Consider the following 72,089-nt stretch of genomic DNA (forward strand, 5'->3'; position numbering starts at 1 on the left):
GCTAAGATGTGCACCCAGGGTCCCTACGCGCAGCCTCGAGGCGGACGAGGATGCCCATGCCCGCATCGTCGTCGACCTCGACACCATACTAGCCACCATAACCAAGAACTTGATCATTGTGTTGCCGCTCGACTTCTCTGGTGGCGGTTGTAGCATCACTCTATGCCTCAGAGGAGTCGAGTCCGTGATGGGTGGCAGGGGGTGGGGTGGGGAGGAGACCTCTCGGAGGACACTACGGATACACTGGAATTCGAGGAGTTAAATGTTGGGGAACACGGTAATTTCAAAATTTTCCTACGATCACGCAAGATCTATCTAGGTGATGCATAACAACGATAGGGGAGAGTGATGTCTACGTACCCTCATAGACCGAAAGCGGAAGCGTTATGACAATGCGTTTGATGTAGTCGTACGACTTCAAGATCCGACTGATCCTAGCACCGAAGGTACTACACCTCCGCGATCTGCACACGTTCAGCTCGGTGACGTCCCACAAACTCTAGATCCAGCTGAGGTCAAGAGAGAGTTTCGTCAGCATGACGGCGTGGTGACGGTGATGATGAAGTTACCGGCGCAGGGCTTCGCCTAAGCACTACGACGATATGACCGAGGTGGAAATCTGTGGAGGGGGGCACCGCACACGGCTAAAAGATCAACTTGATCAACTTGTGTGTCTAAGGGGTGCCCCCTCCCCGGTATATAAAGGAGTGGAGGAGGGTGCCGGCTGGCCTCCTATGGCGCGCCCCAAGGGAGGATTCCTACTCCTACTAGGAGTAGGTTTCCCCTCTTTCCTAGTCCAACTAGGAGGGGGAAGGAAGGGGAAGGGGAGAAGAAGGAAAGGGGGGTCGGCCCCCCGCCCAATTCGGATTGGGCTTGGGGGGGCGCACCCCTCCTCTTGGCCGCCTCCTCTCTCTTCCATTAAAGCCCATGTAGGCCCATTAAGCCCCCGGGGGGTTCCGGTAACCTCCCGGTACTCCGATAAATGCCTGAACACATCCGAAACCATTCCGGTGTCCAAACATAACATTCCAATATATCAATCTTCATGTCTCGACCATTTCGAGACTCCTTGTCATGTCCTTGATCACATCCGGGCCTCCGAACAACCTTCGGTACATCAAATCACATAAACTCATAATACTAATCGTCACCGAACGTTAAGCGTGCGAACCCTACGGGTTCGAGAACTATGTAGACATGACCGAGACACGTCTCCGGTCAATGACCAATAGCAGAACCTGGATGCTCATATTGGTTCCTACATATTCGACGAAGATCTTTATCGGTCAAACCGCATAAGGACATACGTTGTTCCCTTTGTCATCGGTATGTTACTTGCCCGAGATTCGATCGTCGGTATCATCATACCTAGTTCAATCTCATTATCGACAAGTCTCCTTACTCGTTCCGTAATACTTCATCCTGCAACTAACTCATTAGTTACAATGCTTGCAAGGCTTATAGTGATGAGTATTACCGAGAGGGCCTAGAGATACTTCTCTGAAACACGGAGTGACAAATCCTAATCTCGATCTATGCCAACCCAACAAACTCCTTCGGAGACACCTGTAGAGCACCTTTATAATCACCCATTTATGTGTGATGTTTGGTAGCACACAAAGTGTTCCTCGGGTATTCGGGAGTTGCATAATCTCATAGTCTGAGGAACTTGTATAAGTCATGAAGAAAGCAGTAGCAATGAAACTGACACGATCATAATGCTAAGCTAACGGATGGGTCATGTCCATCACATCATTCTCCTAATGATGTGATCTTGTTCATCAAATGACAACACGTGTCTATGGTTAGGAAACGCAACCATCTTTTATTAACGAGCTAGTCATGTAGAGGCATACTAGGGACTATATGTTTTGTCTATGTATTCACACATGTACTAAGTTTCCGGTTAATACAATTCTAGCATGAATAATAAACATTTATCATGAATTAAGGAAATAAATAATAACTTTATTATTGCCTCTAGGGCATATTTCCTTCAGTCTCCCACTTGCCCTAGAGTCAATAATCTAGATTACATAGTAATGATTCTAACACCCATGGAGCTTTGGCGCTGATCATGTTTTGCTCGTGGAAGAGGCTTAGTCAACGGGTCTGCAACATTCAGATCCATGTGTATCTTGCAAATCTCCATGTCCCCCTCCGACACTTGATGACAGATGGAATTGAAGCGTCTCTTGATGTGCTTGGTTCTCTTGTGAAATCTAGATTCCTTTGCCAAGGCAATTGCACCAGTATTGTCACAAAAGATTTTCATTGGACCCGATGCACTAGGTATGACACCTAGATCAGATATGAACTCCTTCATCCAAACTCCTTCATTCGCTGCTTCCGAAGCAGCAATGTACTCCGCTTCACACGTAGATCCCGCCACGACACTTTGCTTGGAACTGCACCAACTGACAGCTCCTCCATTCAATAAAAATACGTATCCGGTTTGCAAATTAGAGTCATCCAGATCAGTGTCAAAGCTTGTATCGATGTAACTGTTTATGACGAGCTCTTTTTCACCTGCATAAACGAGAAACATATCCTTAGTCCTTTTTAGGTATTTCGGGATGTTCTTGACCGCTGTCCAATGCTCCACTCCGGGATTACTTTGGTACCTCCCTACTAGGCTTATAGCAAGGCACACATCAGGTCTGGTACGCAGCATTGCATACATGATAGAACCTATGGCTGAAGCATAGGGAATGACTCTCATTTTCTCTCTATCTTCTGCAGTGGTCGGGCATTGAGTCTGACTCAACTTCACACCTTGTAACACAGGCAAGAACCCTTTCTTTGACTGATCCATTTTGAACTTCTTCAAAACTTTATCAAGGTATGTGCTTTGTGAAAGTCCAATTAAGCGTATTGATCTATCTCTATAGATCTTGATGCCCAATATGTAAGAAGATTCTCCGAGGTCTTTCATTGAAAAATTCTTATTCAAGTATCCTTTTATGCTATCCAGAAATTCTATATTATTTCCAATCAACAATATATCATCCACATATAATATTAGAAGTGCTACAAAGCTCCCACTCAATTTCTTGTAAATACAGGCTTCTCCAAAAGTCTGTATAAAACAATATGCTTTGAATACACTATCAAAACGTTTATTCCAACTCCAAGAGGCTTGCACCAGTCCATAAATGGATAGCTAGAGCTTGCACAATTTGTTAGCACCTTTTGGATCGACAAAACCTTCTAGTTGCATCATATACAACTCTTCTTCCAGAAATCCATTCAGGAATACAATTTTGACATCTATCTGCCAAATTTCATAATCATAAAAATTGGCAATCGCTAACATGATTCGGACAGACTTAAGCATCACTACGGGTGAGAAAGTCTCATCGTAGTCAACTCCTTGAACTTGTCAAAAACCTTTTGCAACAAGTCAAGCTTTGTAGACAGTAACATTACCGTCTGTGTCAGTCTTCTTCTTAAAGATCCATTTATTTTCTATGGCTTGCCGATCATCGAGTAAGTCCACCAAAGTCCACACTTTGTTCTCATACATGGATCCCATCTCAGATTTCATGGCCTCAAGCCATTTTGCGGAATCTGGGCTCATCATCGCTTCCTCATAGTTTGTAGGTTCATCATGATCTAGTAACATGACTTCTAGAACAGGATTACCGTACCACTCTGGCGCAAATCTTACTCTGGAAGACCTATGAGGTTCGGTAGTAACTTGATCTGACGTTTCATGATCATCATCATTAACTTCCTCACTAATTGGTGTAGGAATCACTGGAACTGATTTCTGTGATGAACTACTTTCCAATAAGGGAGAAGGTACAATTACCTCATCAAGTTCTACTTTCCTCCCACTCACTTCTTTTGAGAGAAACTCCTTCTCTAGAAAGGATCCATTCTTAGCAACAAATATTTTGCCTTCGGATCTGTGATAGAAGGTGTACCCAACAGTTTCCTTTGGGTATCATATGAAGACGCACTTCTCTGATTTGGGTTCGAGCTTATCAGGTTGAAGCTTTTTCACACAAGCATCGTAGCCCCAAACTTTAAGAAATGACAACTTTGGTTTCTTGCCAAACCACAGTTCATAAGGCGTCGTCTCAACGGATTTTGATGGTGCCCTATTGAAAGTGAATACAACCGTCTCTAAAGCATAACCCCAAAACGATAGCGGTAAATCAGTAAGAGACACCATAGATCGCACCATATCCAATAAAGTACGGTTACGACATTCGGACACACCATTTCGTTGTGGTGTTCCAGGTGGCGTTAATTGTGAAATTATCGCATGTTGTTTCAAATGAAGACCAAACTCGTAACTCAAATATTCTCCTCCACGATCAGATCGTAGAAACTTTATTTTCTTGTTACAATGATTTTCCACTTCACTCTGAAATTCTTTGAACTTTTCAAATGTTTCAGACTTATGCTTCATTAAGTCGATATAACCATATCTGCTCAAATCATCTCTGAAGGTAAGAAAATAATGATACCCATCACGAGCCTCAATACTCATTGGACCGCATATATCGGTATATATTATTTCTAACAAGTCAGTAGCTCATTCCATTGTTCCGGAGAACGGAGTTTTAGTCATCTTGCCCATATGGCACGGTTCACAAGCACCAAGTGATTCATAATCAAGTGATTCCAAAAGTCCATCAGCATGGAGTTTCTTCATGCGCTTTACATTGATATGACCCAAACGGCAGTGCCACAAATAAGTTGCACTATCATTATTGAACTTATATATTTTGGTTTCAATACTATGAATATGTGTATCACTACTATCGAGATTCAATAAGAATAGACCACTCATCAAGGGTGCATGACCATAAAAGATATTACTCATATAAATAGAACAACCATTATTCTCTGATTTAAATGAATAACCGTCTCGCATCAAACAAGATCCAGATATAATGTTCATGCTCAACGCTGGCACCAAATAACAATTATTCAGGTCTAAAACTAACCCCGAAGGTAGATGTAGAGGTAGCGTGCTGACCGCGATCACATCGACTTTGGAACCATTTCCCACGTGCATCGTCACCTCGTCCTTAGCCAATCTTTGCTTAATCTGTAGCCCCTGTTTCGAGTTGCAAATATGAGCAATAGAACCAGTATCAAATACCCAGGCGCTACTGCGAGCATTAGTTAAGTACACAGCAATAACATGTATATTAAATATACCTTTCACTTTGCCATCCTTCTTATCCGCCAAATACTTGAGGCAGTTCCGCTTCCAGTGACCAGTCCCTTTGCAGTAGAAGCACTCAGTTTCAGGCATAGGTCCAGACTTGGGTTTCTTCTCTTGAGCAACAACCCTTCTGCCGTTCTTCTTGAAGTTCACCTTCTTCCCTTTGCCCTTTTTCTTGAAACCAGTGGTCTTGTTGACCATCAACACTTGATGCTCCTTTTTGATTTCTACCTCCGCAGCTTTTAGCATCGCGAAGAGCTCGAGAATAGTCTTGTTCATCCCTTGCATATTATAGTTCATCACGAAGCTTTTGTAGCTTGGTGGAAGTGATTGAAGAACTCTGTCAATGACACTATCATCAGGAAGATTAACTCCCAGTTGAGTCAAGTGGTTGTGGTACCCAGACATTCTGAGTATGTGTTCACTGACAGAACTATTCTCCTCCATTTTACAGCTGTAGAACTTATTGGAGACTTCATATCTCTCAATCCGGGCATTTGCTTGAAATATTAACTTCAACTCCTGGAACATCTCATATGCTCCATGACGTTCAAAACATTGTTGAAGTCCCGGTTCTAAGCCATAAAGCATGGCACATTGAACTATCGAGTAGTCATCAGCTTTGCTCAGCCAGACGTTCTTAACGTCATCAGTAGCATCTGCAGCAGGCCTGGCACTCAACGGTGCTTTCAGGACGTAATCCTTCTGTGCAGCAATGAGCATAAACCTCAAGTTACGGAACCAGTCCGTGTAGTTGCTGCCATCATCTTTCAACTTAGCTTTCTCTAGGAACACATTAAAATTCAAAAGAACGGTAGCACGGGCTATTGATCTACAACAACATAGACATGAAAAATACTATCAGGTACTAAGTTCATGATAAATTAAAGTTCAATTAATCATATTACTTAAGAACTCCCACTTAGATAGACATCCCTCTAATCATCTAAGTGATCACGTGATCCAAATCAACTAAACCATGTCCGATCATCACGTGAGATGGAGTACTTCTCAATGGTGAACATCACTATGTTGATCATATCTACTATATGATTCACGCTCGACCTTTCGGTCTCAGTGTTCCGCGGTCATATCTGCATATGCTAGGCTTGCCAAGTTTAACCCGAGTATTATGCGTGTGCAAAACTGGCTTGTACCCGTTGTATGTGAACGTAGAGCTTATCACACCCGATCATCACGTCGTGTCTCGGCATGATGAACTGTAGTAACAGTGCATACTCAGGGAGAACACTTATACCTTGAAATTTAGTAAGGGATCATCTTATAATGCTACCGCCGTACTAAGCATAATAAGATGCATAAAAGATAAACATCACATGCAATCAAAATCAGTGATATGATATGGCCATCATCATCTTGTGCCTTTGATCTCCATCTCCAAAGCACCGTCATGATCACCATCATCACCAGCTTGACACCTTGATCTCCATCGAAGTATTGTTGTTGTCTCTCCAACTATTGCTTCTACGACTATCGCTGCCGCTTAGTGACAAAGTAAAGCAATTACATGGTGGTTGCATTTCATGCAATAAAGTGACAACCATATGGCTCCTGCCAGTTGCCAATAACTTTTACAAAACATGATCATCTCATACAACAGTTTATATATCATCACGTCTTGACCATATCACATCACAACATGCCCTGCAAAAACAAGTTAGACGTCCTCTACTTTGTTGTTGCAAATTTTACGTGGCTGCTATGGGCTTAGCAAGAAACGTTCTTACCTACGCATCAAAACCACAATGATTTTTCGCCAAGTGTGCTGTTTTAACCTTCAACAAGGACCAGGCATAGCCACACTCGATTCAACTAAAGTTGGAGAAACAGACACTCACTAGCCACCTATTTGCGAAGTACATCGGTAGAACCAGTCTCGCATAAGCGTATGCGTAATGTCGGTCTGAGCCGCTTCCTCCAACAATACCGTTGAATCAAAGTATGACATGCTGGTAAGCAGTATGACTATTATCGCCCACAACTCTTTGTGTTCTACTCGTGCATATAACATCTATGCATAGACCTGGCTCTGATACCACTATTGGAGTGGGAAACATGGTTGTCGGTGTCAAAACCGGCGGATCTCGGGTAGGGGGTCTCGAACTGTGCGTCTAAGGCTAATGGTAATAGGAGGCGGGGGACACAATGTTTACCCAGGTTCGGGCCCTCTCTATGGAGGTAATACCCTACTTCCTGCTGGATTGATCTTGATGATATGAGTATTACAAGAGTTGATCTACCACAAGATCGTAGAGGCTAAACCCTAGAAGCTAGCCTATGATTATGATTGTTGTTGTCCTACGAACTAAACCCTCCGATTTATATAGACACCGGAGGGGGCTAGGGTTACACAGAGTCGGTTACAGAGAAGGAAATCTACATATCCGAATTGCCAAGCTTGCCTTCCACGTAAAGGAGAGTCCCACCCGGACACGGGACGAAGTCTTCAATCTTGTATCTTCATAGTCCAACAGTCCGGCACAAGTACATAGTCCGGCTATCCGAGTACCCCCTAATCCAGGACTCCCTGAATAGCCCCTGAACCAGGCTTCAATGACGATGAGTCCGGCGCGCAGATTGTCTTCGGCATTGCAAGGCGGGTTCCTTCTCCGAATACTCCAAGGTAGATTTTGAACACATGAATCATGTCCGGCTCTGTAAAACAAATTGCACACACCACCGTAGAGAGCACAATTTTCCACAAATCTAATCTGCTGACAACTTTCCATAGCGTGACATCATGTCATGGCCCGGTCATTATACGAACCGTTTTTCTCAACCTGCTACTGCACATATTGCGAGGCAGTTTTATTGGCACGTCTTGTCGAAGCAGAGATCATGTCCCCTTATGTCGGGATCCTCATCAATACGGGTGTGGGTAACCTAACTGCACCACCAACGCGGCGCTTCGGGAATAAGCGAGTTTACCAGGCAAGTGGGGAGGCGTAGGATCCCTGCTGCCTTTATAAGGAGATAAGGACCCCCCCCTTTTTCACCCATGCCTTCTTCTTCCTCTGCCTATCCATTCTCTCCCGCTCGAGCTCCAGCGCCCATGCATTCGTCTTCTCCGCCCACAAAGGCCCTCCGAAAATGTCCGGATCTGGAGCAGGAGGCAAGTGGATGGCCTCTACCGTCCGGGAGAAGGATATTAAAAAGCTTCGGGAGGCCGGGTATCTGGCCAAGAAAATCAGCCAACGTCTCCCAATGGCGGGACAGATCGTCCCTACTCCGGAACCCCACGAGAGGGTTGTATTCCTCCCTCACTTTATCCGTGGGCTAGGGTTTCCCCCCCACTCATTCGTTCGCGGCATCATGTATTACTATGGGATCGATTTTGATGATCTATCCCCAAATTCCTTCCTCAACATGTCGACATTCATCGTCGTGTGCGAGGCCTTTCTCCGCATCTCGCCACACTTTGGCTTATGGCTGAAGATTTTTAATGTGAAGCCCAAGGTACTGAACGGAGAGCACGCTGAGTGCGGTGGTGCCATGGTGAGCAAAATGCCCAACATCACATGGCCATCAGGTACTTTCAATGATTCCGTCAAAGGGTGATACGTCTCCAACGTATCTATAATTTTTGATTGTTCCATGCTATTATATTACCCCTTTTGGATGTTTATGGGCTTTATTTACACATTAATATCATTTTTGGGACTAACCTACTAACCGGAGGCCCAACCCGTATTGCTGTTTTTTTGCCTATTTCAGTATTTTGAAGAAAAGGAATATCAAACGGAGTCCAAAAGGAATGAAACCTTCGGGAGTGTGATTTTTGGAACGAACATGATCCAGAGGACTTGGAGTGCAAGCCAAGCAGCAGCCGAGGCGGCCATGAGAGGGGAGGGCGCGCCCTCCCTACAGGGCACGCCCCTGTCTCGTGGGCCCCTCGGGCGGCCACCGACGTACTTCTTCCTCCTATATAAGCCTACGTACCCCGAAAACATCCAGGGAGCCAACGAAACACAATTTCCACCGCCGTAACCTTTTGTATCCGCAAGATCCCATCTTGGAGCCTTCACCGATGCTCCGCCGGAGGGGGAATCGACCATGGAGGGCTTCTACATCAACACCATAGCCCCTCCGATGAGTTGTGAGTAGTTTACCACAGACCTTCTGGTCCATAGTTATTAGCTAGATGGCTTCTTCTCTCCTTTTGGATCTCAATACAATGTTCTCCCTGAGGGAGTCCTGGACTAGGGGGTGTCTGGATAGCCGGACTATCATCATTGGCCGGACTCCAAGACTATGAAGATACAAGATTGAAGACTTCGTCCCGTGTCCAGATGGGACTTTCCTTGGCGTGGAAGGCAAGCTTGGCGATACGGATATGTAGATCTCCTACCATTGTAATCGACTCTATGTAACACTGGCCCTCTCCGGTGTCTATATAAACCGGAGGGTTTTAGTCCGCAGGACGAACAACCATTACAACAATCATACCATAGGCTAGCTTCTAGGGTTTAGCCTCCTTGATCTCGTGGTAGATCCACTCTTGTACTACCCATATCATCAATACCAATCAGGCAGGAGTAGGGTTTTACCTCCATCAAGAGGGCCCGAACCTGGGTAAAAACATCGTGTCCCTTGTCTCCTGTTACCATCCGCCTAGACGCACAGTTCGGGACCCCCTACCCGAGATCCGTCGGTTTTGACACCGACATTGGTGCTTTCATTGAGAGTTCCTCTGTGCCGTCGTGATCAGGAAGGATGCCTCTTACCGTCTTTAAAGACGGAACCATCACCGAAGAAGCTTTGGCCGCCGGCCAAACTATCCGGCTAGGTGGTTTTCTCATGACCGCCTGTTCGGTCGCCGCGTCGGCGATGACCTCTCGGGTCATCGAAAGAAATCTTCATGTCAGCTCGGAATTCGCCGACCAACTGGATCCAATGGAGCTCTCTTCCGTAAACGAGCTCTTGGATCGCATTGCCGCCCTGGGAGTCGCCACAGACTACAATCAGATTGGGCTTAAAACCGATCTGAGAGAGATTAACTCTCCTTAGGTTACCCACCATGTTGCGGTGGTAGAGGAACAAAGCGGCAACTCTTCTCTTGTGCTAAAAACTAGTTATGTCCGGACTCCCGAACCCTCCATGCCGGATTCCCGCGGAGGGACGGACGTCGATCAAGCACTGAACCTAAAATCAGGCGTCGGACCAGACTCGTTGGACAACGTCCAGCAATCCAAGCTTCCAAATTCGGAAACTTTCCGGCCCTTGAGCCTCGAGATGGTTAGGGTTCCGGACTCAATTCCACCCACCCACCCAAACATATGCGATCTATCTCAAATCCGGCAAGAGCCCGCTGAAACAGTACATCATTACTGGGCCAGATTCCTCCTGGTTATGTACAGGATAAAAGACTGCCGTGAGGAAAACGCAATTTCAATTTTCTGCAATAATTGCACGGACGAGGGAATCTTGAATGCCGTAAGTCGTCGTGAAATTACACGCTTCGCCAACCTGGCGTCCATAGTACGAAAGTATTGTGCGATGGAGAGTTTCCGGAAAACCGAAACTAAGTTTTGGGATAATCCGGCTCCGAATACAACCCTAGTCCGAAACAAAAGGGTGCATCATACTCAGGCACCAGGTACAAAAACCAAAAAGCAAAACCCCCGCAAAGGGCACGGAACCGTACTGGAGGGATGGCTCAGCGGACCCTGTAAAATTCACAGTACAGAGGGCGCCACTCCTACACATAGCCTTCGAGCATGTTGGATACTGCGGCAGGTGGCCAAAAGTGGCGAAGAGCTTCTAGCCCCGGAGAACCACTCCAACAGTACCAGTATGGTGTCAATAGTCTTCGAGACTTTCGCATCAAATAATATGCGGAAACGAACAATTCGCAGCCTCGCTGAAGTCTACCAAGTAGCAACAACAAATCCATGGAGCGACACGGCCATCACCTTCAACGCCAGCGACGAACCTAAATTCCGAACAGCCCGAGCACCAGCCGCATTGGTCCTCAGTCCAATAGTGGACGACTTTTGTCTTACCAAGGTACTCATGGATGGCGGCAGCGGATTAAACCTCATCTACGAGGAAACTCTTCAAAAAATGGAAATAGACTGGAGCCGCATTGAGCGAAGCAGCACAACCTTTAGAGGAATAATCCCTAGCCGGGAAGCACGCTGCACACGAAAAATCACACTTGATGTGGTGTTCGGCTCGCCGGACAATTACAGGTCCGAGGAGGTCATGTTCCAAGTGGCCCCGTTCAGCAGCGGATATCATGCTATATTAGAACGAGAGGCATTCACAATTTTTCAAGCCATACCCCATTACGGGTACATGAAGCTTAAGATGCCCGGGCCCAGCGGAATAATCACTCTTGTCAGTGATCCGGACACAACACTCTGCGCCGAAAACAAGACAGCCGCACTAGCCCTAGAGGCACTATCCGAAGCCTTAGCGGCAGAGGAGCTCACGGCGCTGCGCTCCACAGTGAACAGGGATGATGTGATACTCGATAAGAGGTCCAAGTCCACCTCTTTTAAACCAGCGGACGAAATAGTCAAATTCCAAGTCCATCCAACGGACCCAACAAAGACGGCCTCCATTGGGGCACAGTTAAACCCTGATGTAGACGTCGCACTACGAGAATTCCTTCGGGAGAATTGGGACATCTTCGCCTGGCACCCTTCGGATATGCCATGAATCCCACGCAGATTGGCAGAACACAGCCTAAACATCCTAAAAGGATTCAAGCCAGTCAAACAGGCTCTTCGGCGATTTTCCGAACCCAAAAGACAGGCAATGGGAGAGGAGCTAGCCAAACTATTGGAAGCTGGATTCATCAGAGACATCAAACATCCGGACTGGCTAGCAAACCTGGTAATAGTACCAAAGAAGGACAAATCTTGGCGCCTATGTGTCGATTTTAAAGACCTCAATAAGGCTTGTCCAAAGGATCCTTTCCCCCTTCCCCGCATTGATCAAATAATCGATGCTACTGCAGGGCACGATTCATTGTGCTTCCTCGACGCATACTCCGGCTACCATCAAATCAAGATGGCGGAGGCGGACCAAGCCGCAACGGCATTCATTACTCCATATGGACCATTCTGCTTCAACACGATGCCCTTCGGACTCAAAAACGCCGGCGCAACATATCAGCGTATGATTCAGACATGTCTGGCTACCCAGATCGGCAAAACAGTAGAGGCATACGTAGACGATGTGGTCGTCAAGACCAAACACGTCGAAACTCTAGTAGACGACTTGAGGCTCACATTCGATAACCTCCGAGCATATGACATAAAGCTGAACCCGGAAAAATGCGTTTTCGGCGTACCAGCCGGAAAGCTCCTGGGCTTTATTGTATCCGGTAGAGGAATTGAAGCAAACCCAGCCAAGATCCAAGCTCTGTCACAACTGGATATTCCAAAAGACCTCAAACAAATACAAAAATTGACTGGATGCGTGGCAGCTCTAAGGCGCTTTATCTCCCGTTTAGGAGAAAAGGCTTTGCCCCTCTATCGCCTCCTCAGGCGCACTGAACACTTCGAGTGGACGGATGCCGCCACGGCCGGACTCGAAGAAATAAAGGCCATACTGGCAACAAATCCGGTCCTGGCCGCGCCTAACCTGGGCGAACCAATGTTATTATATATCACGGCAACACATCAAGTTGTCAGCGCGGTCCTCATCGTCGAACGAAAAACAGAAGGACAAAAATTCCCTCTTCAAAAGCCAGTGTACTACGTATCCATTGTCTTAACTCCATGCAAGTCCCGGTACCCGCATTATCAAAAGATAGCGTACGCGGTGTTTATGGCATCCCGAAAGCTGCGACACTACTTTCAAGAGTGTTCGATAATAGTAGCCTCCAAAGTACCCCTCAACGACATTATAAACAACCGCGACGCGACGGGCAGAATTGCAAAATGGGCCATTGAGCTCTTACCATTCGACATAACTTATAAACCTCGGCGAGCTATAAAGTCGCAAGTCTTGGCTGACTTCGTCGCTGAATGGACTGAAGCCGAACTCCCTAAAGAGTACGGCGCATACTCCAATTGGATTATGCATTTCGATGGCTCTAAAATGTTGGCCGGCTTGGGGGCTGGCGTCGTATTGACGTCCCCAACCGGAGACACAGTCCAATACGTACTTCAGATAATGTACACGGACTCCAACAATGCAGCCGAATACGAGGCCCTCCTACATGTTCTCCGGATGGCAATCTCCATGGGCATTCAACGCCTAGAGGTGCGCGGGGATTCAAACCTTGCAATATCCCAAGTAAATGGGGACTTTGACGCCAAGGATCCGAAAATGGCAGCCTATCATAACGCTGTCCTAAAAATGTCAGCTCGGTTCGAAGGACTCGAATTCCACCACGTAGCCCGGGATAATAACCAAGCAGCCGACGTATTGGCACGCGTCGGTGCGAAACGCGATGCTGTCCCTCCAAACATCTTCCTGGAACGGCTCTTTAAGCCATCCGTTCTATGGGAAGAGGAGTACGGAAATAACAACCCGGAAGCAACCGCACCACCCAACACAGAACAATCTGACATAATCGGCGGTTCAGCCGATGAAATAACACCTTCAGCCCACGAAATAATGGCAGTAATCGCCCCGTGGACAGAGCCATTCCTAGCCTACTTAATTAGGCAGGAACTTCCCGAAGACCAAAATGAGGCCCGCTGCATAGTTCGGCGATCTAAAGCCTACAAGGTCCACGAGGGAGAACTTTATAAGAAAAGCACAACCGGAGTCCTTCAAAGGTGCATCTCCGAAGAGGAAGGGCGAAACCTTCTGGCTGAAATTCACGCCGGACTAGGCGGACACCACGCTGCAGCCCGGGCCCTCGTAGGCAAGGCCTTCCGTACAGGATTCTATTGGCCGACGGCCCGGGCAGATGCTCAGGACTTAGTCCAATGATGCGTCGGTTGTCAGCTCTTTGCTAATCAGAGCCACATGCCACCCACCGCCCTCAAAACTGTACCCATCACCTGGCCGTTTGCTGTCTGGGGGCTTGACATGGTTGGACCCCTTAAAGGGGGAACCCACAAGCAAAAGTACCTATTGGTCATGGTGGATAAATTCACCAAATGGATAGAGGCCAAGCCAGTTAAAATGGCCGAATCCGGACCAGTGATAGACTTCATATCCGGGGTAGTACCGTTATGGCGTCCCCCACAGCATCATCACCGATAACGGCACGAACTTCACGGCCGACGAGGTTAAACTCTGGTGCAAAAATATGGGCATTAAGCTCGACTACGCTTCAGTCTATCATCCTCAAACCAACGGACAAGTTGAGCGAGCAAATGGTCTAATAATGAGCGGCATCAAGCCCAGACTAGTGCGGTCCCTCATGGAATCTAACACACACTGGGTAGAGGAGCTCGACTCTGTACTCTGGGGGCTGCAGACCACGCCAAACCATACTACCGGATTCACACCATTCTTTATGGTATACGGCGCAGAGGCAGTTTTGCCCTGCCATATAATTCATGACTCACCTCGAGTGCGCATGTACGAAGAAAGAGAGGCCGAGTTGGATCAGCAGGACAGCGTGGACGCATTAGAGGAGTAGCGCGACGTGGCAAAGGCTCGTTCCGCATTCTATCAGCAGCAGGCTCGAAGATATCAAAGCAGAGAAGTACGGGCTAAAACTTACAATATTGGCGAACTGGTTCTACGCCTGCCAGACAAGAAAAAGGACAAACTCAAGCCCAAATGGGAAGGTCCCTTTATCATCGACCAAGTCCTAACCGGCGGAGCATACCTTCTGCGAAACGCATCGGACAACTGACTCGAGCCGAACCCGTGGAACGCAGCCCGCCTCTGAAGATTCTATGCCTAGCGCCGGACTCAGAGTTCGTCTCCTTCCCCCGTCCACATTTTATACTTCAGTTGCCTTTTGTCTCTCTTTTATCCAACCTTTTATATATATATAAAGCCCTGGAGGGCCGATTCGCGCATTGTTCGCACACACTTGATGTGCTACCCGCACTCATTATACCTGGGGGCTTCTTTAACAGAAGCTTACTTATACGGGCTTCATGCCCAAAACATGTGTCAAACTTCCGCATGTACCTTTTACTCACCATTATATGCATCGATATGACTTAAGTTTTGGCCAAGCTGGGTTGCCTGGCTCCTGTGCTTACCCCTACGTTCCCGATTGTTCGGCTAGGAGGTAAAGGGAGCACCTCTGCGATTGTTACTGTTGGGTCAGCCGGATGTGTACCTTAGACTGGGTGAAGCCGAAAGCTAGCATTCTTAAGGGAATATTCGGTCGGTGACTTGAAAGATGATTTTTTACCTATTTATTTATCTGCCCCCAGATGTTTTCCTGCTCTTTTCGCAGTCCGGACATGCACTTTAGGGCATGCCTCCCAGGGAAAGGAACCCTTAACGAAACTATTCTTCCTGGAAGATGTTTCTTACTAACCATGTAATATAACATAACTAGTTGGGCACTTGTCTGATAAAGCACCAATGACCCCTACGCCTGGTCTCCATGCATGCCCCGGTTTTTTCATAACCGAGAAGGTATTCGGACACACTCCGGACTCTAGGGTCCCGAGGTCGAAGCGAAAAGGTCGGCAAAGACAAACGATCTACAATCTGGCTAGAAGGCATTTTACATGTCATTTTAAATACATTGTCAAATTGACTAACTGTACTCCTCCTCAATCCCGTCTAACAGGTTGTCTAATTTACAGTCCCGTTGGGAATACTTAGCGGCCAACTCTACTTGGTCGTACACTAAGCTCACAGGGATCTCCTTCCCATCGGGCCCCACAGGTCCGACCTCGGCCATGTGGTTTGGATCCGCCTTCTTGTACCGCGTCTTCACCATGGCCCAGGCCTCCCTGGCACCTTGACGGCAGGCCGATATCTTCCATAAACGGAAGTGCTGCCGTGCTCCCTGAAGCTTTTCCGCAAGCTCCCCAAGGCCCTCGGGTAGGGATACGGACGGCCATAGGGCCTGGACGACGCCACTCATCGCCTGCTGAACACGTTCGAGCAGTTGCACCAGCTCGAGAAGTTGGTCACCCATTGAACCGAGCATTTCCTCCACAGGGCGACCTGTGAGCACACCTACAGACATATTTCTGTCAATTGGCTTCCTCGCCGAACTCTTATTTTCAAAAGAATTCGCTCAAGCACTTACCATAGATGCCGCGACGAAACCGCTGATTCTCCTTCACGGAGCCAGACAGCTCGGCCCGAACACCTTTCAGCTCTTCCCCAAGCTGGGTGTGGGCATCCTGGAGTTTGTTCCTCTCCTGCTGCACCTTCATAAGCACCCTCTCACCGGCCTTCAGCTGGCGCAGTAGGTGTTGCTTGTCCGGATCCAGTCCGGCAACATCTGCAATATCATTGTCAGACTTATACACACGCTGCACACCGCTTATCTTTTTGAAATAATGTGTTACCAGAGGGGGTCTCTGTGTCTCCTCCTGCGGCAGCTAGTGCGGCCTCAAGTTGGGCCTTGCACTCTTGTAGCTCCTGGGACAATTGGGTATTCTTCTCTGTAAGATCCTGCATATTAAACGAGCCTTAAATCAGTTACTTTAACTACTTTAAGTCTCGGGGGCTACTGGCATATACAACTATTAAAATCTCTTACCCGTATGTCCTTTACATACTGCTCCGTGGCTCTGGTTAAACCATCTCGAGCAGCACGGAGGTGCGCGTCTCCCGCGTTAAAGGCATTTAACGCCTCGGGGGAGAAACACGCGTCACAAAGAACTGTCCGGCGGCGCCTATGGTTCATGGTGCTCTCCACCTCAGACCTAGTGGCGGACAGCCTGTCGGCATCCTCCGTTGGAGGAGTATCTGGCTCGCGCCTTGCGCTCGCCTCCTCCTCCGGACCAGGTGTTGGAGCCTGGCTGACGGAGGCTTGGTTGGCAATCTCTCCGGGCATAGTCCGGCGAGCGCTCTTTCTCCTGAAAAAGTCATGAGCATTAATACACCTCCTAGGAATCTTTTCCTAAATAACGGTCGCGAGCTATACCATTGCGGTGACGTTTCAATTCGCACCGCACCCCTCTTCCGCCTGCAGGGCCGGACTGACCCTTGTTGGTCAGCCGCCGCGGGTTCGGCATCCCGCCTTGAAGGCACCTCCTGCAAGACACCGTTGTATACGGTGGTCAGAAATATGCAAGGATGAAGTAATGGTGTCAGGACTCCGGTCATAATTACCTGGGAAGCCAGTGATAATCCGGGGTAGTCGGCCGTAATGGCGACCAGGGCATTGTCCATGCTGAGTTGGTGGAACACCCCGTCGATTAGCTCCACCTTTATGTCCGGATCCTCTCCGGAGGCCGGATCAAGGGATCTTCCCGGATCCTCGGGTTGTGGGGCCGGACTATGGATGCTCCCCACATCCCGGCGCAGTTCCTGCGTCAAAACCCTAAAGTAAGGTACTTAACTTTGAAAGCACGGGTCGGATAAATGAACGTACGCTTACCCAGCTCCGAGGGTTATTCATGGAGAACCCATTCAATGGGCACGTCTGGAGGAAATCCTCCTTCTCCCCCTTGTACAGGCCAGACAGAATCTTCACCAGATCTAAGGCCGATCCCGGCCCTTTGCGGCCATGACGGGTGGCATCATTCTCCCCGTTGAAATCCCACATGGGGTAGCCCCTGTATTGCAGCGGCTGCACCCCCCGCATGATGCACGTGGCCATGACTCCAATCATGGTCAATCCGGAATGGGCCAGCAACCTTATCCGGCCCATCAAATAATGGACGCTCCTGTCTTCCTCCAATTGAGGGCTCCATGGGCGCCAACTTAGGCGTTTCTTTAGAGGAGCCTTGCTGAACTCCGGGAGGCCGATCCGAACTGGGTCCGGCAGTGGAGCGTCTTCTACATAAAACCATTCCGAAGGCCAGTCTTCGGACGCCTTCTTTGGGGTTCCGGATGGATATCCGGTCCCGGCGATGCGCCATATTTCGGCACCGCCCACTTGATATATTGACCCCTCGTGAGAATGGGGTACGAGGCAGAATAGCCTCTTCCACAGCGCAAAATGGAGCTCAATGCCCAGGAACAGCTCGCAAAGAGCTACGAAACCCGCAATGTGCAGAATAGAGGCGGGCGTGAGGTGACGAAGCTGGAGTCCGTAGAACTCCAGAAGCCCGCGGAGGAACAGATGTACAGGAAATCCAAGCCCCCTTATTAGATAGGGGACGAAGCACACCCGCTCTCCTTTGGAGGGACTAGGGGTGGCCTCCGCTTGCTTCCCACCTTTGTAGGTGGCCAGCCCGGCTCGAACCGGGACCATAAAGGCCGGGGGAAGATATCCCTCCACTTGGAGCGTCACCAGCTCGGTGTGCGGAACTGAACATCTCCTCCAATCTCCTGGCGGAGGGCTGGGAGCACGAGAGGAGGAACCGCGTCGACGGTCCATGATGGAATGGGTTTTTGGTCAGAAGCGCTCCGATGAGTACTCACGGAAGGAGGATGGTGTGATTTGGATCTGGATTCTTGCCTCTCTTATAGGCAGATTATTTGCGCAGCTAGGGGGTAAAATATAAAAGATACCCTGGCTTTTCGCATTCGTGCGACGCGTGGAAGAGGGCCATTACTGGGCGTGGAAGCCAAGGAGCGCAACATTTGTAAGGGAGCCGGACACTATTCGGCAAGCACATGGAATTTGAAGGAGAACCCGCCTTGCAACGCCGAAGACAATATATGCGCTGGACTCGTCGTCATTGAAGCCTGGTTCGGGGGCTACTGAGGGAGTCCTGGACTAGGGGGTGTCCGGATAGCCGGACTATCATCATCGGCCGGACTCCAAGACTATGAAGATACAAGATTGAAGACTTCGTCCCGTGTCCAGATGGGACTTTCCTTGGCGTGGAAGGCAAGCTTGGCGATACGGATATGTAGATCTCCTACCATTGTAACCGACTCTGTGTAACCCTAGCCCTCTCCGGTGTCTATATAAACCGGAGGGTTTTAGTCCGTAGGACGAACAACCATTACAACAATCATACCATAGGCTAGCTTCTAGGGTTTAGCCTCCTTGATCTCGTGGTAGATCCACTCTTGTACTACCCATATCATCAATATCAATCAGGCAGGAGTAGGGTTTTACCTCCATCGAGAGGGCCCGAACCTGGGTAAAAATATCGTGTCCATTGTCTCCTGTTACCATCCGCCTAGACGCACAGTTCGGGACCCCCTACCCGAGATCCGCCGGTTTTGACACCGACATAAAATTCAGGGCCCGATTGGTAGGGGCGCAAGCTGTTCGGGCTTATCACACCATAATGCGGGGAACATAAGCCCCTGGTGTATTCGTCCGTACCAAAGTGTACGGATGCAAAACGTCATAAATGAACATATAAGTAAGAAAGGAATGCAATTATAAGCGAAAAGTGATGCATTGTTTGTTCAAGGAATTCTGCCATGAGTGCAGAACGATACAAATAGTGCGGTAAGCAAGGGATTGGACTATTAGACATGTCTCCCTCTAGGGGTAGGCTGCGGAATGGTGTATTAAACAGATTTAATGCTCATAATGGAGACCACAAGAGTATTCGTCGTAGCCTTCGTCCTTCCCTGGCTGTTGCATCGTGAGTTCGGCAGATCCACTGCCGGACAGGGCCTCTGGTGAACGGAGTCCTGTGGATAAAAAAAGAAAAAGAGCGACACACTTGGGAGCCCCTGGTGTGGTTGAGCCGCACTCTGGGCCTGTCGTGGTCGTGCCCCTCCCCCTATGCCCATGGTATCTCCAGAGCGTAATGATGTACGCGAAGGGCTAGTCTTGCAATCATGCAAGGGCTGGGGTTGGGGCCGCATTGCTACGCTTGCTCGGAACATGCCAGGTGGTCTTGATGTATGTTACTCCAGACGCGTTTGGCCATGTCCGATCGTTTAACGACCGGGCTCGAAAATTGCCTTAAGAGGCTGCTCTGTACTTCCGCCGCGAGAGCCGCTGTGTGTTCCTCCGTTCGGAGGGAGCGTTCAGTGTTTCCGTTGACTGTGATGACTCCACGAGGGCCTGGGATCTTGAGCTTGAGGTATGCATAATGCGGCACCGCGTTGAACTTTGCAAACGCGGTTCGTTCGAGCAGAGCGTGATAGCCACTGCGGAACGGGACTATGCCGAAGGTTAACTCCTCGCTTCGGAAGTTATCCGGGGATCCGAAGACCACTTCTAGTGTGACTGAGCCTGTACAATCGGCCTCTACTCCTGGTATGACGCCTTTGAAGGTCGTCTTTGTAGGTTTAATCCTTGAGGGGTCTATGCCCATCTTGCGCACTGTATCCTGATAAAGCAGGTTCAGGCTGCTGCCGCCGTCCATCAGGACTCTAGTGAGGTGAAATCCATCGACGATTGGGTCTAAAACCAATGCGGCGAACCCGCCATGGCGGATACTGGTGGGGTGGTCCCTTCGATCGAAAGTGATCGGGCAAGAGGACCATGGATTGAACTTCGGGGCGACAGGCTCCATCGCATATACGTCCCTAAGTGCACGCTTCCGCTCCCTCTTGGGTATGTGGGTTGCGTATATCATGTTTATAGTCCGCACTTGTGGGGGGAAACCCTTCTGTCCTCTGCTGTTCGGCGGCCGGGTCTCCTCCTCGTCATCGCTATGCAGCCCCTTGTCATTGTTTTCGGCAATTAACTTGGGATGCCAGGCCCTCGTGGAGCCTCTCTTGTGGAGATCTATTCGATGTAAACTCTTTTTTCGCTGTGTTTGTCGAGATCCGATGAATTGTGGGTTTATGATCAAGTTTATCTATGAGAAATATTTGAATCTCCTCTGAATTCTTTTATGTATGATTGAGTTATCTTTGCAAGTCTCTTCGAATTATCAGTTTGGTTAGGCCTACTAGATTGATCTTTCTTGCCATGGGAGAAGTGCTTAGCTTTGGGTTCAATCTTGCGGTGTCCTTACCCAGTGACAGAAAGGGTTGCAAGGCACGTACTGTATTGTTGCCATCGAGGATAAAAATATGGGGTTTATATCATATTGCATGAGTTTATCCCTCTACATCATGTCATCTTGCTTAATGCGTTACTCTGTTCTTTATGAGCTTAATACTCTAGATGCAGGCAGGAGTCGGTCGATGTGTGGAGTAATAGTAGTAGGTTCAGGCAGGAGTTGGTCTACTTGTTGCGGATGTGATGCCTATATACATGATCATGCCTAGATAATCTCATAATTATTCGCTTTTCTATCAATTGCTCGACAGTAATTTGTTCACCCACCGTAATACTTATGCTATCTTGAGAGAAGCCTCTAGTGAAACCTATGGCCCCAGGGTCTATCTTTCATCATATTTGCTTTCAATCTACTTTTATTTACATCTTTACTTTTTGCATCTATATTATAAAATACCAAAAATATATTTATCTTATTATACTATCTCTATCAGATCTCACTTTCACAAGTGGCCGTGAAGGGATTGACAACCCCTTTATTGCGTTGGTTGCGAGTTGTTTGTTTGTTTGTGTAGGTGCGTGGGACTTTTGAGGAGCCTCCTACTGGATTGATACCTTGGTTCTCAAAAACTGAGGGAAATACTTACGCTACTATTGCTGCATCACCCTTTCCTCTTCAAGGAAAACCAACACAAGCTCAAGACGTAGCAAAAAGGATTTCTGGCACCGTTGCCGGGGAGGTCTTCGCTGAAATCAAGACATACCAAGTACCCATCACAAACCCATCTCCCTCGCATTCACATTTTTTGCCATTTGCCTCTTGTTTTCCTCTCCCCCACTTCTCCCTTGCCGTTTTATTCGCCCTCTCTTTCCTCCTCTCTCTCTTGCTTGCTTTCTTCTTCCTTGATTTTGTTTGCCGTTATGTTTGAAATTGGGGAGATTATCGTCGATATGGACAATAATGATAACATGGAAAATTTCGAGGCTCCGGCTGAAGAACCCCCTATCTTGCATACTAAAAAGTTTCGAATCGGTAGTGGTAACATTATTGGAAAGAGTGTTATTCAAGATTTCTTTACTTGTGTCAGTGCTTTACCTTCCATGGGTGGTTCTATTCTTCACAGAACTTGTCACGCCCTAGCTAGTTCATGCATTAGAGTGTTGCATCATGTTTACCTTTCATCAGAAACTGGAAATGGGGATGACAGAACCCCCAGCCCCCTCTGAAACCAACTAGGGTTTACTAAAAATAATTTCAATGAACCTGAAATGCCCTTCTAAAATGTCCATCATTTTTGTCTTCGTCCAAAACCTCTGCCAAAAGTCGTTCACATTTTTCTAGGACACATAAGGTCACTGGATTAATTCTTTATCTATTTGCATTTGGGCATTTAAATGCTATAAAATAATTCAAATGCCCAAATAATTCTGGATTTAAGTGAGGGATATTAGGAATAATCCCAATAGGGCCCACAATTATTTGCAGGATTTTTGGAAACGTTTTAGTATTTTTAATAAAGCCCAACATTTACAGAAAAATAGAAAAGCAAACTAAATGAAAAGAGAGAGAGAGAGAGAGAGAAAGGCCAGGAGGCCACTTACCTGGCTGGGCCGGCCCACCTGGCCCGTGCCAGTCACCACCTACCTCTGCCAGTAGGCAGAGGAGGGACACCATGACGCCGCCGAGCTCGCCACGCACCTCCCTGCCTGCCTGCCCTCGCCCGAGCCAGCGCGACGCCTCGAAACGTCTCCACGGCGCCGCACGACCCCGTGGACACCTCACACGCCCCCTGCCTCTCTCCCTCGCCTCTCCTTACCATGGCCGACGCTGCCGCGCTCGTGCCGACGTGAAACCCGCAGCCACCAGCCACCCCACGCCTCGCCGACGCGTCCAGAAGCTCCACCACTTCTTCCTCGACCGCCTCACCGAGCCATGCCCCGCCGGAGGCCCCGAGCGTCTCCACCGAGATCGTCTTCGACCTCCTGATGGCCAGATCGCCTCCGCCGCCCCGCTTGCTCCGGCTCGTCCCCGACCTCGCCGTCTGCTCCGTCGCAACCACCGTGAGCCTGGCCACCTCCCTATCCTCTCCGTTCTCTTTCTCGTGCACCACAACGACCACACCAAGCAGCACCGCACACGCCGCCGCCAAGCTCGTCGCCGACAAGGCTCCGGCCATTCAACGGCCATGCCACCTTGCCCGCTAACCTCACTGCACTCCCAGGAGGCCGTAGCACCACTCCACGCGCCTCGCCGTGCCTCCTAGCGACAAGTCCAAGCTCGTCCGAGCTCCGGCTGCCGCCAAACTCGTCGCTGGCATCGTTTCCGGCGACTCCGAGCACAACCACCATCACCACTGGACGCGGCTCACTCCCCGCATCACGTAGATGTGCTCCGCCGTTGTTTTGGTCGCCGGAGCACAAAACCCGCACCACCCCGCTGCATTTGGCCTCGCCGGCGGCTAAACACCGGTGAGTTTGACCCCGCTGACCCCGTTTGACCTCGGGTGGGCCCAGTTTGACCCCCCTGGGTCAATGACAGGTGGGGCCCAGCCATGCTAATTAATCTAGGGTTAGTACTAATTTAATTAGTTAGCCTAATGAAACTGACACACGGGACCCACTGGTCAGGTTTGACCTGGACCGTCCCTGTTGACCGCTGACGTCACCCTGACGCAGTAATTTAATTACTGGACTTATTCTTACACAGGAAATTCCAGAAAATACCATAAACTTCAAAAAATCATAGAAATTAATCTGTAGCTCCAAATGCAAAGTGTTATATATGAAAAATGATCAGAAAAATCCAATATATCCATCTGTACTGGTTTCATGCATGTTTAAACAAGTTAACCTGCTGTTTAGTGCAGAACAAGATAAATCACTATTAAGGGCCATGCATGAGCTTGAAACTTGAACCTTTGATTCAAAATGGTTCAAACCCATCTGGTCCTAGTTGCATTAGCCCAATACACTCATTTTGCCATGTCTCTTGCATGCATCATATTGTTGCACATTGTTTGGTGATGATTGTATATCGGTGCTCTCTGCGGTAGGTTCTGCCCCCGAGGAGTATCGCGAAGACCCTAACAAAGAGCAATACCAGTCCACGGACCCTCAAAGCAAGCAACCAACAGTTTGATCATATCGATACAAACCCATGTTCTCGCCTCTGCTCTCTTTTACTGCATTAAGACAACACGTTTCAAACTGCTGTGTGCTACGGTAGTTGAACCCATTTCCTCTGCATGACCTGTCATTGCCACAACAACTAGATGAAACCCACTAGCATGTGTAGGAGTTGATTGAGCCATGTGTATGTGTTATTCCTACCTTGCTATGCCTGCTATGCTTAGAGTTGTGTCGGGTCTGGTTCATCTGGGTGATGGGCTAGAGTGAAATGATCATGTCGGTAATGAGAGTGATGTGTTGAACACGATTTGGTAAAGGTATTGATGAGAGGCCATGTAGGAGTACATGGTGGGTTGTTTCATTGGAACCGTCCTTAAGCACTGAGATCTGTATGTGTGATTTAAGAATCAGCTACTACCATGCATTGGGCCCGAAATCAATGGACCCTCTTGACTTCTTATCCACCCTAGTCCTCTGTCCAGGAGTTGCAAGTAGTTTCAGGTGTTTGTAGCTTACTGGAGGCCGTGGGCAGCGCTGACCCGCGGGGTGGGCTGTGATGCGGTAGGTATGTGGCACGGTGTACCGGATGCCCGTTTGGTATCTCGGGAACCCTGCACACATCATTCGGGGCCGTATGTGGAAACCTCGGTCGGACTCCCTGCGGATGGAACCTGGATAGGCGATAAACCTGGACTAGAGACTTAGGTGTTTAGGTAGGTCGTGGCTGACACCCACGTTGGGCTTCCGCTTGAAGGTTGCCGAGTACATGTCTTGTAAACGACGGTAAGTGGTGAGAGCGTGTATGAAGAAGTACACCCCTGCAGGGTTAACATCATCTATTTGAATTGCCGCGTCCGCGGTAAAGGACTACTTGGTTACCTATACAGTTCATAGACAAGTAAATGGATACTACTAAAAGCCTCAAGATAAGCGTGAGTGCCGAGGATGGCTCTTCCGTGGGATGACGGAGGTGGATCCTCGATAGTGTATTGAAGTGGTGAGTAGTGGACTCGAGTGCGCAGAGCCATTTCAAGTTGGAGTCTCGTAAGATAGCTTAGCCAAGAGTCAAAGCTGGCTTGCTGCAATAACCCCACCATCCCTTCTTGATAATGTGCATGTATGTAGGATCTGATGTAAATCTTGCTGAGTACCTTTGTACTCATGTTGCTTAATTTACGTTTTACAAAAGACACTGCAACCCTTTCTGATGGGTTCTTCATAGACGTCGATGTCGACGAGTAGGCTGAAGCCCAGGTGGTGATCCTGAGCTCACGATGGACCATGTAGTATAGTTAGGCTTACCCAAGCCTCTTTTATTTCCTAGTTGTCTGTACTCAGACAAGTTACTTCCACTGTTGGCTTGTATGTTTGTATGACTTGAATGCTGGGTCATGTGACCCATACCTGTGTGTAAGATATGTATGGCTCTCTGAGCCTTTAAATAAAGTACTTAAGTTGTAGAGTCATGTTGTGATGCCATGTTGTATTTGCACATATCAAGCATATTGTGTGTATGATTGAAATGCTTGGTATGTGGGGGATCTGACTATCTAGTTGTTTATCCTTGGTAGCCTCTCTTACCGGGAAATGTCTCCTAGTGCTTCCACTGAGCCATGGTAGCTTGCTACTGCTCTGGAACACTTAGGTTGGCCGGCATGTGTCCTTCTTCGTTCTTGTGTCTGTCCCTTCGGGGAAATGTCACGCGATGAATACCAGAGTCCTGTTAGCCCGCTACAGCCCGGTTTACCGGAGTCCTACTAGCCCAGTGCTACAACCCGGATTCACTCGCTGATGACCGACACGTTCGTTGCTGGGTCATGTATGCCTATCCCTGTAAGTTAGTGCCACTTTGGGTTCACGACTAGCCATGTCAGCCCGGGCTCCTTGTCATATGGTTGCTAGCGACACTATCATATACGTGTGCCAAAAGGCACAAACAGTCCCGGGCAAGGTAAGGCGACACCCGTGGGAATACCGTGTGTGAGGCTGCAAAGTGATATGAGGTGTTACATGCTAGATCGATGTGGCTTTGAGTCGGGGTCCTGCCAGCGTTGGCATCAGAGCCGGACTACCTGTAGGTTCTCCAAGCCAAACTGGTCGATGTTGAGTCTAGAAATGCTTTAGTTATATGTAGGGGAATTGATTGTGGGATGGAACATAAGGCTATTTTTCCTCCTTTACCTCATGGCATTCTGATCTGAGTCAGTCTATTCTTCCACCGGGGTTAAGGATTAGGATCTCTTCTCTCTATCAGGTTCACGTGTTACTAATCAGTAGTACCTTATAGGTTTGATGGATACAGGCCTAGTTCAGTTCTACTACCCCATTATGTTGATAGGATGGACCCAGAATCTTGATATGATGTTGTTGAGTGTCTATGCAATTCTTTGCAAAGTGTCTCAAAATCTTTTTTTGAGCATTTACAGCCGTTATGATGTCCAATTTCTGCTAGAAATTCTAATGCCTTTGCATTACATCATGTTTCAGATGGCCTCCCGCACCCAGAATCAAGTTGTCCGTGTGAGTCGGTGTCTCGATGTACCTGGCCATACTGCTATGTTGGTCTGTGTAATGATCGAGGCTGGTTACCGATGGTATCCCGAGTACACCGTTGAGGAGCAGTATAGAGATTTCAATCAAAGCCAATATCTTTGCATCGTCAGAATATTCCCTTGCTATCCTGGATCCATTGAACCCCTCCATTGCTCATATGACTTGGGGTTACCATCAAGATGTCTGTGCAGGATGCTGCTTATTCAATGATGACTATTATGCGGGCTAGAAATTCCTTGCTTCGGAACACTAACTTCCGCTATATGCCAGCGTCACTTCCTGGGGCAGAAGGTTACTTCATAGCTATTTACACTGACTCTTCTCATGAGGATTCGCTGCTCCACACTACTGCACAGATGCTTGAGGATAAGGACCGTGAAAATCGTGCCTTCCGATTGGAGCTTTTCAACTGCCGGTCTGATCATTGGGCCACCTTGACTCGGTTTGCACCTGTTGTGCAGGCAGGGTATATGGATATGCGGGATCTGTACCCCGTGCGGTCTACTCCGCCGGACCATATGGATTGGCGTGATGTAGGGGGCATCACTCCTCCCCGTGGACCTCTTCTGCCGCCGTTTGATGGACCCAGGCCACATCCGTGTCCCTATGGACCGCAGGCTCCACAGGATCGACTGTTTCCAGATGATCACGTTCAGCTCCCAGGACATGGGGGTAATCTCTATGAGGATTACTACAGAAATGCCTGAGCTGATAGTAGCACCACTAGTATTGTAACATTTATATCATCCACCGTCCTGCGTGACTCGTGGGATATGACTTAGTGTGTACCACTTTCCGGAGGTGTAGAAATAATAATGTATAGGAGCTTGGGATGCCTTCGATGAGATGTAATCTTCCTTTCACCGCAGTTGTACTCCGTTTGGTCTTGTACTAAACCTTGTATGGTGTGTATGACGATGGAATAAATGTAGCAGTTTCTGTATTTACCATGTCATACGGATGATCATCTTGCATTCCGAGTTATCCTTTACATTCTGCATTTCTATGTCAGAATCTTATCATTCTGGACTAAACCATTGTCTTGTTTTCCTAGGATGGTCAACACCTGCAACAACCCTACTCCCCTGGAGCAGGCCGAAGGCAGTGGATCTAGGGATGCGAACCTGCCTCATCCTCCTTCTCTGGCTGAGGTCATGCTGAAGGCTGAGAGGAACAAGCGGGAGACCAACCGTTTGTTGGAACGCATCGAACAGAACACAGCTCTGCAACAGAGGAATAACTTGGTGTCGCTCCGTGACTTCATCAAGTTACATCCACCCACCTTCCATCACTCCATCGAGCCCCTCGACGCTGATGACTGGCTTCACAGCATTACCCACAAGCTATGTTCTGCACTCATAGCTGAGGCTGATAAGGTCACTTTTGCTGCCTATCATCTTGAAGGCCCCGCTAGTCTCTGGTGGGAGAATTATGAGGCCATGCGCCCAGCTGGCCATGTCACTACTTGGGCAGAATTCAGTGAGGCTTTCCGCGAACATCACATTCTGGAGGGTCTTATGGACCGTAAGCATGAGGAGTTCTGCAGTTTCACCGAAGGTAGACTCTCTGTGGATGCATACAGCAGGGAGTTCGGTAACCTAGCACGCTATGCAACTGAGGAAGTTTCCACCGATGCCAAGAAGCATGCAAGGTTCCGCAAGGGACTTAGCCCCGAGCTTTGCTGAGATCTCCGTCTGCACGAGTGCACTTCCTTCCAGAAGCTTGTGAAAAAGGCCATCAGTGCTGAGACAGGTCAGACTGATTTCAAAGCGACACGCAAGCATGGCCGTGACACGGGTTCCTCATCTGGTTCTAGTCCTCAGAAGCGTCGGGTGTGGGTGCCTAACACTGCCCTGCCACCCAGGTTCACACCGAGGCCATCCTATTAGGCGCCTCGTCTAGCTCAGCAGTATGCACCAGCCAAGCCCTATGGTGGGCCAACCAACAATGCTCCTCCACGCACCAGCTCTGTGACGTGTTTCAAGTGTAGAGAACCGGGCCACTCCATGTGAGAGTGTCCGCAGACCAACCCCAACCAGTCTGGAAAGGCTGTTGGCCGTGGCAAGCCAACAGGGAAAGTGTACTACGCCAAGCCGGCCACCGCTGCACGTGGCCATGTGAACTGTGTCTCAGCTGAAGAGGCTCAGGAGGATCCTAACGTTGTTCTCGGTATGCTCCTTGTTAATTGCCATCCGACATCTATTCTTTTCGATACTGGAGCATCTCATTCATTTATATCCAAAAGCTATGCTCGCCTGCATAACACCACATTTTGTGATATGCCCACCTCCATGGTAATTCAAACCCCGGGATCCAAATGGCAAACTTCTAGAGTAAGCCATGGAAATGAAATTCAAGTTGACAGACTTGTTTTCCTTGCATCACTGATAGCTCTCAAATCTTCGGATATTAATATCATCTTGGGTATGGACTGGATGTCAGCCCATCATGCCAAGATTGATTGTTTCTCTAGGACTGTTCAACTTACACATCCTCTGGGAAAGATAGTCAATGTCTTGACCCGAGTAGCCAAGCGACAACTGTATTCTCTTAATGCCAGTCCTTTGCCAGACCTCGAAGACGTTCTGGTAGTCCGTGACTTTCCGGATGTCTTTCCAGAAGAATTGCCAGGTGTTCCACCTAACTGAGATGTCGAGTTCGTGATAGATCTTATTCCAGGAATTGTCCCAATCTCTGGAAGACCCTATAAGATGGCACCACTAGAACTAGCCGAGCTTAAGAAACAACTCGATGAGTCCTTGAAAAGGGTTTCATCCGTCCTCGTTCGTCTCCATGGGCTTGTCCCGTCCTCTTCGTCAAGAAGAAGGATGGTACTGATCGGATGGTTGTAGATTATCGACCCGTCAACTTGGTCACAATAAAGAACAAGTATCCGCTCCCCAGGATCAACGATCTGTATGATCAGCTTGCTGGATCCTCAGTCTTCTCTAAAATGGATTTGAGGTTGGGCTACCATCAAATCAAAATCAAGAACGGGGACATTCCCAAAACGGCCTTTGTTACTTGTTATGGCCAATACAGTACACCGTCATGTCCTTCGGTTTAACCAATGCCCCAGCCACTTTCTCTCGGTTAATGAACTCAATCTTCATGGAGTATTTGGATAAATTCGTCGTGGTTTACCTCGATGATATACTCATCTACTCCAAGAATGAGGAAGAACATGCCGAGCATCTAAGGCTAGTGTTGATGAAACTTCGAGAGCATCGCCTTTATGCCAAATTCTCTAAATGTGAATTTTGGTTGCCAGAGTGACCTATCTAGGCCATGTAATCTCTAGTAAGGGTATTGCTGTCAATCCCGAGTGAGTTCAAGCCGTTCTTAATTGGACTCCACGTGAATCGGTCATGCAAGTTCAGAGTTTCCTTGGCTTAGCGAGCTATTGCCGCCGCTTTGTCAAGAACTTCTCCAAAGTTGCTAAACCTCTAACTGAACTTCTCAAGAAAGATAAAAAGTTCGAGTGGACCCCACAGTGTGAGCATAGCTTTCAGGAACTGAAAAGATGCCTGACATCCGCTCCCGTACTGGTACCACTAGACTTCTCTAAGGACTTTGTTATCTATTGCGACGCCTCATGACAAGGACTAGGTTGCATTCTCATGCAAGATGGTCATGTAATTGCTTATGCTTCACTGCAATTGCACCCACATGAGGAAAATTATCCTACTCATGATCTAGAGCTTGCAGCTGTAGTCCATGCACTCAAAACCTGGCGACATTACCTCCTGGGTAATCGTTGCGAAATCTTCACCGATCACCAAAGTCTGAAGTATATATTCACCCAACCGGATTTGAATCTTAGGCAAAGACGTTGGGTCGAGTTGATCACAGATTTTGACTTAGGGATAACTTACACCCCAAGAAAAGCCAATGTCATGGCTGATGCACTAAGTCATAAATCTTATTGTAACAATCTGATGTTACAACAAAGTCAACCACTTCTCCATGAGGAATTTCGAAAGCTTAACCTTCACATCATTCCTCAAGGATTCCTTTTCACCTTGGTGGCGAAACCTACCCTTACGGATCAGATCATCAAAGCTCAGAAGGTAGACCCGGGGATTTCTCGTATCAAAAGAAACATCAAGAAAGGAGTTGCGGATTGTTTCTTCATTGATGATCAAGGAGTCATATACTTTGGGAACCGCCTAGTGGTTCCCAAGGTGCGAAACCTGAGGCGATTGATCCTTAAGGAAGCTCATGAATCTCCTCTCACCATTCATCCCAGTAGCACTAAGATGTATCAGGACCTACGCCAGAGGTTCTGGTGGACTAGGATGAAGAGAGAAATTTCTCAATATATTGCTAACTGCGACATCTGTCGTCGCGTAAAAGCAGAGCATCCACGGCCTGCTGGCACCCTTGAACCTTTAGCTATACCTGAATGAAAATGGGATAAAATTGGTATGGACTTCATCACCGGATTTCCCAGGACCAAGAGAGGGAATAATGCTATCTTCGTCGTTATCGATCGTCTTTCCAAAGTGGCCCATTTCTTGCCTGTTCGCGAGAGTATAACTGCTAGCCATCTAGCAAACTTGTATATCTCCGAAATAGTGTCCCTCCATGGTGTTCCACTGGAAATTAACTCAGATCGAGGAAGTCTCTTCACCTCTCGATTTTGGGAAAGTTTCCAAAATGCTATGGGAACCCGTCTTTCCTTTAGCACCGCCTTTCACCCTCAATCAAGTGGTCAAGTAGAACGCGTCAACCAGATTCTAGAAGACATGCTTCGAGCTTCTGTTATCTCATTCGGGATGGATTGGGAGAAATGCCTTCCATTTGCCGAATTTGCTTGTAACAATAGCTATCAATCTAGCTTGGGTAAAGCCCCTTTTGAAGTTCTCTATGGACCAAGGTGTCGAACGCCTCTTAACTGGTTAGAAATCGGGGAAAGACAATTCTTTGCCCCGAATATGATCCAGGAAGCAGAAGAGCAAGTTCGCATCGTTCGTGAAAAGTTGAAAATAGCCCAATCTCGTCAAAAGAGCCAATATGACCGAAAACATAAGGCTATGACTTTTGAGGTTGACGAGAAGGCTTACCTTCGGGTTACTCCTTTGAAGGGAACCCATTGTTTCGGTATCAAAGGCAAATTGGCTCCTCGGTACATTGGACCCTTTCGCATTCTTGCCAAACAAGGAGAAGTTGCCTACCAATTGGAACTACCTCTGCATCTCTCTAGAGTCCATGATGTCTTCCACATTTCTCAACTCAGGCGTTGCTTCTTGGATCCTATCCGTGGAGTGGACCATGAAATGCTTGATCTTCAAGACAATCTCACATATCGAGAGTACCCCATTCGTATCCTCGATCAAGCCGAGCGTACCACTCGACGTCATAATATCAAGTTTCTCAAGGTTCAATGGTCGCACCATTCTGAGAAAGAAGCAACTTGGGAAAGGGAGGATCATCTTCGACTCGAGTATCTCGCCTTCTTTCTGGAGGATCCTAAATCTCGGGACGAGATTTTTCTGAGTGGGGGTGAGTTGTCACACCCTAGCTAGTTCATGCATTAGAGTGTTGCATCATGTTTACCTTTCATCAGAAACTGGAAATGGGGATGACAGAACCCCCACCCCCCTCTGAAACCAACTAGGGTTTACTAAAAATAATTTCAATGAACCTGAAATGCCCTTCTAAAATGTCCATCATTTTTGTCTTGGTCCAAAACCTCTGCCAAAAGTGGTTCACATTTTTCTAGGACACATAAGGTCACTGGATTAATTCTTTATCTATTTGCATTTGGGCACTTAAATGCTATAAAATAATTCAAATGCCCAAATAATTCTGGATTTAAGTGAGAGATGTTAGGAATAATCCCAACAGAGCCCACAATTATTTGCAGGATGTTTGGAAACATTTTAGTATTTTTAATAAAGCCCAACATTTACACAAAAATGGAAAAGCAAACTAAATGAAAAAAAAAGAGAGAAAGGCCAGGAGGCCACTTACCTGGCTGGGCCGGCCCACCTGGCCCGTGCCAGTCACCACCTACCTCTGCCAGTAGGCAGAGGAGGGACACCGCGACGCCGCCGACCTCTCCACACACCTCCCTGCCTGCCTGCCCTCGCCCGAGCCAGCGCGACGCCTCGAAACATCTCCGCAGCACCGCCCCGACCCGGAGGACACCTCACACGCCCCCTGCCTCTCTCCCTCGCCTCTCCTCACCATGGCCGACGCTGCCGCGCTCGTGCCGACGTGAAACCCGTAGCCACCAGCCACCCCACGCCTCGCTGACGCGTCTAGAAGCTCTGCCACTTCTTCCTCGACCGCCTCACCGAGCCACGCCCTGCTGCTACGTCTTGAGCTTACGTTGGTTTCCTCGAAGAGGAGAGGGTGATGCAACAATAGTAGCGTAAGTATTTCCCTTGGTTTTTGAGAACCAAGGTATCAATCCAGTAGGAGGCTCCTCAAAAGTCCCACACACCTACACAAACAAACAAAGTACTCGCAACCAACGCAATAAAGGGGTTGTCAATCCCTTCACGGCCACTTGCGAAAGTGAGATCTAATAGAGATAATAAGATAAGATAGATATATTCTGGTATTTTATAATATAGATGCAAAAAGTAAAGATGCAAATAAAAGTAGATTGGAAGCAAATATGATAAGAGATAGACCCGGGGGCCATAGGTTTCACTAGAGGCTTCTCGCAAGATAGCATAAGTATTACGGTGGGTGAACAAATTACTGTCGAGCAATTGATAGAAATGCGAATAATTATGAGATTATCTAGGCATGATCATGTATATAGGCATCACGTCCTCAACAAGTAGACCGACTCCTGCCTGCATCTACTACTATTACTCCACACATCGACCGACTCCTGCCTGCATCTAGAGTAGTAAGTTCATAAGAACAGAGTAACACATTAAGCAAGATGACATGATGTAGAGGGATAAACTCAAGCAATATGATGTAAACCCCATCTTGTTATCCTCGATGGAAACAATACAATACGTGCCTTGCAACCCTTTCTGTCACTGGGTAAGGACACCGCAAGATTGAACCCAAAGCTAAGCACTTCTCCCATGGCAAGAAAGATCAATCTAGTAGGCCAAACCAAACTGATAATTCGAAGAGACTTGCAAAGATAACTCAATCATACATAAAAGAATACAGAGAAGATTCAAATATTATTCATAGATAAACTTGATCATAAACCCACAATTCATCGGATCTCGACAAACACACCGCAAAAAGAGTATACATCTAATAGATCTCCACAAGAGAGGGGGAGAACATTGTATTGAGATCCAAAAAGAGAGAAGAAGCCATCTAGCTAATAACTATGGACCCGTAGGTTTGTGGTAAACTACTCACAACTCATCGGAGGGGCAAGGATGTTGATGTAGAAGCCCTCCATGGTCGATTCCCCCTCCGGCAGAGTGCCGGCGAAGGCTCCAAGATGAGATCTCGCGGATTCAGAAGGTTACGGTTGTGGAAATTGTGTTTCGTCTGCCCCCTAGATGTTTTCGGGGTACGTAGGCTTATATAGGAGGAAGAAGTATGTCGGTGGACGCCCGAGGGGCCCACGAGACAGGGGGCGTGGGGGCGCCCTCCTATTTCGTGGGAGCCTCGGCTGTTTCTTGACTTGCACTCCAAGTCCTCTGGATCACGTTTGTTCCAAAAATCACGCTCCCGAAGGTTTCATTCCGTTTGGACTCCGTTTGATGTTCCTTTTCTTCGAAATACTAAAATAGGCAAAAAAACAGCAATATGGGCTGGGCCTCCGGTTAGTAGGTTAGTCCCAAAAATGATATAAATGTGTAAAATAAAGCCCATAAACATCCAAAAGGGGTAATATAATAGCATGGAACAACCAAAAATTATAGATACGTTGGAGACGTATCAAGCATCCCCAAGCTTAATTCCTGCTCGTCCTCGAGTAGGTAAATGATGAAAAAGAGAATTTTTGATCTGGAATGCTACCTATCGTGATTCATAATGTAATTTTCTTTATTGTGGCATGAATGTTCAGATCCAAATGATTCAAGATAAAAGTTCATATTGATAAAAGAAATAGTAACACTTCAAGCATACTAATCAAAGTAATCATGTCTTCTCAAAATAACATGGCAAAAGAAAGTTCATCCCTACAAAATCATATAGTTAGGCTATGCTTCATTTTTTGTCACACAAAGATGTTCCCAACTTCTATACCCCCGATGACAAGCCAAGCAATTGTTTCATACTTAAATAATCTCAAACTTTTTCAACCTTCACGCAATACATGAGCGTGAGCCATGGATATAGCACTATGGGTGGAATAGAATATGATGATGGGGATTGTGTGGAGAAGACAAAAAAGGAGAAAGTCTCACATTAACGAGGATAATCAACGGGCTATGGAGATGCCCATCAATTGATGTCAACATGAGGAGTAGGGATTGCCATGCAACGGATGCACTAGAGCTATAAATGAATGCTCAACAAAAGAAAACTAGTGGGTGTGCATCCAACTTGCTTGCTCACGAAGACCTAGGGCATTTGAGGAAGCCCATCGTAGGAATATACAAGCCAAGTTCTATAATGAAAAATTCCCACTAGTATGAGAAAGAAAACTTATGAGACTCACTATATGAAAAACATGGTGCTACTTTGAAGCACAATATATGAGACTCACTACATGAAGAACAAGGTGCTACTTTGAAGCACTAGTGTGGAAAAAGTGATAGTAACATTGCCCCTTCAAAGTAGCACAGACCTTTGGGTCCATAGTTATTAGCTAGATGGCTTCTTCTCTTTGGATCTCAATACAATGTTCTCCCCCTCTCTTGTGCAGATCTATTCGATGTAAACTCTTTTTGTGTCGTGTTTGTCGAGATCCGATGAATTGTGGGTTTATGATCAAGTTTATCTAAGAGAAATATTTGAATCTCCTCTGAATTCTTTTATGTATGATTGAGTTATCTTTTCAAGTCTCTTCGAATTATCAGTTTGGTTAGGCCTACTAGATTGATCTTTCTTGCCATGGGAGAAGTGCTTAGCTTTGGGTTCAATCTTGCGGTGTCCTTACCCAGTGACAGAAAGGGTTGCAAGGCACGTATTGGATTGTTGCCATCATATTGCATGAGTTTATCCCTCTACATCATGTCATCTTGCTTAATGCGTTACTCTGTTCTTATGAACTTAATACTCTAGATGCAGGCAGGAGTCGGTCGATGTGTGGAGTAATAGTAGTAGATGCAGGCAGGAGTCGGTCTACTTGTTATGGACGTGATGCCTATATACATGATCATGCCTAGATAATCTCATAATTATTCGCTTTTCTATCAATTGCTCGACAGTAATTTGTTCACCCACCGTAATACTTATGCTATCTTGAGAGAAGCCTCTAGTGAAACCTATGGCCCCCGGGTCTATCTTTTATCATATTTGCTATCAATCTACTTTTATTTGCATCTTTACTTTTTGCATCTATATCATAAAATACCAAAAATATATTTATCTTATTATACTATCTCCATCAGATCTCACTTTCGCAAGTGGCCGTGAAGGGATTGACAACCCCTTTATTGTGTTGGTTGCGAGTTCTTTGTTTGTTTGTGTAGGTGCGTGGGACTTTTGAGGAGCCTCCTACTGGATTGATACCTTGGTTCTCAAAAACTAAGGGAAATACTTACGCTACTATTGCTGCATCACCCTTTCCTCTTCAAGGAAAACCGACGCAAGCTCAAGACGTAGCAAAGGGTGGCAGCAGCAGTGGTTTTACGTCACTGAGCCGTGCGGCGCGAAATGGGCCGCAACTCTAGAATTCCGATCCGGAGCCCCCCTGCGGCTTACGTCCTGGCCCAAGAAGGGCCTGAACTGGTCTTCGCCCAACGAGTTGTCAGTGCTCCAGACGTGCGTAAGGATATGGAAGACAAGAATATCAAACTTGTCAATGTAGTCCTAGTGATGTTAGTTCGCCGGATTCTTCCTTGTCAACACAGGGCCTGCAATTTGTGGGAATTTGATCCGGCCAAGCACCAGACCCTGCTAGGGTTCTTTGGCTCATCGCACAAAGACATCTGGAAGGTGCTCTTTAAGTCTGGCAAATCATGGTCGGACTCAGCCGAGGACCGCGGGTATCAACTGTCCCGTCTTGCAAGTTCGATGAGTCATTATATGTTGACAAGTCATACGTTTTATTTGCATAATCCAGGGGAAATGCTTATTTTCCACAATTCTCCTAGGGCTGGACGAAGAAGGCGGGGCGGATCTACTGTCCGGCCCCACTGCCAAAAGAACCAGCCGGCCCACTTCTGACGAAGATGCTGGTCCCGGCGCCTTACAAGGCACTGAAGAAGAAGACCGAGAAGAAGGCCAAAGAGACCAGGGGCGGCCTTCGTCGTCGCGGCACTTTGGACATGATGTCCGAAGACTCCGACGCCCTCTCTTCCTCCGGAGAGGATGAGGAAGAGAAGGAAAACCAATCCCCCCCAGTGAGGGGAAGAAAGAAAAGGACGGCCTCCACATCCTTGGAGGCCGAGTCGCCTAAGAAGGGAAAAACTCCCCTTTCGGAGGAGTCCACCGCAGCTACCGACAGTAGCCCAGAGTGGGATCCCAGGGCCCAGCCCCTGGTGAACTCGTGAGTATATAAAATCCGAACATGTTTGCGCATCCAAACTCACTATGGCATGATGTTTTAATCCGAGCCATACTTTTTTGCAGTCCAGCAAAGTCCCGCACCGAACAATCCTCATCGGAGGATTTACTGGGCTCGGATGCTATGGACAGCGGGACACCCCCGAAGGCCCCTTCCCCAAAACACGTGAAAAACATCGAGGTATCATCCCAGAGGGGCCCAGACCAAGGAGGGGGGGGGGAGATCGTCAAGGTGGCGCCAAAAGGTCAAACTTCAGGGCCGAACACACGGGAGAAGAGGCTCCCATGGAAGTCGACCGCGGGGGCTATCTCGAATTTGGCCCCCAGCCGGACACAATTACGGAGATCGATAGGGCTCCAGAATCAGGCAGGCAGCCTCCCTCAGTTATAGGGGGTGCGCCTGTTCCACCGGCCACCTCTGTCCAACCAGAGGTGCCGGATACATTCTCGGTGGCGCTGAAGAGCGTCTCCATCATTCAAGAACACCCTGCCCTTATGGGTGCGGTGATTGAGAAGATTCAGTCCGCTGAGAATGGACTGGATGAAGCCTGCATCAGCCTTATTACGGGCTTTGAGGTATGTTTTGTGAGGTTTCAAAGAGTGTCATAGTATAGGTAGTAGCCCCTAATACACTGTTTGGTGAAAGAAAGAACCGAACAGAGGATCAAATATATGTTTGCAGGAGACTCACTTTATGGCATCTCTCGCTCTTCTTTTTTTTAATAAGCAGACGTCTGTAGTGACTGCCGCCTCTCATACTGTGGAGGTTTCCGGACTGAAGCATAGTCTGGAGCGGGCCGAAGAAGAATTCGGTCGAGTGAAGAAGCAGTTGGAGGATAGCCAAGGTATGCAAAAACCTTGTTCGCATTCAGTGCGAATGAATAAGTTAGTATGATGAAAATATTTTTATGATGTGCTCTAGGGGGGACGGCCGAAATTGAGGCTCCTAAGAAGGCTGTGGCCGAAGCCGAGAAGAAGGCAGCCATAGAGCAAGCCCTTCGCAAAAAGCACGAGGCCAAGGTTATTGAAGCTGAACAAGAGCTCCAAGAGGCCGTGAAGAAATGCGAGACCTTGGCGCAGAGTTTAACGGAGAAAGAATCCAAACTCTCCCAAGCTCGTTAAGCCGCATGTGATGCCCAGGGGGAAGCCCAAGGCACCCTGCAGGAAATCCAGGAGGCGAGGAAGATCGCGGCGGGTAAGGCTTTTTCTATGCAAAGCAGGTATTTGAAGGGAGAAAATCACGTTTTACTAATTTGAATTCGGATTTCTCCAGGGGTATTTGCGGAGCTGCCACGCAGCATATCTGATGCCGCCCAATTCTACCGAGCCGAAGAAAGGAGCACTGTAGAGATGCTCTTCTGGTCGCAGTATCTGGCGCCAAAGTATCCAGTGCCATTTGCCGATCAGTTGAAACAGCTGGTCGAACTGCATAAGGCGGCCGAACTAGCCATGAAGGATTTAATTATCTGGCTATGGCCCGTTGAGCCGATTCCAAGCAGTTACTTCGGGCTCGTGAAGCGGCTTGTGAGTGCCTACCCACGACTTGAAGTCGTCAAGTGGTCGGTCTGTATGGAGGGTGCGCGAATGGCCTTCACCCACGCAAAGGTGCACTGGGCGAAGATGGATGTTGAAAAGCTGATGACCAAGGGACCGCCAGAGGGGAAGGAGCACCGCAAGCCCGAGTTATATTATGATAGTGTCCTGAAAGGATCCCGCCTCGCGGCGGAGCAATGCACCAAGGACATTATATTTCCATGAATACAGCCATGTTGTCCTTTGTAATGTTGAACAAGGTCATTTCTATTATTTACTGCCTGTTATTTAAAAAAATTCCTTCTGCGCGGCCATTGTATATATTAATCCTGAGAGTTGGCTAGTCGTCAGCTTCTGCCCCCACGTAGGAAGTACGGGGGTGTTCGGGATAAACCTGGGCACTCTTTATCCCAGTTTTGGGTCCTTAAAGGAGGTGTTCAGCGCAATGAACCTGGCAATCGGACTATAAGGCTTTATCACTCTCACTTAGCCATAGGAGTTTGACAAAAGGAAGGTAGGCGCAGCCCCTGGTGTTCGGAAGACCGCACGAGGGGCTCTATAAGCACCTGATCGGAAGAAAAGCCGATCCATCACACGCTGCATTAGTTATCGCATAATGCGGAAGAAATCCTTAAAGATTTTACAACCTCTCGAACATCTGACCAGCTCTCGCCGTATCATGACAGTCAGTTCTCGGCTTTATCTACTGAGGCGCTCGTCCGGAAGAACCGGGACACAATCGCAGTAGTTCTCCCTGTGCCGCCTTAGCCGATATAGCGGAATGTAAGGCATCACAAACATGGGATCCGGGCAAACCCAACTATTGACCCAAGACATGATTCAGAGCCGATGCATATAATGCTATAAGTTCGGGGTGCCGAACGACCGCGAAGGTGTTCGGATTTTATTGCCGTATTATGGGTACAATGAAGCCTCTGGCATATGAAGGCATATCGCGATGTACGGATGCCATTTGACAAAGAGTGTCAATAAGAAACAACAGCAGATAAGTGTCATATAAAGCCACATGTTGTAATTGAAAAACACGTCGATGCGTACGAGTACAGGTAATGTGATAAAAAGAAATATGACTTTGGAACCTGCTGAGACCAGGCGGGAGGAGGCTGTGTGCGGATCCGGAGTTTAATCGGATGGTCATCGAGGGGAATATCTAAGGATTCCCTTATGCGTTCGAGTTGTTTCCATGTCGCCAGTCCTGGCCTACGCAAAAGTGGACCTGCAAATAAAATGCGAAAAACGTTTGTGTGCCACGGGGCGGTTAAGCCGCAGTGTGTGGCATGTACTAGCTTTGCCTCCGTTTATTGCCGGAGTGTTTTAATTGAGCTCCTGATGAGCCGGGCTATCCTGCTGCGAAGTAGTTCGGACTCCCTTGACAGTGTCCGGAAGCTTGGCCGTCGACTCAAGGTTCGATTGAAAGATGCCACTCGTTGCTTCTACTATTAAGGCGGCGGTATACTCTTTGGCACGGAGGGAGCATTCGGCCTTGCCATTAACTGTTATGACGTCGCGCAGACCGGGCATCTTGAGCTTAAGGTACGCATAATGTGGCACCGCGTTGAATCGAGCAAACACGGTTCGTCCAAGCAGTGCATGATAGTTACTGCGAAAAGGGACGATGTCGAAGATTAACTCTTCGGTACGGTAATTGTCCGGTGATCCAAAGACTACCTCAAGAGTGATGGAGCCTGTACAACGGGCCTCCACACCTGGTATAACACCTTTAAAGGTGGTTTTAGTGGGCTTGATCATCGAAAGATCAATACCCATCTTGTGCACTGTGTCCTGATACAGCATGTTTAGACTGCTGCCTCTGTCCATAAGGACTCGTGTGAGGTGGAATCTGTCAATTATTGGGTCAAGGATTAGTGCGGCTGTACTGCCCTGATTGGTATTGGCCGGACGATCCGTACGGTCGAAGGTGATCGTCCATAGTTTATATTGTGGGGCGACTGGCTTTGTTACGTCAACATCCCTGAGAGTGCACATCCGTTCCAGCTTGGGAATGTGGGTGGCGTTTATCATGTTCACCATTTTGATTTGCGGGGGGAATTTCTTTTGCCCTCCTATGTTTGGTGGCCGGGGCTCCTCCTCGTCGTCATCGCTTTGAGACCCCTTCTCCTTGTTTTCGGCACCTGACCTGCCGGCTTGTTTGAAGACCCAACATTCTCTGTTGATATGATTGGCTGGTGTTCCGGCGGTGCCATAAATTTGGCATGGACGGTCGAGTATGTGGTCCAGACTGGACGGGCCCGGATTGTTCCTTTTGAATGGCTTTTTCCACTGACCGTACTTAGAGTCGCTGAATCCGGCATTAACGGTCGTGTCTTTGACTTTATCGCCATTATTGCGACGCTTGTGTTTGTTGCGTCGGGGCTTGGCATTGCTATCTCTGGCGTCTGATGTGCCGGGATTGCTTACTGTGCTGTTGCTACGAGCCAACCAGCTATCCTCGCCCGCGCAAAAGCGGGTCATGAGTGTCGTGAGGGCTGCCATGGACTTCGGCTTCTCTTGGCCGAGGTGTCGGGCAAGCCACTTGTCACAGATGTTATGCTTAAAGGCTTCTAGGCTTCGCCATCCGGACAGTCAACAATTTGGTTCTTTTTAGTTAGGAACCGAGTCCAGAATTTCCTGACTGACTCTTCGGGCAAGGTGATGTGACTTAAATCATCAGCATCCGGTGGTCGCACATAAGTGCCCTGGAAGTTATCCAGGAATGCGTCTTCCAGGTTCTCCCAACTTCCAATGGAGCTTGCCGGCAAACTATTCAGCCAATGCCGAGCCGGTCCCTTGAGTTTTAGTGGGAGGTACTTGATGGCGTGTAAATCATCCCCGCGGGCCATATGAATGTGGAGAAAGAAATCTTCTATCCATACAGCGGGGTCTGTAGTCCCGTCATAGGGCTCGATATTCACGGGCTTAAACCCTTCTGGGAATTCATGATCCATTACTTCGTCAGTGAAGCATAGGGGGTGTGCGGTGCCTCTATGCTGGGCTACATCACGACACAGTTAAAATGAGTCTGATCTGTTGTATTCGGCCCGGCCAGATTTGTATTTAGTATATCTGTCATGACAGTCATTGTCACGTGTTGGGGCGCGCCCCCGTGATCCGTAGATCGATCTTGACTGTCCTGCTTTATTTTCCAATTTGTCTCACAGGTCATGCGTGTAGCCCCAGGCCTTCGTGTTTTTGCATGTTTGGCGACGGGGTGCGAGCTGGACTTCAGGCTGATACGCCGCTTTGTCTTGGCCACGAGGTGGCCGGTCAGCCGCATCCTGTGCTGGTAGTGTAGGCTCTAGTGCCTCCTCCTCGAGTTGAGGTAACAACCTGCGCTTTGGGTAACTTTTGGTTGGGTGCTCGAGTCTGTATTCCTCGGCTGCCAGGACCTCGGTCCATCTATCAGTTAGTAGATCTCGATCAGCTTGAAGCTGCTGCTGCTTTTTCTTCAGGCTTTTTACAGTGGCTATAATCCGACGCTTGAAGCGCTCCTGCTCGACGGGATCCTCAGGCACGATGAATTCTTCGTCACCGAGGCTCACCTCGTCTTCAGAGAAGGGAATGTAATTGTCATCCTCTGAGTCTTCATCTATTGCCTGTTTATCAGGGCTAGCTTGCCCATCCTCCCGTCTGGCTTGCTCGAAGCTTGGTTGTGCGGGATTGTTTTCTTCTTCGGCTTCATCCGGAGTGCTATTGTCTCTTGTGCCGGTATCGCTATTTTAGCTATGGCGGGGCTTAGAGCGGCACCGCTGACGCCGGCGCTTAGATTGCTTCTCAAGGGGACTATCCTCCGTTGCCTCATCGCCATTGCTTTCTTTGGGTGTGTCCACCATATATATATCATATGGGGAGGTGGCTGTCCAGCGCCCTGTGGGCGGTGGTTCCTGTTCTTCTCCGGCATCGTCGTCCATACCGTCGATGTCTTCGGAGTCGAAATCAAGCATGTCGATTAAGTCGTCGACAGTGGCTATTAAGTGGGTGGCGGGTTGGGAACGAATTTCTTCGTCATCTGCTTCCCACTCAAGCCGAACAGAGTTCGGCCAAGAGTCTCCAGATAGGGAGAGAGATTTCAATGAGTTTAGCATGTCGCCCAAGGGCGAGTGCTGAAAGATATCGGCGCCCAATCAGGTTCGATGGGCGCGGATACACGCGGTTTGGAGCCTGTGGCTGGAGACGAGTCTGGGGGTCCGACGACGCAGACCTCATTGAAGGCGAACTCTGTGTTCGGCTCTATCGCCACTGAGTGTGCGGCCTCCGTGGTGGGGTCCATCCACCCGTCCTTGGATGGCATGATCTGCTCCGGATTAAGAGCCAGGGCAGCCGCAGGTGTGATCTCCCGAACGCCGTCCGATGGCACATCTAAGTCATGCTCATCATGACTGTTCGGCACACCTGTCATGGGCTCGAATCCGTCGAAGATCAAGTCTCCGCGGATGTCGGCGGTGTAGTTCAGGCTTCCAAACCTGACCTGATGGCCAGGGGCGTAGCTATCGATCTGCTCCAGATGGCCAAGCGAGTTGGCCTGCAATGCAAAGCCGCCGAATACGAAGATCTGTCCGGGAAGGAAAACCTCACCCTGGATTGCATCATTGTAGAAGATTGAAGGAGACATCAAGCCTTACCGTGACGACACAGTGGAACTCTCAATGAAAGCACCAATGTCGGTGTCAAAACCAGCAGATCTCGGGTAGGGGGTCCCAAACTGTGCGTCTAAGGCTAATGGTAACAGGAGGCGGGGGACACGATGTTTACCCAGGTTCGGGCCCTCCCTATGGAGGTAATACCCTACTTCCTGCTGGATTGATCTTGATGATATGAGTATTACAAGAGTTGATCTACCACAAGATCGTAGAGGCTAAACCCTAGAAGCTAGCCTATGATTATGATTGTTGTTGTCCTACGGACTAAACCCTCCGGTTTATATAGACACCGGAGGGGGATAGGGTTACACAGAGTCGATTACAGAGAAGGAAATCTACATATCCGAATTGCCAAGGTTGCCTTCCACGCAAAGGAGAGTCCCACCCGGATACGGGACGAAGTCTTCAATCTTGTATCTTCATAGTCCAACAGTCCGACACAAGTACATAGTCCGGCTGTCCGAGTACCCCCTAATCCAGGACTCCCTTAGTGGTAATTTCAAAATTTTCCTACGATCATGCAAGATCTATCTAGGTGATGCATAACAACGAGAGGGGAGAGTGTTGTCTACGTACCCTCGTAGACCGAAAGCGGAAGCGTTATGACAACGCGGTTGATGTAGTCGTACGTCTTCACAATCCGACCGATCCTAGCACCGATGGTACGGCACCTCCGCGATCTGCACATGTTCAGCTTGGTGACGTGCCACGAACTCTAGATCCAGCTGATGTGGAGGGAGAGTTTCGTCAGCACGACGGTGTGGTGACGGTGATGATGAAGTTACCGGCGCAGGGCTTTGCCTAAGCACTACGACGATATGACCAAGGTGGAAATCTGTAGAGGGGGCACCGCACACGGCTAAAAGATCAACTTGATCAACTTGTGTGTCTAAGGGGTGCCCCCTCCCTAGTATATAAAGGAGTGGAGGAGGGGGTCGGCCGGCCTCCTATGGCGCGCCCCAAGGGGGGATTCCTACTCCTACTAGGAGTAGGTTTCCCCCCTTCCCTAATCCAATTAGGAGGGGGGAGGAAGGGGAAGAGGAGAAGAAGGAAAGGGGGCCTGCCCCCCCTCCCAATTCGGATTGGGCTTGGGGGGGCGCCCCTCCTCTTGGCCGCCTCCTCTCTCTTCCGCTAAAGCCCATGTAGGCCCATTAAGCCCCCGGGGGGTTCCGGTAACCTCCCGGTACTCCGGTAAATGCCCGAACTCGTCCGAAACCATTCCGGTGTCCAGACATAACCTTCCAATATATCAATCTTCATGTCTCGACCATTTCGAGACTCCTCGTCATGTCCTTCATCACATCCGGGACTACGGACAACCTTCGGTACATCAAATCACATAAACTCATAATACCAATCGTCATCGAACGTTAAGCGTGCGGACCCTACAGGTTCGAGAACTATGTAGACATGGCCGAGACACGTCTCCGGTCAATAACCAATAGCGGAACCTAGTTTCTCATATTGGTTCCTACATATTCTACGAAGATCTTTATCGGTCAAACCGCATAACAACATACGTTGTTCCCTTTGTCATCGGTATGTTACTTGCTCGAGGTTCGATCGTCGGTATCATCATACCTAGTTCAATCTCATTACCAGCAAGTCTCTTTACTCGTTCCGTAATACTTCATCCCGCAACTAACTCATTAGTTACAATGCTTGCAAGGCTTATAGTGATGAGTATTACCGAGAGAGCCTAGAGATACCTCTCTGAAACACGGAGTGACAAATCCTAATCTCGATCTATGCCAACCCAACAAACACCTTCGGAGACACCTGTAGAGCACCTTTATAATCACCCATTTACGTTGTGACATTTGGTAGCACACAAAGTGTTCCTCCGATATTCGGGAGTTGCATAATCTCATAGTCTGAGGAACTTGTATATGTCATGAAGAAAGCAGTAGCAATGAAACTGACATGATCATAATGCTAAGCTAACGGATGGGTCATGTCCATCACATCATTCTCCTAATGATGTGATCCCGTTCATCAAATGAAAACACATGTCTATGGTTAGGAAACATAATCATCTTTGATTAACGAGCTAGTCAAGTAGAGGCATACTAGGGACTATATGTTTTGTGTATGTATTCACACATGTACTAAGTTTCTGGTTAATACAATTCTAGCATGAATAATAATCATTTATCATAAATTAAGGAAATAAATAATAACTTTATTATTGCCTCTAGGGCATATTTCCTTCATTAAACTAGGCGCTCCTCAAATGCAAGGAGGAAGGGATTCTTTTGAGTAACCCACGTAGTTAAAATATTTCAGAGAAGGGTTAGGTGGGGTTTAACTCCTTAAATTCCATGATGATGTGCCACCTCAGTCTCTCGGAGGTGCCCATAAGGATAGATTGTGCGTGCGTGCGTGCATTTATAGGGGTGAGCGTATATGCTTATGTATGAGCGTCTGCATGTGTATTGTATTAAGAAATATAATTTCTAGCAACTTAAAAGTTTCCGAGGGAATCCCTCACGCTAGCCTATATGGGCTGAAAGTGGATCGAGCCATTTATGTCTTTCACTTATTTTCTATGAATCCATAAAAAGATGGGAAAATGTTTAATAAAAGAAAATAATGTTAAAATAACTACATATAGAAAATATATTATGAAAACAGGAACAATGCTCACCATGTATTAAAACAATGTGCCAATTATGTCTATAAAATGTTCATCATGTTTTTAAAAATGTTCATTGGGCATTTTAAAAACATTCACCGTCTAATGAAAACATGTTATGCTATTACTAGAAAATATTCGACTTGTAAATAAAATTTATTTATGATATATTTAGTAAAATGTTCATTTGATAAAAAAATTATAAGAAAAATAAAAGGAGAATAAAAAACAACAAAGAAAACCAGTTGGAAAACCAAAAACCTAGAGTAAGACAAAAAAGGTAAAATAACTTGAACCCCAATAAAACCTATAATTAAATAATTTTAAATCAACTATAAATATTGAAAACGTATTATGAAAAAAACAAACAAAAAATTCACTCTATATATTCAAAAAAATGCAAACTGTATCTGTATAATGTTCACTGTGTATAAAAAAATGTTCATTAGGCATTTTAAAAACATTCACTGGATGATAGAAACATTTAAGGTACTATTGAGAAAATATTCAACGTGTATTAAAAAAGTATTCATCATGTATTTTTTAAAAATATTTCATAAGGAAAACTATAAGAAAAAAAAGCAATGGAAAACCAGTTGAAAAACAAAAAAAAGCTAGAGGAATCTATATCAGAAATAAAAACAATAGCTTAAAACTGCAATAAAACCTAAAAGGAAAAAATTGAATATATAATATAAGAAAATTATAAAATAAAATAAAATGAAGAAGAATAAATAAAATCAAAGAAAATGGGTTAGATCATTGAACAAACCAAAAAAACATAAACAAATGGCAAATTCTATATGATGCCCTTAGGAAATTTTCAAACACACGGTGACCATTTAATTGAATACACGTGGAACATGTTTCGAATGCACAACGGGCCTTTTTCAAAACAAGATAAACATTTTTGGATTGTGAAATTCCATTACGTGATGCTCAAAATATATATAAAAATAAACAAATAGAAATTGGTAAGAAAAATAAAGGAGGAAAGGAAACAAAAAAAAATGAAAGTGGGGTGTTGATGGCTCACGTGTGCCACCCTCTGAAGGGCGATGTTAGCCATTTCCAGTCCTATATAATGCACCGAGTGTCATATATGTCTCAAAAGTGACAGGATCAATAATGAAAAGAAAATCGTTTGAAACAATAGAAAAATGTGCCAACCCAGAACATACGCTCTCGCGCGTTTCGTCGTCTCTTTTCTTTAACATAGTACAGACGCAAGTTATCAAAATACGGTTCTTCTTTTTTGCGGGTGAGATGTGGTTCTTCATTTCGGGGGACGTGCAACGAGTCCCAGTTCCAATGGGCTGGGCGGTGATAGTGGGAGAGGATATGTCTAACTTCTAGCACCAGATATTGGGCTCTACTCAACAGCGTGAAACCCACGTGCTTCAGGCCATGAGATGCACATTCGAACACTTCTACATTCGTTCTTTTTATATTTTTATTTTTATCTCACATTTTGCATATGCAAAAAAATAATTTGCATAAAATTTTAAAAATGTACACTGTACATTTAGAAAATGTCCATGTAGTGTAAAAAAAAGTTTGAAAAGTTTTAAAAACGTTGATAGCATTCAGAAAATGTTCGTCACAATTTAAAAAATATTCCTGTTTTCTCCAAAAAATGGTCATGATTTTTTGCATAACTTAAAATAATGTTTCTTACCATTCAATGAGTGTTTGTGACATTTTCGTAAAATGTTCATGTATTGCAAAAATATGTTTCAGACATTTTCAAAGTGCTTAAACAATGTAAAAATATCTGCCTAGTTTTAAAAAGTTGTTTCATATCATCAAATAAAATGCTCAATGCATATTTTAAATACAGTATTAAATGTATTTGAAGAAATATTCAAACATGTATTTGAAAAATATATTAAACAATGTAAAAATAAGTTTGCCATTTTTTTTGAAAAGATTTCATACCATTCAAAAAAATGTTTCAATGTGTATATGTTTTACATGTACTTGAAAAAAATGTTCAAAACTTGTGTTTGAAAAATGATCAACATGTGTTAAAATGCTGCTCCATGTGTGTGCGAAAAGTGTACAATGTGTATTGTAAAAAGCAATTATGTATTGAAAAAATAAAAATAAAAAAGAAATCAAATAAAACCGATGGAAACCATTATGAAAAACACTTAGGAAAAAAAGAGCTGAAGCATCTAAATCCGGACTGAACCGGTTTCAAAACCGTTCGTGCGAGGTACCTTATTGGGGCCGGTTTGCTAGCCTCACGCCATGTGCGAGATGTTTCTCTCGGTGCGGCGATATATTAGCCCGAGCGGGTGAGATGTATTCTCATAGTGAGCTATGCAAAACTGCATCGCGCACGTCGATCCCCTTGGTGGGCTCGCCGAGCTCATAGGGTGCATGATCTTTCTTTTCTCTATTTACTTTTTTTTCTATTTCAGGAGGTTTTATTTAAAAATGAAACAATAGTTTAAAAATATTTGTGAATTTAAATTTTGTTTAATTTTTTTGAAAACCCGCTCATGAATTTTTAAAAGGTTCATGATTAAAAAAAGTTCATAAATTTAAAAAAATTCATAAATATGAAAAATGTTGGCGAATCTGAAAAATGTTCACAAATTATAAATGATGATATATTTTCATATTTGAATAAATGATAATTGATTAGAAAATTAGATATAAAAAATGTTTGATTATTCAAAAAGTGATGGATTCAAAATTTGTTTGTGGATAAAAATATATTCATGTTTCAAAAAATGTCGCCAAATTTCGGAATATTCATGAATTAATTTTTTTCCAAAAAATAAAAAACTTGAATAAAAAATAAAAAAGTTGTTATAAAACAAAAAACAAGAAAATAAATGAAAAGGGAAAATGGTATAAATAAATGAATGAAAGTCAGAATACAAATAGAAAACCTAGCAAAGGAAATCATAGAAGAAGAAAAAAAGACCGAAAGCTTTCAAAACTGGGTAAGAAGCTTCGAGAGCCTTCCCAGAACAAAATCAATAATTAAGGGATACTCTTGGAAATGTGACTCCCACATCCTGTGATATTGACAAGTGGCGCACCACATGTGCGGTAGTTGTCGGAACGTGGGAGTTGAGTGGGACTTTTTTCCCACATATGGAAGGCTCTAGTGTGTTAGTTTATGTTTTTTGGTAGATTCCGTCGGTGCAATAATTTGAATTTTTATATTTTGGAGATTGTTGTCATAAACAGTAAGGGACTAATGTGTTTGCTAGTGCACATAGAGGAACAAGTCCCTGGAGTCATGTGGAGTTTGGTACAAACTCCGAAGATAATCTCATGTGTGGTAGCGAAGATTATCACCGAAGGTTATGCCTGTCGAAAGTTGATACGTTCATTTTGCATCATGTTTCCATACTGATATTTATAATGTTTTTTATCATTATAACACTTTGCGATGCAATTCTAATGCCTTTTCTGTCTTAATTTGCAAGATTTACATGAAGAGGGAGTTTGTCGGTAGCTGGAATTCTGGACCTGAAAAAGCTACACAAGAGATACCTATTCTACAGCGCTCCAAATGACCTAAAATTTCACATAGAACTTTTATGGAATATTAAAAATACTGGAGCAAAGAAATACCAAAAGGGGGCTATTAGCTTCTCACAAGGCAACAGGGTGCGGCCACCCCCCAGACGCGCCTTGATGCCTTGTGGGCCGCACAACTGGCTCCCGGTGCCCATCTTCTACTATATGAAGGGTTTTGACCAAGAAAAAAATTTAGGAGAGGGCTTTCGAGAGGAAGCACTGCGGTCTCAAGGCGGAACCTAGGCAGAAGCACTTTTGCTCTCCGGCCAAGCAATTTCACCAGGGATACTTCCCTTCTGCGGGGCAATCAAAGCCATCGGCATCACCAACGATCCTCTCATCATGGAAGGACCAATCTTCATCAACATCTCCACCAACACCATCTCATCTCAAACCCTAGTTTATCTCTTGTATTCAATCTTTGTCTCAAAACCTCATATTGGTACCTATGGGTTGCTACTAGTGTTGATTACATCTCGTAGTTGATGCTAGTTGGTTTACTTGATGGAAGATTATATGTTCAGATCCTTGATGATATTCAATACCCCTATGATCTTGAACATGAATATGATTTGTGAGTTGTTACTTTCGTTCTCTATGGAGAAGTCTTGTTATAAGTAATCATGTGAATTTGGTATTCGTTTGATATTTTGATAATATATATGTTGTTCTCCTTTAGTGGTGTGATGTGAACGTCGTCTACATTACACTTCACCATATTTGAGCCTAAGGGAAGGCATTGTGGAGTAGTAATTAGATGATGGGTTGCTAGAGTGATAGAAGCTTAAACCCTAGTTTATGCGTTAGTCCATATGGGACTGATTTGGATCCATATGTTTCATGCTATGGTTACATTTATCTTAATTCTTTTTTCGTAGTTGTGGATGCTTTCTAGAGGGGGTAATCATAAGTGGGAGGCTTGTTCAAGTAAGAACAGCACCCAAGCACCGGTCCACCATATATCAAATTACCAAACTAGCGAACGCAAATCAAATAAACATGAAAGTAACTAGATGAATTCCCATGTGTCCTCGAGAATGCTTTGCTTACTATATGAGAACGTTCCAATTTGTCCTTTGCTATAAAAAGGATTGAGCCACCTTGCTGCACCTTTGTTACTATTTCTACTTGTTGTTTATCACAAATTACCTTGCTATCAAACTATCTGTTGCCGATAATTTCAGTGCTTGCAGGGAATACCTTGCTGAAAACCGCTTGTCATTTCTGTCTGCTCCTCATTGGGTTTGACACTTTTACTTATCGAAAGGACTACGATTGATCCCCTATACTTGTGGGTCATCAAGACTCTTTTCTGGCGTCGTTGTCGGGGAGTGAAGCGCCTTTGGTAAGTGGAATTTGGTAAGGAAACATATATACCGAGTGTTCAAATTTATTGTTACTTGTTACTATGAAAAACAATCATTTAAGGGGTTTGTTCATGGTATCTTCACCTCGACCAGAGGTAATAAGAGTCGCCCCTCAACCTATTGAACCTACTAAAAATATTTATTATGAGATTCCTTCGGGTATGTTAGAGAAACTGCTAGCTAATCCTTATGTAGGAGATGGAACCGTACATCTTGATATGCAATTTAATCTATTTGGATGAAATTTGTGGATTGTTTAAGCATGCAGGTTTGTCTGAAGATGGAGTTAAGAAAAAGGTATTCCCTTTATCTTTGGGGGGAAAGGCATTGACATGGTATAGGCTATTTGATGATATTGGACTTGTTTCAGTTCTTCTGAAGTGGTTTCAGTTTTGGACTTGTTTTGCTGCAGAGTGTATTTGCACTGGTCGCCAACTTTGACAACCAGTATATGTGATATGCTGCTTTGTCCCTATATTTGCACTGGTGGCGAACTTTGATGCCCAATGGATGTAATATGTGTAATAGACATGATAGCCTAGCATAAGTTGCTTGCTTATTTATTCTATTGTTGTCTTGTTTATTTGTTTGCTTGTAGTCAGTGCAGTTCTTTTTCCGCAGTTTGCTAGTGGCCGCAATAACCTATTTTTTAAAACTAGGCCACAATAACCATGGGCTACATATTTATTGTAGTGACCATGGGCCTCCTATGGGCCGTAGAAACAATGGACCTTATATGGGCCGTAGAAACAATGGGCCCTCTACGGGCCGTAGAAACAATGAGCCTTATACAGGTCATAGCATCAATGGGCCTTCTACGGGTCGTATGATCGATTGGCCAAACATGGGCCAATAATGGACCGGATTATGGGCCGTAAACGGGCTAGAGTTGGAATCGTCCTTTCATGGGCCGACCATAACGGGCCGTCATTAATCGGCCATATTTGATGATGTATGAAAACGACCCAACGGATTAACGGGCCACAAACGGGCCGACTGTAACCACGGGCTGAATTTGGCCCACAAGCAGAAAAGGTCAGTAACGGGCCGTAAGTAACCGAATGCTGGAAATGAGCCCAATAATAAATGGGCCCTGTGAAGGCCGAAAGATAACACGAGCTGGAAACGGCCCAATGGAGTAATGGGCCGTTAATGGGTATAAAGCGATACACTGTTCATTATGGGCCAGTTTCACCACGGGCCGTTAATGGACCAAGAGTTACAAAGGGCCTCATATGGGCCGAAAGACGTCATGGTCCATACATGGGCCGAAAGTTACAATGCACTGGAATCATATTGGATGGCCTAGATGACGCTATTGGGCCTAATTCGGATAGGCCATAACGGGTCATGATTTCGCTGGCTGTAAATGGGCTATATGCGAAAAGGCTGTTAACAGGCTTTTCATGGGCCGGCCCGCTACCTTTTGACCAAGTCAAACGGACCGGCCTTTTTGCTGGAATGGGCCTCTATTGGACCGTGCCACGTGTCGACGTATCATAGGCGTCTTCGCTCCAATGAGTGAATGCCATCTGTCTCAACAGTGAGCCAACACGTGATTCCTCTAGCCAATGAGAAATTTAGACATGGAAAATCCCCATTGGTCTGGGCTGTTAGCGGGTTATCGGATCCAAAACCGAACCCGATAGCTTAACGACTACCCGTTATGGTGGATGCCACGTGTCAGTCACCCTTGACGAAAACACTTCCATGATGCGCGATTTATGGTCATGAAAGTGGACACTTCTGTGAAGATAATTTTGGTAATGTCATGGAACACTTCTACGACAGCACATGTATGGCTATCTTGATTCTGTCATAAAATCATCATGGATGTACATGCATGACAGAAAACGTGACCTACTGTGACAAACACGTATCATCACGGAAGTGTATTCTTTTTGTAGTGTACTAGATCATTGAAGGCGCGCCTTGCTGTGCCCGTTTATTTCAACGCTATAATATTTGTGACTGACGTAAATATATGGAGACATTTTACTTTATTGATAACTTAGTATGAAGTAGTATGTTTGTATTTCTTATTAATTGTTTGACATGATTTGTCGCGTCGTACCATGGTTGTGGAAGTGTCCGGTGCCATGCTACCTCTTGAGCTTGCGTTGGTTTTCCCTTGAAGAGGAAAGGGTGATGCAGCAAAGTAGCGTAAGTATTTCCCTCAGTTTTGAGAACCAAGGTATCAATCCAGTAGGAGACGACGCACAAGTCACCGAATACCTGCACATACAATCAAGAACTTGCAACCAACGCGATAAAGGGGTTGTCAATCCCTTCATGGTCACTCGCAAAAGTGATATCTGATAGAGATAGATAAACGGTAATGTAAATATTTTTGGTATTTTTGATGTATAGATTGGAAAGTAAAGATTGCAATATAGTAGATCGAAAACTAGCAAGATATAAACGAGATTCAATATAATGGAAAAGAGACCCGGGGGCCATAGGTTTCACTAGTGGCTTCTCTCGAGATAGCATGTATTACGGTGGGTGAACAAATTACTGCCGAGCAATTGATAGAAAAGCGCACAATTATGATGACATTTAAGGCAATGATCATGAACATAGGCATCACGTCCGTGTCAAGTAGACGACTCCTGCCTGCATGTACTACTATTACTCCACACATCGACCGCTATCCAGCATGCATCTAGAGCATTAAGTTCATAAAGAACGGAGTAATGCATTAAGCAAGATGACATGATGTAGAGGAATTAACTCCAGCAATATGATGAAAACCCAATCTTATTATCCTCGATGGCAACGATACAATACGTGCCTTGCTGCCCCTACTGTCACTGGGAAAGGACACCGCAAGTTTGAACCCAAATCTAAGCACTTCTCTCATGGCAAGAAAGATCAATCTAGTAGGCCAAACTAAACTGATAATTCAAAGAGACTTGCAAAGATTTCAAATAATGCATATAAGAATTCAGAGAGGAACCAAATAATATTCATAGATAATCTTGATCATAAATCCACAATTCATCGGATCTCGGCAAACACACCGCAAAAGAGTATTACATCGAATAGATCTCCAAGAACATCGAGGAGAACTTTGTATTGAGAATCAAATAGAGAGAAAAAGCCATCTAGCTAATAACTGTTGACCCGAAGGTCTGTGGTAAACTACTCATGCTTCATCGGAGAGGTAATGGGGTTGATGTAGAAGCCCTCCGTGATTGAATCCCCCTCCGGCAGATCACCGGAAAAGGCCCCAAGATGGGATCTCATGGGTAAAGAAGGTTGTGGCCGTGGAAAAGTGGTTTCGTGTCTCCCCTGATGTTTTTAGGGTATAAGAGTATATATAGGTGAAAGAACTAGGTCGGTGGAGCTACAAGGGGCCCACGAGGGTGGGAGCGCGCCTACCCCCCTGGGCGCGCCCTCCTGCCTCGTGGCCTCCTCATTACGTCTCCTACTTCATCTTTAAGTCTTCTGGTTTGCTTTCAGTCCAAGAAAGATCATCCCGAAGGTTTCATTCCGTTTGGACTCCGTTTGGTATTCCTTTTCTGCAAAACTCTAAAATAGGCAAAAAGAAAAAAACAGAACCTGGCACTGGGCCTCCGGTTAATAGGTTAGTCCCAAAAATAATATAAAATAGCATATTAAAGCCCATTAAACATCCAAAACAGATAATATAATAGCATGGAACAATAAAAAATTATAGATACATTGGAGACGTATCAAGCATCCCCAAGCTTAATTCCTGCTCGTCCTCGAGTAGGTAAATGATAAAAACATAATTTTTGATGTGGAATGCTACCTAACATATTTATCAATGTAATTTTCTTTATTGTGGCATGAATGTTCAGATCCGAAAGATTCAAGAAAAAAGTTTAATGTTGACATAAAAACAATAATACTTCAAGCATACTAACAAAGCAATCATGTCTTCTCAAAATAACATGGCCAAATAAAGATATCCCTACAAAATCATATAGTTTGGTTGTGCTCTATCTTCATCACACAAAGTATTTAATCACGCACAACCCCGATGACAAGCCAAGCAATTGTTTCATACTTTTGATGTTCTCAAACTTTTTCAATCTTCACGCAATACATGAGTGTGAGCCATGGATTGCACTATAGGTGGAATAGAATGGTGGTTGTGGAGAAAACAAAAAGGAGAAGATAGTCTCACATCAACTAGGCGTATCAACGGGCTATGGAGATGCCCATCAATAGATATCAATGTGAGTGAGTAGGGATTGCCATGCAACAGATGCACTAGAGCTATAAGTGTATGAAAGCTCAAAAAGAAACTATGTGGGTGTGCATCCAACTTGCTTGCTCAGGAAGACCTAGGGCACTTTTGAGGAAGCCCATCATTGGAATATACAAGCCAAGTTCTATAATGAAACATTCCCAGTAGTATATGATAGTGACAACATAGGAGACTCTCTGTCATGAAGATCATGGTGCTACTTTGAAGCACAAGTGTGGAAAAAGGATAGTAGCATTGCCCCTTCTCTATTTTTCTCTCATTTTTTTATTTGGGCCTTTTCTCTTTTTTATGGCCTCTTTTTTTATTTTTTTTCCAATCCGGAGTCTCATCCCGACTTTTGGGGGAATCATCATCTCCATCATCCTTTCCTCACTGGGAAAATGCTCTAATAATGAAGATCATCACACTTTTATTTACTTACAACTCAAGAATTACAACTCTATACTTAGAACAAAATATGACTCTATGTCAATGCCTCCGGCGGTGTACCGGGATGTGCAATGATTCAAGAGTGACATGTATGAAAAATTATGAACGGTGGCTTTGCCACAAATACTATGTCCACTACATGATCATGCAAAACAATATGACAATGATGGAGCGTGTCATAATAAACGGAACGGTGAAAAGTTGCATGGCAATATATCTCGGAATTGCTATGAAGATGCCATAATAGGTATGTATCGTGGTTGTTTTGAGGAAAGTATAAGGTGGGTGCGTGGTACCGGCGAAAGTTGCATGGTACTAGAGAGGCTAGCAATGGTGGAAGGGTGAGAGTGCGTATAATCCGTGGACTCAACATTAGTCATAAAGAACTCACATACTTATTGCAAAAATCTATTATTTATCAAAACGAAGTACTACGCGCATGCTCCTAGGGGGATATATTGGTAGGAAAAGACCATCGCTCGTCCCCGACCGTCACTCATAAGGAAGACAATCAATAAATAAATCATGCTCCAACTTCATCACATAACGGTTCACCATACGTGCATGCTATGGGAATCACAAACTTTAACACAAGTATCTCTCAAATTCAAAACTACTCTACTAGCATGACTCTAATATCACCATCTTCATATGTCAAAACAACCAGAAAGAATAAAACTTCTCATAGTATTCAATGCACTTTATATGAAAGTTTTTATTATACCCATCTTGGATGCCCATCATATTAGGACTAATTTTATAACCAAAGAAAATTATCATGCTATTCTAAAAGACTCTCAAAATAATATAAGTGAAGCATGAGAGATCAAAAATTTCTATGAAATAAAACCACCGCCGTGCTCTAAAAAGATATAAGTGAAGCACTAGAGCAATATTGTCTAGCTCAAAAGATATAAGTGAAGCACATAGAGTATTCTAATAAATCACGATTCAAGTGTGTCTCTCCCAAAAGGTGTGTACATAAAGGATGATTGTGGTAAACTAAAAAGCAAAGACTCAAATCATACAATACGCTCCAAGCAAAACACATATCATGTGGTGAATAAAAATATAGCCTCAAGTAAAGTTACCGATAGACGAAGATGAAAGAGGGGATGCCTTCCGGGGAATCCCCAAGCTTAGGCTTTTGGTTGTCCTTGAATTTTACCTTGGGGTGCCTTGGGCATCCCCAAGCTTAGGCTATTGCCACTCCTTATTCCAAAGTCCATCAAATCCTCACCCAAAACTTGAAAACTTCACAACACAAAACTTTAATAGAAAATCTCATGAGCTCCGTTAGTATAAGAAAATAAACCACCACTTTACGGTACTGTAATGAACTCATTATTTATTAATATTGGTGTTAAACCTACTGTATTACAACTTCTCTATGGTTCATACCCCCCGATACTACTGATAGATTCGTCAAAATAAGCAAACAACACACGAAAAACAGAATCTGTCAAAAACAGAACAGTCTATAGCAATATGTAACTTTCGAATACTTAAGTAACTCGAAAAATTCTGAAATAAATTTGTGGACGTGAGGAATTTTTCTATTAATCTTATGCAAAAAGAATCAACCTAAAAGCACTCTTCTGTAAAAAAAATGACAGCTAATCTCGTGAGCGCAAAAGTTTCTGTATTTTACAGCAAGATCGCAAACACTTCACCCAAGTCTTCCCAAAGGTTCTAGTTGGCACAACCACTAATTAAAACATAAAACCACATCTAACCAGAGGGTAGATGAATTATTTATTACTAAATAGGTTCAAAAAGTGAAGAACAAAAATAAAATTGGGTTGCCTCCCAACAAGCACTACCGTTTAACACACCTAGCTAGGCCTTGAGATTTCGATGATGCTCGCATGAAAGGCAAGAATTGAAGCACAAAGAGAGCATAGTGAAACACGTGACAAACACATCTAAGTCTAACATACTTCCTATGCATAGACATCTTATAGGCAAACAAATTATCATAGCAAGCAAAAACTAGCATATGCAAGGAAGCGGAAAGAAACAATATCAATTTCAACATAACGAGAGGTAATTTAGCAACATGGAAATTTCTACAACCATATTTTCCTCTCTCATAATAATTACATGTGGGATCATAAGCAAATTCAAAAAATAGCTATCACATAACATATTCTCAACACAATCCACATGCATGCAAAGTTGACACTCTTCCAAAATAGTGGGATTAACATTAACTAAAGTCATGACCTCTCCAAACCCACTTTCAATATCATTGCAAACATTATTATCAATCTCATATTCATCACGGGGCTTACATAAATATTAAGATCATAAGAAGAATAACCCCCAATCATGATCATTGCAACAAATAGTGGACATAGCAAAACTAGCATCCCCAAGCTTGGGGTTTTGCATATTATTAGCACAATTGATATTAATAGAATTTATAATAACATCATTGCAATCATGCTTTTTATTCAAGGAGCTATCATGAACCTCTTCATAAATTTCTTCATCAGAATTTTCAGATTCACGGGTTTAAAGCAAAACCTCATAAAGATAATCTAGTGCACACAACTCACTAGTAATTGGTTGAACATGATTGGATCTCTTAAAAAGATTGGCAAGTGGATGAGGATCCATAAACTTTTAGCAAGCAAAGATGCAATCAAAAGGAAGGCACATGGTAACATAAGCGAACAAAAGGTCGATCGGAAGAAGGGCGAAGGACAGGCAAATGTTTTCGAAAATCATTTTAGAAGTGGGGGAGAGGAAAACGAGAGGTGAATGGCGAATACTGTAATGCAAGGGAGAAGAGTTTATGATGGGTACTTGGTATGGCTTGACTTGACGTAGATCTCCCCGGCAACGGCGCTAGAAATCCTTCTTGCTACCTCTTGAGCTTGCGTTGGTTTTCCCTTGAAGAGGAAAGGCTGATGCAGCAAAGTAGCAGAAGTGTTTCCCTCAGTTTTGAGAACCAAGGTATCAATCCAGTAGGAGACGACGCACAAGTCATCGAATACCTACACAAACAATCAAGAACTCGCAACCAACGCGATAAAGGGGTTGTCAATCCCTTCACGGTCACTCGCAAAAGTGGGATCTGATAGAGATAGATAAACAGTAAAGTAAATATTTTTGGTATTTTTGATGTATAGATTGGAAAGTAAATATTGCAAAATAATAGATCGGAAACTAGCAAGATATAAACGATATTCAATATAATGGAAAAGAGACCCGGGGGCCATAGGTTTCACTAGTGGCTTCTCTCGAGATAGCATGTATTACGGTGTTTGAACAAATTACTGCCGAGCAATTGATAGAAAAGCCCATAAATATGATGACATCTAAGGCAATGATCATGAACATAGGCATCACGTCCATGGCAAGTAGACTGACTCCTGCCTGTATCTACTACAATTACTCCACACATCCACCGCTATCCAGCATGCATCTAGAGTATTAAGTTCATAAAGAACGGAGTAACCCATTAAGCAAGATGACATGATGTAGAGGAATTAACTTAAGCAATATGATGAAAACCCCATCTTTTTATCCTCGATGGCAACGATACAATACGTGCCTTGCTGCCCCTACTGTCACTTGGAAAGGACACCGCAAGATTGAACCCAAAGCTAATCACTTCTCTCATGGCAAGTGATGACCCACAAGTGCAGGGGATCTATCGTAGTCCTTTCGATAAGTAAGAGTGTCGAACCCAACGAGGAGCAAAAGGAAATGATAAGCGGTTTTCAGTAAGGTTTTCTCTACAAGCACTGAAATTGTAGGTGATAGATAGTTTTGTGATAAGATAAATAGTGACGAGTAACAAGTAAAGAAAGTAAATAAAGTGCAGCAAGGTGGCCCAATCCTTTATGTAGTAAAGGATAAGCCTGGACAATTTCTAATAATGAGAAAGGAGCTCCCGAGGACACATGAGAATTATCGTCAAGCTAGTTTTCATCACGTTCATATGATTCGCATTCGGTACTTTGATAATTTGATATGTGGGTGGACCGGTGCTTGGGTACTACCCTTACTTGGACAAGCATCCCACTTATGATTAACCCCTATTGCAAGCGTCCGCAACTATAAAAGAAGTATTAAGGTAAACCTAACCACATCATTAAACATATGGATCCAAATCAGCCCCTAACGAAGCAACGCATAAACTAGGGTTTAAGCTTCTGTCACTCTAGCAACCCATCATCTACTTATTACTTCCCTATGCCTTCCTCTAGGCCCAAATAATGGTGAAGTGTGATGTATTCGACGTTCACATAACACCACTAGAGGAAAAGACAACATACATCTCATCAAAATATCGAATGAATACCAAATTCACATGACTACTAATAGCAAGACTTCACCCATGTCCTCAGGAACAAACATAACTACTCACAAAGAATATTCATGTTCATAATTAGAGGGGTAATAATATGCATAAAGGATCTGAAATATGATCTTCCACCAAGTAAACCAATTAGCATCAACTACAAGGAGTAATCAACACTACTAGCAACCCACAGGTACCAATTTGTCGTTTTGATACAAGATTGGATACAAGAGATGAACTAGGGTTTTGAGAGGAGATGGTGCTGGTGAAGATGATGATGGAGATTGACCCCCTCCCGACGAGAGGATCGTTGGTGATGATTTCCCCCTCCTGGAGGGAAGTCTCCCCGGTAGAACAGCTCCGCCAGAGCCCTAGATTGGTTCCGCCAAGGTTCCGCCTCGTGGCGGCGGAGTTTCGTGTTGTAAGCTTGCCCACAATTTTTTTAGGGTGAAAGCTCTCATATAGTAGAAGATGGACACCGAAGGCCCACCAGGGGGCCCAGGAGACAGGGGCGTGCCCAGTAGGGGGGGCACCCTCCTGGACAGGGTGTGGGCCCCCTGGTGTATTTCTTTTGCCCAATAATTCTTATAAATTCCAAAAACATGTTTCGTGGAGTTTCAAGATTTTGGGAGCAGTGCAGAATAGGTTTCCAATGTTTGCTCCTTTTCCAGCCAGAATTCCAGCTGTCGGCATTCCCCCTCTTCATGGTAAACCTTGTAATAAGAGAGAATAGCCATAAGTATTGAGATATAATGTGTAATAACATCCCATAATGCAATAAATATTGATATAAAAGCATCATGCAAAATGGACGTATCAACTCCCCCAAGCTTAGACCTCGCTTATCCTCAAGCGGAAGCCGAAATCGAAAAATATGTCCACATGTTTAGAGATAGAGGTGTCTATAAAAATAAAATATGGACAGGAGGGCATCATGATCATTCTTATAACAGCAACATATATAGATTTTATCATATGATTTCTTATGCTCAAGTAATAATCAATTCACAATGTCAAGTATGGTTCAAAAACTTCATTGGGAACTAACAAACTATAATATCAGTCATTGAAGCAATTGCAATTTATCATAACATCAGAAAGAGTCAACAATAGAGCTTTTCAGCAAGTCCACATACTCAACTATCATGTAGTCTTCTATAATTGCTAACACTCACGCAATACTTGTGGTTATGGAGCTTCAGCCGGACACTGAGAAAGATAGGGGCTTATTGTGTTGCCTCCCAACGTATTCACCTTTAGGTGATGTCAACAATAATAGTCCATGCTAACTTACATCCAATTGGATATATATATCATGATCTTTCAAACACGAGGAGCTTGCCAAAGGATAAAATGAAAAAGGGAAAGGTGTGGATCACCTTGACTCAAGCATAAAGTAAAAACATAAAGTAAAAGATAGGCCCTTCGCAGAGGGAAGCAGAGGTTGTCATGTGCGTTTAGGGTTGATGCAAAAAATCTTAGTGCAAAAGAACGTCACTTTATATTGCCCCTTGTATGTGGACCTTTATTATGCAGTCCGTCGCTTTTATTACTTCCACAACAAGATCGTACAAAGCTTATTTTCTCTGCACTAATAAGTTATACATATTTAGATAGCAATTTTTATTGCTTGCAGCATGACAACTTACTTGAAGGATCTTACTCAATCAATAGGTAGGTATGGTGGACTCTCATGGCAAAACTGGGTTTAAGGATATTTGGAAGCACAAGTAGTATCTCTACTTGGTGCAAGGAATTTGGCTAGCATGAGGGGGAAAGGCAAGCTCAACATGTTTGGAAGGTCAATGACAATATACTTTAACTGAGACGCGCGAAAACATAAACCATTATGTTGTCTTCCTTGTCCAACGTCAACTCTTTTAGCATGTCATACTTAATGAGTGCTCCAAATTATAAAAGGTTCCCAAGATAATATATTTGTATGTGAACCCCTCTTTCCTTATCACTTCCTATTAATTGCAACAATAACCAAAACTATGTTCATCAACTCTCAACAACTTTTATGCCTCATACTTTCTATGTGTGAAGTCATCACTATCCATAAGATCAATATGAACTATTTTATTCTTTCTACTTTCTCAAGATCATAGCAACATAGCAAAGCCCTTGACTCAACACTAATCTTTATTATAGATAGATCACGGACTCGATTACAGAAAGAGATCACAATGCAAAACTCAAAACTACTTGATATCAAAACTTCAATCTACTAGATCAAGATACTACTAAAAGGATCGAACTAAATAAAACGGTAAAGATAGGAGTGTGATGGTGATACGATACCAGGGCACCTCCCCCAAGCTTGGCAGTTGCCAAGGGGAGTGCCCATACCCTTGTGATTATTTCCTCGGAGGTGGTGAAGTAGGAGTTGTTGATGATGTAGGCTTGTCGTTCGTCTTCCAAGGCATAGGCTCTCCATCATAGAAGGATGATCGAGTCTCCGGGATCCTTAAATCTGCAGCCAAACTCATCCTCTTGAATCTATATTCATACTCACAGTTCTGGCTTTGCAGGTCATAGATCTGGGCTTGGAGGTGCTCGATTTTCTCTTGAAGCTTGAAGATGGTCTCCCCAATGACCTTGGCATCTAACTTGTGGTTGTTGGTGAACTCCATCATCATCATCTGGTTTGCGTTGAGTCGACGCTCCACCATCCCTTGGCACTTGAAAACTTGTTGCTCCACGGCTTCGAGCTTTGTCTCCACGCTTCCGGTACGCCTTGGTCCATCCACATCGCGGATGTGCAGCACCCCCTCACGCATCTCAATGATTTGAGGGTGTTGCAGCACCTCCGCGAGATAGGGGTTGATAACCCTCTCGAAAAACTTGTCCTTGGCAGCGCTTGGAGACGACATGATGCTCTAGATCTGAAACAGAAACAGCTCGAAATGAAAACAGAGGATATTTGCGTGATATGGTGGTCAAAACCTTCGGGAGTATATATAATGAATTTTTACCACCAAAATACATAATGTGCAAGAAAACTGAGTCCGGGAGGCACACGAGGTGTCCACAAGATAGGGGGGCGCGCCCAGTAAGGGGGGGGGGGCGCCCTCCACTCTCGTGGAGGCCTCGTGTCCCTTTCGGACTACTTCTTTCTTCCTAAAATTCTTAAATATTCCAAAATTGATAAAAATTATCGTTGGAGTTGTTTTGGAGTCGGTTTACTTACCGTACCACATACCTATTCCTTTTCAGAGTCTGGAACGCTCTAGAAAGTGTCCCTTATGTATTCTTCCGGGGTTACGGTTTCAATAATATTAGTTTCAACATTGATAGGATTACCTGAAATATAATGTTTAATTCTTTGACCGTTTACCACCCTCGGACTTGTGCCTTTGAAGTTGTTGATTTTTATGGCACCAAAATGATAGACCTCCTCGATAACGTAAGGACCTTCCCATTTAGAGAGAAGTTTTCCTGCAAAAAATCTTAAACGAGAGTTGAATAATAACACATAATCTCCTACGTTAAACTCACTCTTTTGTATCCTTTTGTCATGCCAGCGTTTGACTTTTTCTTTGAATAGCTTGGCATTCTCATAGGCTTGCGTTCTCCATTCATCAAGTGAGCTAATATCAAACAACCTCTTCTCACCGGCAAGTTTGAAGTCATAGTTGAGCTCTTTAATAGCCCAGTATGCTTTATGTTCAAGTTCAAGAGGTAAATGACACGCTTTTCCATAAACCATCTTATATGGAGACATACCCATAGGATTTTTGTATGCAGTTCTATAGGCCCATAATGAATCATCAAGTTTTTTGGACCAATTCTTTCTAGATCTATTCAGTCTTTTGCAAAATTTATTTGAGCTCTCTATTGCTCAACTCTACTTGACCACTAGACTGCCGATGATAAGGAGATGCAATTCTATGATTAACATCATACTTAGCAAGCATCTTACGGAAATCACCATGAATAAAATGTGAATCACCATCAGTTATAAGATATCTAGGGACTCCAAACCTCGGAAAAATAACTTCTTTAACCATTTTAATAGAAGTGTTATTATCAGCACTACTAGTTGGAATAGCTTCTACCCACTTAGTAACGTAATCAACAACAACTAAAATATGTGTATAACTGTTGACGCTGGAACGCGTCACACGAACACGTTGATGTGTACCCGCGGCACCGAGGGAGATGCTCCGCAACTCACACCGCGAGAGGCCGACTTCCAGCGCGATACGCAAGACAGCAAGCCGGCGCTTTTGGGACCAGACGCCCCGCTCGCCCGGGAGGGACCCCGTCAGGGCTCGCGGTGATGATTGGCTGCTCGAGGTCGGTCTTACTGCCCCTAGAGCCTCGTGGATTCGCAGCCTCCAATCTTGAAGAACGACGAAGAACGAGAAGAAAGATACAAGGGGAGAGATAAAAGTAGATGAACACGGAAAAGTAGTAGATTGATTGATCGATTGTGTGTTGTTCAATCGGCCGTCACCCCTTAGGTATATAAGAGGCGGCTGGACTTCCCGTGCAAGGAAAAGTCTTGGATTCACGTCCAAAATCCTAGTCAAATTCGGATTGGTTTTGTCCGAACTTTCCAAAACAGTTCGGTTTAAACTGGCTGCACTTTGCGGGTCTTTTTTGTGGTGGTAAACAATCTCGGATGGAAACGAGCCCAAAAGCAATCTTGACCGTTTCGACGAGACGAACAACTTTTATGTTGAAGGTTTTTTGATCAGAGGTCATCCTGAGGGTCAAATCGGCCGCGTAAAACAGGCTATCCCTCGCGGTACCCATCATACAGGGTGTGTGGTGGGGCGCGCCAGTTTTTGCCTCGTGACAGGGCTGTATTCTGATGGCTCTAACTTTTGCATACGAACTCGGATTGGAACGATTTTTATATCAAAATCAATCGTTTCAACGAGACAAAGCCAATCAGTGTAGATAATTTTTCCATTTGAGGTCGTCTTGGGGGCTTAATCAGCCAAACAGTACTCTGAATATAAGATCTTAGTACTTTGAGCATAGTTTCGGCCTTTGAGATGAAATCGGACTGCGATGACCCAAACTTCAAAGATGTTCATATCGACAATACGAAACTCTTTCATGAAGATCACTTCTCCATTTGAGGCCATCTTAAATAAGTTATTGACCGTGCCAAAATCTGGTGTCAACACATGCCCCCCTGTTTTTCGGCAAAGTTTGTGTGTCGAAAAATAACTTCCGCATAGCTTGTTCTAAGGACGATGTCAACACTCCATCGGCCATTTTGCATGTTCTTAGGACAACAAGTATATATCGGCCATTGCTTGTTTGAACCACTTGATGCAAACTTGGGTGAAAACTTCTCAGCTTCTACAACAATCCGGTGATAAGGTTCCACAGATCAAAACCATCCTTCAAACCATATTGTTCACCCTTTCGCTAGGATTTTGTAGATAATCAAGAATGAACTTCCTCCAATCCTTACTTCGCCTGCATAAAAGTTTCATTAGTGGCCGAAGCGGTGGGCTTCGATTCAGCCTTACCTATGTTGACAAGACCTAGCATCGGCTATTGATAGAAATGCAATACACCATGGTTAACATAGTAGCCGGACGCTTGCTGTGCCAACTCTTTCGAATTGTCATGCCTAAATATATGAACAATTTCAAAGCAACCCTAGGTAAATCTTGCATCTAGACATACCAAACGATAAACTATAAGTGATCCGTCAAAATATTGATAACCCTTGGATATTTGTTGCACTACTAATAACGAATCACCGGAAGCCTCAATATGTATAGCACCTATATCAAGGCAAAGCGCCAATCCGAATGACAATGCATATTCGGCTTTGATGATTGTGCAAAAATATTATAAGCGGCCTGAGGCTTCACAAAATAGCTCCATATGGAGATAAATAAGCAACACCAACACCTTGGCCATTGACACAAATTTACCGTCGAAAATAATCTCCATAGTACTAGAAAGACAAGGGCAATATCAATGAACATGTACCTCGTTTTGGTCTCTAATTGAACTAAGGACGATGTTAGGATACTACATCAGCCATGCTTTGACATATTCTTAGGGCGATAGATAAATACCGGCCATCAACATAATGCCCATGTAGAATTCATTCACCAAATCATGTATAGCTGAAATAAACAAATGAAATAGCAATCAAATATTTCGGCCCTTTGGATTAGCAAGAAAAAATGTAGCTAATAAAATGTATAGAGATTTGGTAATACCCTCTCATGATGCAGAAAATTATCTCGCTTCCATGGATTAAAATAAATCCAGGGAGGGTAATTTATCATACCTGATGATGAATTCCATGTCAAAGGCATCAATGGTATGGTTGAAGAATATGGATGATGTGCTAACCGAAGATTTTGATGTGGTGATGCAAACCTTCGGCTTAACTGTTTTTGGCTTCCATCCTTCTCTTTCTTCACTTTTGTAACACTTGTTGCAATAGAAGGTTGCACATCACTTTCATTTTGACTGCTCCTCTTCGGAACCCATGCCATGTTCTTCCTTTTCAGCTCTTGTGCACTAAGTTTTTGTAATTCCTTCTTTCGCCAATATGATAAACCGAGTGGGCATCTCGGCTGTGATTTTGTTTCAACCAATGGCAACTCATTTTGGGCCTTGTGCACCCTCAACTTCTTTTCTTCAAATTTGGCACTCTGATTTTTATCAATTGATTGTTTCACTTCTTTGCCTTTTGTAGCCAATGTCAACATTTTAATTGGCTCTTTGTTATTTGAGATCAAATCTGAAGTAGCACAATTACGACCATCTCTTTTCACGCGGTAAACTTGCTTTACCACCTGTTTATTCTTCCTTGAGCTCTGGACCGATTCCTTGTGATTGAAACGGTCTTTGAAGCGTGATTGTTCAAATGTTTATCTTCTTGGAGCTGCATAGTATTGGTGAGATGGTCTAGAATAAGACGGAGAATGTGCCCTTGTATCATACCTGTCCCATGGTGAATATGTATCTATATGAGCATAGGGAGGCATCCACGACATTGGCATTGGCGGCCCAAAATAAGGATATGAATATGTTGCATTAAAATTATCACTTTGCCAATACCGATCCTCATATTTGCGCCTTGGGGGTGACCTTGGTTTCTTTGCATGATTTGGCCGATAAGCATTCTTCTCTTCACTCTTCTTTTGATATTTATCCAAAAGTTCAGTGAAGGTGATTTTTGATCTCTTACACTTGCGCTTATTTCGGCCTTTGTTTTCTTTTGGTTTGCTTTCATCGATCATTGGATTTGCTTGCTGCCCCCCAGTCCTTGGCGTCTCCATTGTAGCTTCGATGGAATTCTTGCCCTCAAGATTATGTTCATTATGCTCTTCAACAACTTCTTTACTTGAAAGCTTGATCCCATCACCTGTAGTTTTTACCTTCTCTTCAAATGGATCGGCTTGATGCAGCCGATGCAAAAACTTTCTGCCATCGGGACCAATCGGAATAGACTGGTCATCTCTTGGTGTTTCAACAAATTTCAATCGTCCTTTATCAATGGCCGATTTAACTATTTGACAAAACATGTTGCAATCCTCAAAATTATGCTTGGACGAATCATGCAACTTACAATGCATTCGTCCTTGGACAGATGGTTCAACATGGTGATCAAGAATTCTAATATAATTATTTTGCAACAACAAATCAAATATTTGATCACACATGCTTGAATTGAAGGTAAACTTTTCGTTCTCTAGCCGATCTTGTTGTGAGAATGGCTTTGGAGTTAAGCAAACGAATGGTTCAGATTTTGCGCAACACCATTCGGCTATGCATTGTGTTTTGCACTCTACCTCCGATGTCTTTGGGCAAGATACTATACTAGCATCAGTTTTCTCAACAGAATTTAACCTTGGCTTTAAATTTCTAAAATAAAAATAGTTAGAACATACATGTCTCAATTGAGACCAAGTGCAAGCCAAGTACGAAATAAGCAAAGCTACCCAAATAGATATGAACTTTAGATAAAGCAACGGGGAGAGCTTTGGCTGCAATAATAAGTCATTATCGGTCTTTATAAATGGCACAATTGGTTCACCGATATGTTCTGAAACAATTTTATTGCTAACAAGTAAATTACCCTTCTTCATTGGTCTTTCAAAATTACCTATGAGGATTTTTCTAATAGATGCATCAACAATAAAGTTGTGACCAAATCTGAAAATAGGTAAATTACTCGCTATGCATACCTCTTCAAATACGTTGGGAGAGCATGATGGTGGTGTGACTTGAACAATATCTAGCTTCATCTTTGGATGACTCTCCAACGCCTTTTCATCATCTTTTCTTTATTCCGTGCATCATTATAGTGAAGATTTTTGTCGGCCGAACTTTGTTCGGCTACTTGTTCTTGTCCTTGAAGCTTGTCAATTTCTACGGCGCGGAACTCATAGGGCAGGAAGTAGGTTCCATTAACTTCAGAAAAATCAAGCACCGTTGTTTTCCTATGCTTTCCATGCCCTTTCTCAATAATGCTTGCCTCGTTGGATTTGATGGATTCAGAATATATACTACTTGATTCGGCTTTTTCAACTGAAGCACTTTCATGTTCCGAATCATCCTTCTTTTCATTGATATACTAATTGGCAATGCTTCTTTTATCCGAGCCAATTCTTTTTCTATTTGTTTCTGACGGCGAGTGGCAAAATTAGCTTTAAGCTTTTTCTCAATTTCAGCCCACTCCGGATATGATTGCCCCCCAATGCTTTTAGATTCTTTCGGCAATGATACACGGGTGTTGCCGAAATTTTACAATTGTGTAGGAGGTGTATAATATGATGTAGTACTAGGTGAAGTCATATGCATTGTTGTAAGACCATACTTTTGCTCGCCAATTTTATCAATTGGCAAAGATTCATCTTCTTGCAAAACTCTAGCTTTTATTGCGGCATAATCAGGAAATAGCCCCTTTTCATGTTGTTCAAGGCAAAGAGCACTAATTCTCTTATTTTGGGCTAAACTCTTCAATGCAGCCACCACTACCTCATCTTCTACAATGTTGGGCACAACTGCTTCTGTAAAATTTACATTCATTCGCCTATAACCAGGAAGGTGTGAAGCCAAATTTTTAGCATCTACAGTTGTGTATGGTGCCGAAGAATTAGTAACATAAGGTGTAGCATATGACGGTTGAGAGTAACTGGCCGAATAGCCACTAGTAGCATGGCCAATTCTCTCATTCATCGGCATGTTTGGATTACTATATTGCACATTAGTTGCCGATGAATAAAAGGGTGAAACACTTTCTTGTATGGAATTGGAAATCCTAACTTGGGGTGTTTCAAATTGATTAATCGAACTCATCATGTTGCTCATCGGCATATGAATTTGCTGGGTTGCCGATGCATGTGAGTTGGGATACACATGGTGCATGTTACTAATATCATAAGAAGTTGAAGTATATAAATTACTTTGAATCGGCCCTTGCACGTAGTTAGTTGCATGATTGAAAAAACTAGGGTTGGCCGATAGAGTATACTCATTGAACGATCTAGTAACACCATATGAATTATTTGCATCTACATAAAGGGATTGGGTATTCATATTACCTTTGTAGACTGCAAACCCTAGATGACGATCTCTTCGTAGCAAGAACGGGCCGGAGACCGTTCGAAGCTTCTTCCCCAGCGGAGTCGCCAAAAAGTGTGATGACGCTGTAACGCGTCACACGAACACGTCGATGTGTACCCGCGGCACCGAGGGAGATGCTCCGCAACTCACACCGCGGGAGGCCGACTTCCAGCGCGATACTCAAGACAGCATGCCGACGCTTTTGGGACCAGACACCCCGCTCGCCCGGGAGGGACCCCGTCAGGGCTCGCGGCGACGATTGGCTGCTTGAGGTCAGTCTTACCGCCCCTAGAGCCTCGTGGATTCGCAGCCTCCAATCTTGAAGAACGACGAAGAACGAGAAGAAAGATACAAGGGGAGAGATAAAAGTAGATGAACACAGAAAAGTAGTAGATTGATTGATCGATTGTGTGTTGTTCAATCGGCCGTCACCCCTTAGGTATATAAGAGGCGGCTGGACTTCCCGTGCAAGGAAAAGTCTTGGATTCACGTCCAAAACCCTAGTCAAATTCGGATTGGTTTTGTCCGAACTTTCCAAAGCTGTTCGGTTTAAACTGGCTCCACCTTGCGGGTCTTTTTTGTGGTGGTAAATGATCTCGGATGGAAACGAGCCCAAAAGCAGTCTTGACCGCTTCGACGAGACGAACAACTTTTATGTTGAACGTTTTTTGATCAGAGGTCATCCCGAGGGTCAAATCGGTCGCGCAAAACAGGCTATCCCTCGCGCTACCCATCATACAGGGTGTCTGGTGGGGCGCGCCAGTTTTTGCCTCCCGAGAGGGCTGTATTCTGATGGCTCTAACTTTTGCATACGAACTCGGATTGGAATGATTTTTAAATCAAAATCGATCGTTTCGACGAGACAAAGACAATCAGTGTAGATAATTTTTCCATTTGAGGTCGTCTTGGGGGCTTAATCAGCCAAACTGTACTCTGAATATAAGATCTTAGTACTTTGAGCATAGTTTCGGCCTTCGAGATGAAATCGGACTGCGATGACCCAAACTTCAAAGATGTTCATATCGACAATACGGAACTCTTTCATGAAGATCACTTCTCCATTTGAGGCCATCTTAAATAAGTTATTGACTGTGCCAAAATCTGGTGTCAACAATAACCATTAGAGGCAGGAAAAGGTCCCATATAATCAAAGCCCCAAACATCAAATGGTTCAATAACAAGAGAGTAATTCATAGGCATTTCTTGACGTCTACTAATGTTACCTATTATTTGGCATTCATCACAAGAAAAGACAAACTTACGAGCATCTTTGAAGAGAGTAGGCCAATAAAAACCAGATTGTAGTACCTTGTGTGCAGTTCTATCCCCAGCGTGGTGTCCTCCGTAGTATTCAGAGTGACACTTGTGCAGGATCTGTTCCTGTTCATGCTCAGGCACACAACGTCTAATAACACCATCTAATCCTTCTTTATAAAGGTGTGGATCATCCCAAAAGTAATGTCTTAGATCATAAAAGAACTTTTTCTTTTGCTGGTATGTGAAACTAGGCGGTATATATTTAGCAACAATGTAATTAGCATAATTAGCATACCAAGGAGCAGTACAAGAAGCATTAATGACCACTAATTGTTCATCAGGAAAGCTATCATCAATAGGCAGTGGGTCATCAAGAACATTCTCTAACCTAGACAAGTTGTCTGCAACGGGGTTCTCAGCTCCCTTTCTATCAATAATATGCAAATCAAATTCTTGGAGCAAGAGAACCCACCTAATGAGTCTATGCTTAGCATCTTTCTTTTCCATAAGATATTTAATAGCAGCATGATCAGTGTGAATAGTAACTTTGGAATCAACAATATAAGGTCTAAACTTATCACATGCAAACACAACTGCTAAGAATTCTTTTTCAGTAGTAGCATAATTTCTCTGGGCAGTATCAAGAGTATTACTAGCATAGTGGATAACATTCAATTTCTTATCGAATCTTTGCCCTAGGACAGCACCTACATCATAATCACTAGCATCGCACATAATTTCAAAAGGTAAATTCCAATCAGGTGGCTGAACAATAGGTGCAGTGATCAAAGCTTTCTTAAGTATTTCAAATGCTTCTACACAATCATCATCAAAGGCAAAAGGAATATCTTTTTGCAATAAATTAGTCAGAGGCCTAGAGATTTTAGAAAAGTCCTTAATGAACCTCCTATAAAAACCGGCATGACCAAGGAAGCTTCTTATACCTTTTATGTCCTTGGGACATGGCATCTTTTCAATAGCATCAACTTTGGCTTTATCAACTTGAATACCTCTCTCGAAGATCTTGTGCCCCAAGACAATGCCTTCATTAACCATAAAGTGACACTTTTCCCAATTCAGGATGAGACTAGTGTCTTCGCATCTCTGTAGAACTCGATCAAGGTTGCTCAAACAATCATCAAAAGAGGATCCATAAACGGAGAAATCATCCG

This window comes from Triticum dicoccoides, chromosome 6B (genome assembly GCF_002162155.2).
Source record: "Triticum dicoccoides isolate Atlit2015 ecotype Zavitan chromosome 6B, WEW_v2.0, whole genome shotgun sequence".
Lineage (NCBI taxonomy): Eukaryota > Viridiplantae > Streptophyta > Magnoliopsida > Poales > Poaceae > Triticum > Triticum dicoccoides.